Source organism: Rhododendron vialii, chromosome 10a, assembly GCF_030253575.1.
Source record: "Rhododendron vialii isolate Sample 1 chromosome 10a, ASM3025357v1".
Taxonomy (NCBI): domain Eukaryota; kingdom Viridiplantae; phylum Streptophyta; class Magnoliopsida; order Ericales; family Ericaceae; genus Rhododendron; species Rhododendron vialii.
Genome location: NC_080566.1, coordinates 29190347 through 29262435, shown reverse-complemented (window position 1 = coordinate 29262435; position 72089 = coordinate 29190347). Strand labels below are relative to the sequence as shown.

General features: G+C 36.9%; 3 protein-coding genes and 1 long non-coding RNA gene across 13 annotated transcripts in view; 1 reads left to right on the top strand and 3 right to left on the bottom strand.

The window, feature by feature from the left end:
• The window catches only part of LOC131303449 (uncharacterized), a 19495-nt gene extending 19417 nt beyond the window's left edge, over window positions 1–78 (bottom strand). The window contains exon 1 of the mRNA XM_058330321.1: window positions 1–78. This exon is cut by the window's left edge and continues 202 nt beyond it. The gene's annotated coding sequence lies outside the window, so the exon portion shown is untranslated.
• Window positions 79–33110: 33032 nt separating this feature from the next.
• Window positions 33111–40966, bottom strand: LOC131303447 (uncharacterized). The gene is made up of 3 exons (XM_058330318.1): window positions 40465–40966; window positions 37648–39058; window positions 33111–34721 (listed from the first exon to the last, which is right to left on the bottom strand). Exons 1-3 carry the CDS (start codon window positions 40823–40825, stop codon window positions 33575–33577), a joined length of 2919 nt encoding a protein of 972 aa, XP_058186301.1. The 5' UTR covers window positions 40826–40966; the 3' UTR covers window positions 33111–33574.
• Window positions 40967–49797: 8831 nt separating this feature from the next.
• On the top strand, window positions 49798–56175 carry LOC131303445 (uncharacterized). Of its 10 annotated transcripts, XR_009192057.1 has the most exons (8): window positions 49798–50565; window positions 50778–51029; window positions 51715–51898; window positions 52038–52124; window positions 52205–52255; window positions 52357–52425; window positions 53396–53534; window positions 54597–56175. It is a non-coding gene; the product is annotated as an uncharacterized LOC131303445 (long non-coding RNA). The 10 variants fall into 10 exon arrangements; XR_009192053.1 differs by having other exon boundaries at window positions 51715–52124; XR_009192055.1 differs by lacking the exons at window positions 52038–52124; window positions 52205–52255 and having other exon boundaries at window positions 49803–50565; window positions 53466–53534; window positions 54597–54656; window positions 55088–56175.
• A 5427-nt stretch (window positions 56176–61602) lies between these two features.
• On the bottom strand, window positions 61603–63253 carry LOC131303444 (aspartic proteinase nepenthesin-1-like). The gene has a single exon (XM_058330317.1). The coding sequence runs from the start codon at window positions 63245–63247 to the stop codon at window positions 61901–61903; it is 1347 nt and encodes a 448-aa protein (XP_058186300.1). The 5' UTR covers window positions 63248–63253; the 3' UTR covers window positions 61603–61900.
• Between the last annotated feature and the right edge of the window lie 8836 nt (window positions 63254–72089).

Below are 72089 nucleotides of genomic sequence, written 5' to 3'. Positions count from 1 at the left end.
TTGAGTGAAAAGGAAACTGAGAAGAAGCTATGGAATTAGACTGCCCTCTCTACACAGTCCACACACACTCACTCTCTCTCTCTCTCTCTCTCTCTCTCTCTCTCTCATATCGAAGACTTGCAAGCATTGGCTCTAGTCCTGGACAGCTGGACTTGTACGTCCAACATTAAAGAAGATTTTTTTTTTTTTTTGGTTTTTTACTGTAAATCATTAACGGTGCTATTGTCAGTCCACTGAGCTGACAATAAACACACTAAAAGTTTTAAAAAAACACGTATTCATGTGTACTTAATACACCTTTTAATACACATCACACACTTACTATTGTCAACTCATTAGGCTGATTTTAGAATTTTCCAATCATTAAAGGAGAAATTATTCAGCGTCTCAGGGCCAAGTCTTTATCTATTCTACAACAAATGAATGTGCAATTGACTACACCATTTAATACTCAACTACTTCTCTAAATCATTCAATAATTCATCTTTTCATTAACAGAAATGCTATTAGCAAGGATCCTTACAAGGAAGACAACAAGGAATGACGTAGAAAGTTACGGGGCCCACTCCACTTCTCTCCGCACCAAAAATTTTGAAAATTTCCAAATCCAAATTTCCGAAAATTTTGAATCGGATATACTCTCTCTCTCTCTCTCACACGAACCACGATCTTTCCTCTCCTCGAACCCCCCATCTCTCTCTCTCTACCAATTCACCACCAATAGAGCCCCACCATCACGCCGTCCCATCACCAACGCCGCCCCTCCCTACCACTGATCGACCACCACCAAAGTCTTACAGATGCCGCACCACAACCACCGGAGCCCCCATTGACGCACCACCACCACGATCTCCTCTCTTTCTCGCCCGTCCATCTCACACACTCTCCTCTCGATGGATCACCATCGACGCTCTTTCTCACCTGGTTTTTTTTTTTGGATAAGCTTACTCACCTGGTTTTCATCCATGAAATAGGAGCGCCTTCAGCCTTTCGCCTCGCTGGTATGGGTCCGCAATTTCGAAGCTCTAATTTTGTTGTGTCTTTTTTCTTTTGAAGCCCTAATTTTGTTGCTTCTGTCTCTCATTAATTTTATTGCTTCTCTTTACTTGATACTTTTCGTTGAATAGCTGTGTTTTGCGAACTGTATTATCTTTTACCCTTCTTTCTATAGGATTTTGTAAAAGGTGAGGCTTTGTAGAGGAAGATGAATACTTGTAACATGTATAATTTCCCTCATCCATGTGGATGGCACTTTTTTTTTCCCGCTTTTCCTTGGATTTTAATTCAAGTTGCATAATGTTACTTAGATTGAACCTTTCCATGCCCTTATGGAGTATTTCCCTCACAATCTTTCTAATAAATAAGCAAAAATATGTTGCTGGCATAGTTCCTGCTATAGAGAGAGCATGTCTATATCGTGGGAAGGGTGGGGAGATGATGCATTCTGCTATTCTCACTTAATTGAATGCATCTCTATGGCTCATTTACACTTTTTTTGATAGGCTATGGCTCATGTACACTTGCCAGAAAAACTTGCGAGAAGTTTGCTCATGCCATCAATGAGAACTTAAGACATCTTAATTCTCATATACACGTATATCTTATTCAACTCCTGAACTCTGTCGACGATAGGCGTAAGATTGATCAATTCATTCTGCATTTTCAATTTAGTTATTTTTTGCAATGTCCAGAATGCTGATGTTGAGGCCCTAAAACACTTTGTTCCGGCTTACCTTCTCAATGCATAGGATAAAATTTTTAACAATTTTGTGTCCAAGTACCTAGAACAGTTGGGGGATTCTCATGTGGCTGCAAGAAGAGGGTCTGCATTGGCAATTGGTGTACTGCATTTAAAGTTTCAGGCTACAAGATGGAAGGTGTTACTAGATGGAAGGCCTTTCTGGCTACAAGATGGAAGGCAATCGGTGTACCTAGATGGCTTTTTTCCTTGGTGTTGTATTTGTGTCAGGATTATGGTTATTGTGCTTAAATTTGTGGCTTAAGTAGTTTGGAATATCAAGTTGTAGAATGTTTTTTTGGAATATCAATGTATGGCTCAATGACAATGCTCAGCTTTGTACCCTCCTTCTAAATGATAATTGGGATGAGAATGGTTTGGTGTGGGCTTATGGATTATATGTGAATTTGAATTGTTGATAAGTAGGATGATAAAAGGCCCGGAGTGGGTTTATTTGTGAATTTCGATTGTAAATGGTAATTTAGGATGAGAAATGCTCTGCATGGGCTGATATACACTGTTGTTTCTAATGTTTGTTGCTACTGTTGTCAGTTTGAGACGCAAGGCTTCAGGCAAGGCCATAAAGCAAGGAAACCCTATCAAAAAAATTTCCCTATTTGCTGCACATTTTCTGGGCTTGGCTTCTTGAGTTGTCATGCTTTCCAAAAAGAACATTAATCTTGCTGGCCTTGTGGGTGTCAAGTTGCTGGATGAATGAGTTTATAATTTATGATGTGCACGTTGGGAACCATGGATGGTTTGCCTTAGATTTGGAGTCCCAAGCATGCAAGAGCATAGGAGAAATCCTTCTCCCTGTTTTTGAAGAGCATAGGAGAAAGCTTAAGTCCATGTTTCTCACTATGTAGCTCTCTACTCATTTAGTATCCAGTGGGGTTTGAAATGCCCAATTTAAAAAAGTCTGGTACAGTGTGATGGATGCCCAAATGTCATGGCATTGAAATTCTTGCTACATTTGCTGAATACCGTACATTTGAAGCACAAAAGAACTGCAATTACGTCCATGTTTCTGGTACATGTGCTGCATTCGAAGCACAAAAGAACTGCAATTACGTGTACAAAAAAGCTTCATTCAAAACATGAGAATGAACCGCCAAAAAATTGCAATTTCAACACGTACAACTGCATGGTCATCAAAACGTACAATGTTTACCAATTTGAATAGTGCCATCGTCTTCGGCGAGTATAGTCTATGCCACAATTACTTCACAATCGAATCATATATTAAGGAAATAAGGAGTATCTACACAAAACAACCACAAAAAAATGACAAAACAATGAAAATTAAACTACCAACAAACAACAAAGAATCTTCCTCAACAGTATGTCACCATCGAAGTCCTCAACAAAGCTGCACGCATACAATCGCACATTGGGTCCCCTTCCCTTGATGTTCTATAGCTTGAGGTGGAACTTTGGTACTTGTATATGTGGCTGCCATGGAATCAAAGAATCTCCTTTAGCTTTTGCAAACCATTGAAGAATTAATATCAGTATTTTTAGCTCGGAATCTTTCTGGTTGCTGGGAAAAAAAACAGAGTAAAATAAGAAAGAGAAGTTACAAAGTGCATAGATGCTCGAGCTTGCTCTGAAATTAATGAAAGAGAGAAACTAGATGTGAAGATATAAATAAATTAAGTAATATATCTATATGGTTTCTACCAAAGATCAAAGCTTTGGATTTGGGGATTTTTATAAAATGAAACAAATCTAGCTCTAACAGTACTAGGCTCCCAAAAGCCTTAATTTTGGGAAAGCAAGTAAGATACGACAGTGCAATTCCAGTAGGATACAACAATGCCTTCATCCATGTCCGGGTGAGATGGAGGGGAGAGAAAGAAGGGAGATCATGGTAGGGGCTCCGGTGGTGGTGGTGCGGCATACATGGGGCTCCGGTGGTGGTCAATCGGTGGTAGAGAGGGGCGGCGTGATGGTGGGACAGTGTGATGGTAGGGCTCCAGTGGTGGTGAATTGGTAGAGAAACGGGGGGGGGGGGGGGCGAGGTGGAGAAGAGAGAGATCGTGGTTCATGTGTGAGATGGGGAGAGAGAGAGAGAGAAAGTATATCCGATTCAAAATTTTCAAAAATTTTGAATTTGGGAATTTTCGAAATTTTTGGTGCGGAGAGAAGTGGAGGAGTGGGACCCATAACTTTCCATGTCATTCCTTGTTGTCTTCCTTGCAAGGATCCTTCCTAATAGCATTTCTGTTTTGATAATTAAAAAAAGGGGACAAAAGACACATACCTTTCACCAGGAGCAAAGGAGCAGACAAGACTTTTTAGGGTTAGGAGCCCATTATTGTTTTGTATGTTAAAGGAAAATGGAGGTGTATTTTGGTTGACGTAAGGGGATTCTCTCCCACATATATGTATGTATATATGCAGCAAAAGAAAAGGGGTAATAAGGTAACTTCATGAATTCTGTTAATGTCATTCGAGCAATTTCAGTGAATGGCAGTTAAAGGGGGTTAAGTATTGAATTTTGTAGTTTAAGGGGGTAATGTGTGGCCGGGTGGTAGTTCAAGGGGGTAACTGTAATTTCCCCTTCATAAAATAAATTATTGGGAAGCGGAGTCCTGTAGTGATGTTTTAAGGCAAATGGCAGTGCCAAAAAATGTTGTCATTTTGGGGCAAAAAAAAGGAAGAATTTTTTTTTTCCAACGATAGAACTTTAGTAGATGTCAGAGTGTTAGTAGTTACATTGGGAGCCAAGCAACTTAAACTCATGAAGGGAGAGTGAAGAACCAACCACACAAGATGGAGCTAGGGGGTCTAATGAGGCGATCGCCATGACAAGAATTTTAGAAAATGCAATTATTATATATAAAAAAAAATATTCCCACCTTATATAGACCTGCCATAGCTAGATTTTTTTTCCTTATTTTTTGCTATATGCTAGTCCTTAGCCCTCTTTTTTATTTTTCAAGAAAAGAGACCCAAAAAATTATTCCAAAACTAAATTTAATGGGCCAAAGTGAAATAATATAAAAGATGCATGATGCCTAATTAAGGGGGGGAAAACTATACACTCTAACCTAAACAACTTAACCTAAAAAAATTAAACAACTTAACCTAAACAGTCGGCATTGTGCACGACTATCCTACGGGATGTTGTGCCTGTTTTTGGAGTTAATATCCTTTGTCTAGTACTCCTAGAGCCTGTTTCGATGGGGTATTGTAAAAGGGTGTTGTGTTATACCCCCTTTTAACACCTGGGACCCATCGTTATACCCCGTTTGGCAGTCAAAAGGGGAGGGGGTATTCCCTTCACCCAGTGTTCCACTACACTACCTAATACCGCCTAAGGGGTGTTGGCAATGGGCACCCTTCAACCAGTCGCTGCGTAATCCCCCCAAATCTCCCTCTTTTTCGGACGAATCTACCCCTTCTAATCCCCCTTTATCACCCCAAGCACTACAAGAAATATGGGATCTCCCAACGCTTTTTTTACCAACAGCTCGAAAAAATGCTGCAATAGGAGTTCTATACCAGCGCTTTTTTTAGCCGCTGCTAGAATAGGGCTTTTCCAGCGGCCCAACCAAAAGCACTGGAATAGACCGACCATTTCCCAGCGGCCCAATAAAAGCGCTGGAATTGACCGAACGTTTACCAGCGACCCAAGAAAAGCGCTGGAATAAACCTCTCATTTACTATCACTCAGAAAAAAGCATTGGAATAGGCTCAAATAAAGAAAATCACCAAACAATGTGTAATTATATTATATATTATACATTTTCTTATATTCTTTGATACTATTATTTAGCGAATCTGAATATGACAAAACTATTTTAACAATCGAAGCCATTGATTTCGTTATGCTTATTGATTAAGTCATTATCGTAAAAATTTGACTCGTATGGGTTTGGAAAGCTCGTTGATTAGGACGCAATTTTATTTTTTGGATGATTGTTATCGTTCGATCAGATGTGTAGCGATACTCGATCAACTTCATTCTTGGTAGGATTGATAAATTGCATATTATGTAAAAGATAGACGGTCCGGATTGAAAAATAAAGAATCTTCCGATGTCGGGTCTTGCAATCTAATATTTTATTGACTCAGGATGCATAAAATGTTGCCCAATCTGATGGTAGCCAATATCCAATGATCACCGATTTTGGTGACAATGATGGAATAAGTGAGACGTGAAATCCTAACGGTTCGGATCAACCACTGTACAAATTTAGTTGGTAACAACCTTTAAATTATATACGTTCAATGTAACTGTTTATAAATTAAGTCTTGTGATGTATTTGAACATATGATAGCATTCAATTATGACACAATTACAACAATCCAGATCATTGATTTTGTTTTCTTTGTTGGTTATATCATTCTTGTAAAAAAATTGTCTCGATCGGGTTTCGAAAGCTTCTTTATTGAGACACAATTTCATTAAGAAAGTGTGTTTTTTGTTAGATCAATTGTGTATCGACACCCGATTGACTTCATTTTGGATATGAATGATGTACTCCATAATATGTAAAAGATGGACGGTTTTGATTAAAAAGAAAAAGACTCAGGTGGGGAGTCGAATATTGCAATCTAGCACTTTAATGCCTCAGGATGCATCAAATGTTGTCCGAACAAATGATCGTCGATATCCGATGATCTTCAATTTAGGTGATACTGATGGAATCAGTGTGACGTGAAATCCTAATGATTCAGATCGACTATTATTAAAATATAATTGATTGAATAATAATAGATTTTGTTCGTCCAAAACATAAAGTCGGTGGACACAGCAAATTTGTGCACAGATCATGCACAGATATTTATGTGGGGTCCACTATGGGTCCCATACAAGTGATTCGAGCTGTTCATTATGTTTAAAACATTTTTTCAAGAGCCCCCGCGAAAAATCAGCTTAATCCGACACCTATCACTACTACAAAATGGTATAAAGATCACGGTCCAAAAACTAAGAAGATCTCACTTTTTGTAAAAGCGTAATAAAATGTTATGGACTATAGTTTTAATCTCAGTTATATGAAAAAACTAAGATGGAAAGATTTTTTAATCTCAGTAATCTAAAAAGTGAGATTGTAACTTAAAGAATAGAACTCATTTTCTAAAAACCGAGATTATATATGAAAGAATGTATCTCGTTTCGGAAAAAACTGAGATGAAAAGATTTTTTAATCTCAGTAATCTAAAAGTGAGATTATAACTTAAAGAATAGATCTCGTTTTCGAAAAACTGAGATTGTATATGAAAGAATATATCTCATTTTTTCGGAAAAACCGAGATAAAAAACCTTTAGTCTTAGTCATCTAGAAATTGAGATCGTAAGTTAGAGAATACATCACATTTTTTTTTATTTGGATTGAGATGAAAACTCTTGTATAAAAAACGTTGAAAACTGCTTACCCCTTAATCAACTCGGCACGTGATACCCCTAAATAAATGCCAGGATGGGTTTTCAAAATTCCGTCCTCCATTCTTGTTCGTCTCACTCTCTCTCAACCATTCTACAAAAAATATTTCGATGCCAAATGGGACACTTTCGTTGAAAATATATTTCATTACCAAATCGGTACCTTTGGTGACAAAACTTATAAAGGTTGCGTTTCATCGCCAAATGTATTTCGAATATGAATCTATGCTCAGAACTCTGATTGAGATAATTCAAATTGGGCTTGAACAATAACACAAAGGGCTACAACTTTTATGTTTATCGAAATTACTAATTTTAATATTTAAAGATTCAAAATAATGTTCGAAATATATTTTAATGTTAAATGCATATGTTATATATTAAAGATTTCAATTATATATTGAAAAGTGTGTGTGGTTCAGTTGGTTGAAGTTTCTATACAAAACTCAAGAGACCTAGGTTCAAAACCCTATAAGAGAAATAAGAAAGGATTTTTTTTCCTTAGGCAAACACCACTTTTAACCTCGGTTTTTTAAAAAACTGAGATTATTTCTCTCTAAACAACCACGATTTTATAATTCATGTTTATCAAGCACAAACCATCCCATCAATCCATTTCACCATTGACCTAAGTCATGTTAGTTAAATCCAATGAACGTGCACGATCTGCAGCTTCCCAAGGTAGAATATGGAGATATACAAAAGTAAAAGTGGGTCACTGTTTTCCATTTTGTTCTAAATGACGGAAATCTGTTGTTGGTATCTTCCTACTGTCTAAATGCATGTACAGAGTGTGGGTTCGAAGAGTGATTTGTTGTTGTTTCTGCTTCTCAAAACGAAAAAGAGGGATTTTTGGTACTTATTTGGAATGAAGGGAATCGAAAGATAGATCAAAAGAGAGAAAACTAGTCAAGTCCTGTGGTGTGTGCTCGTGAGAGAGAGAAGGGAGACGAGGAGGTCATGGATTCGATAGGCAACTAAGCAATTCTGTTGACTATTTTGGTTGATTCGAGCAAGAGGATGATTGGAACTTGGAAGAGTGAAGGGAAAGTGAAGGGTTGTGGGGACGAGGAAGCATTGTAATCTGACAAGGGTATAATAGTTAGTATACTTCAAATGTCGTGGCACTATATAAAAGACTCGTGGCATTATCATTAGCCTAACATTTATGGGCAGAAACACTAATGACGGAAACACTAATAATATTTATGGGCAGAAACACTCATGACAGTAATGGAACACTAATAACATTTATGGGCAGTTATGCCATTACTGCCCAAAACATTTGCAGCAGCAGAAACTGGACAGCGATGGCACACAAGCAACTGAACGAACACTAACAACAGCTATACTTGACATTAACAAATTAACCAAATTAATAGAAGTCTCAAAATTGCTCACCTCACGAGCACAAGAAACAGGAAAATCAACCGAAGCAACCGTTGACAAATCTTATTCTATTACGAGTTGAAATATCTTGGGGAATGGTATCATTTTTGGCTGATTGATTGCTAAGCTTGAGATTTTTGGTTGAATGATAGATTATGGAGAGTTTGATGAAAAAGTGGCCTAACTTTGTGTTGTTTCTTCATGGGTTTTTGTTTGCTGTTATTTCCTTCATCTAGCAGCCTCAAACCTTGACGGAACCATTTTTGTTTCCTAGTCCTAACACCTTTTTCCCCTCCATATGTGACAGCTATCTTGTCCTAACGAACCAAACAACATATGAACTTGTAAGACGACGGTCATATCTAAGGTTAGTCTTTCATATGTTCTTTTGTTGTTTCTTGAAATTGGATGTTATGCGGTGAAAGGGCAAGGAGACGGAGACCATGATCATGAAAATAAAGCCACAATGTGTACAGATGGTTAATGAAATAAGCCAATTTGAAGTACTTTCAGTAAAAAAAAAGCTTCATTGGCTGAAGAAACTATAGAAATTGTCCTATCTACTGAGTAATAAGCAAAAAAAGAAAAGTTACTGGAATGCTTGTAGGGGTTTATACACTAGTTTGGCTGTGATAGAAGTAGCAGCTTATTTGAACACTTTCATTGATCTGTAGGGGAATTCCTGAAAGAGTGTATCCATTCAGTAAAGGAACATGAAGAAATCTGTCCAACTTTTGCTGTGATTGGAGTGGCTTATACAAGCTAGAACTGCGTCCAACAGCACAAGAGCTTGAAGAAAAAGCAAAACCTTACACATGCATTCGAAACCTTCCCTATGAATCTACAAAGAAGCTCAGGGATAGATCATTAGAGAAACACAGAACGGAGAGAAGAGAGAGGGTGTGGAGGGGGGCATTTTTTTAGCAGATTGGGGGGTGGGGGGAGGGGGCGCTTGCAACCTGAAATTCATTCTGAACGTGTAAGGAAGAGCGCTAAAGGGAAAAGCTAAAAGCACCAAATTTAAAAATTTTAAGTAGCAGTTCAATTAAAACGCGAAAACTTTAAGAAATGACACTGTATTGTTAAAGTAAAACAGGTCCATCTACTCAAATGCCCCTTTAGGTCAATTAAAACGTGGCACAATTTAGCAAGCGCCTCATTACACGGCTTACAAGGCATTTCTTTGAAACTACCGCAAGAACATTTTTAATAAGATATTCATATGTAGATGTATATTTTCTTCCTAAATTAGTGGGATTGTGGTAATTATAGTTACCTAAAATCATGGGATGATTAATGGATAGGAATGGGGGAATTTTGAATTCACAAATTTTCAAATCCTTAATTGATATATTTTAAACCATTCTTTCTTCTTAATTTCGTGAATTTTTAAATACATAATTTTCATGAATTTTTGTAAATTGGTTGTATTATATTCTATATTTACGTGAATATGATTCAACAAATTTCACGAAAATTTAATTTATTTATGAATTATTTTTGCAAAATTGCCATGAAACATATTTTCCAAAATGAGGATGGTCAAATCGATCACGTTTTTTATGAATACACCATGATTTGTTTTAACTTGAATCGAACCAATTTATTAAGGAGATATCATCATTACACATTTTACATTAATTTTTACCTTCATTTTTCAAAATTATCCTCCACTTTTATCCATTAACTCTTTACCCATTACTCCTAACTTTTTAAAAGGATAAAATAATAATTGTACAAATTTTTATCCATTAAATTTTCAAAATGAATACTTGTAAATGAACAACCCAAAATAGAGTATTAGACTCTTATTTAGGGACGGAGGGGAGTACGAGCATATACCATGGGCAGTAAAGCATACATCAGAGAACAAACCTTTCATTAAAAGCGCAAAAAATGTTACATTTTAATGCATATTTTTCTTTATAATTTTTAAGGACCGTGGCATCTATCTACATCTTGGAGTACCTACCACTCATGCAGGCTTCACAAAAAATGGTGAATGAGATGATGCATTTTGAATATATATATATACACACACACACACACACACTGTTTTAATTCAGCAATTGAATTACAGTTCCAGTAATTACTTTTGTTTGTTCATATTAAGTTATTCTATACTCAGTTATAGAGCTATTATATAATTGCACTATTCATCCGAACACTACTACAAAATGGTATAAAGATCACGGTCCAAAAACTAAAAGATCTCACTTTTTGTAAAAGCGTAATAAAATGTTATGGACTATAGTTTTAATCTCAGCTATACGAAAAAACTGAGATCGAAAGATTTTTTAATCTCAGTAATCTAAAAAGTGAAATTGTAACTTCAAGAATAGATCTCATTCTCAAAAAACTGAGATCATATATGAAAGAATATATCTCGTTTCGAAAAAAACTGAGATAAAATGATTTTTTAATCTCAATAATCTAAAAGTGAGATTGTAACTTAAAGAATAGATCTCGTTTTTGAAAAACTGAGATAAAAAGAACATTTAATCTCAATCATCTAGAAACTGAGATCGTAAGTTAGAGAATATATCACATTTTTTTTAGATTTGAGATGAAAGCTCTTATATAAGAAAAGTTGAAAGTCGCTTACCCCTTAATCGACTATGCGCGCAATACCACTAAATAAATGTCACTCTCAACCATTCTACAAAATAATATTTCGTCAAAAAATGGGGTACTTTCGGCGATGAAAATATATTTCGTCACCAAATGGATACCTTTGGTGATGAAATTTATGAAGATTGCGTTTCGTCACCAAATGTATTTCGAGTACAACTCTATGCTCAAAACTCCATTAATTGAGATAATTCAAATTGGGTTTGAACAATAACACAAAGGGCTACAACTTTTATATTTATCAAAATTTCTAATTTTAATAATTGAAGGTTCAAAATGATGTTCGAAATATATTTTAATGTTAAATGCATATGTTATATATTAAATATTTCAATTATATATTGAAAAGTGTGTGTGGTGCAGTTGGTTGAAGCTTCTATGCAAAACTCAAGAGACTTAGGTTCAAACCCCAACAGGATAACTAAAGGGGGATTTTTTCCTCTAGGAAAACCCCACTTTCAATCTCGTTTTTTTCAAAAACTGAGATTATTACTCTCTAAACAACCACGGTTTTATAATGAAACTGAGATGTTAAGCTATTAAAGGTCATGATTTTGTCTTTTTAATCACAGTTTTTATGTTTTTAGTCATGGTATTAATGAGTTTTAATCACGGGTTTTATCCCGTGATTAAAAGATAGAGACTTTTAGTTACACCTTGATAGACCACGGTTTTGAATGCGAGATTAAAAGTGAAAGATCACACCAAATAACCGAGGTCTTTATCTATTTTTGTAGTAGTGGAATTACTATTCATTACTGTTCATAATACTATTCACCCACGGATTTAACTGTTCATAATTGATTCCTTTCAATTAAACGTACCATTCAAACTTTTGCTTTTGCTTTTACTATGCTTGACTAGTTGAACCCCTCAGTAACTTTAAATATCTCTCCCACTTGCCTCCTTTAGGACATCTCCACTACTCTGATAATACCCATGTTCTCCTACTGTGTCAGTGCTTCCGCCCCTAATGGTATCAGAGCCAAGTAGGAAATTGTTGAAGAAGTAAACACTGAGTAAACTGTAAGTTGATTTATTTCTCCTGATCTTTCCTTTAGTTATTTATTCCTGTTTGAATTTTCTATTAGTAGATTAATTCTAGTTATCTTCGGTTGAGCACCTTGTACTGACCACCCACTTTGGACCACCCTTAGAAATCCGTAAAATTCCCCGTGAGTAAGTCCCATGTGGGCAGTAAGGGGTTGGAAAAAAACTTAGGGTATGTGTTCAGTAGGTTATGGGTATGTATTTAGTAGAGTATGTCTTTATCAGGATAATTTAGGATTAAAATACTAAACGAGAAGACTTTAGGAGTAAATTACTAAACGAAGAATCTTTAGGAATAAACACAATGAACAGATTATTCAAGTGTAGTTCTTCAGCCAGTTCTTCAATGGCTAATTTATCTGAGTTGTCGGACATAGTCAACCAAGAAGAACATGAATATCAAGATTTAGATACAGGATTAGGAGATTGGAATATACCCAAAATTTCAGTAAAAGAAATTTACAAGTCAAGTTTTTTAAACAATACCTTTTATACTGACCAAGTAGCTAAAACAGCTGAACATGTTTTTGCTATTACTAAACATGAAGAGAGATGTTCTCTTCTTAGTCAACAGTCAGTCAAACACCACCTCGATAGAGGATATAATTATATTCACGTAGGATTAATACAAGTAGCTATTAAACCATTAACAAGAAAAGGATTAAATTCCTCTGTACTTCTGTCTTTACGAGACAGTAGATTCACTGTCTACAGTGACAGTCTGTTAGGATTAATGGAATCAAGTTTACATAATGGTCCAGTTTATTTTAACTGTTATCCTGGTTTACCCCTTAGTTTAAAAGATAAAAATATTTTAAAAGCATTAACTTTAAATATTCAAACTGCCGGAGCAATTACTCAAATGCTTGAAGGTAGTCAGTCAATTGCATTAATTTACCGTTTATATTATAAATGTATGAAAACTAATTTAAATATTCATGCATTAGTCAAAAGTCCAAAGGACAAAACCGTCCTTATTCAAAGTAGTACCAGTGCTAATATTCAAGTACCCAAAACTATCACCTCGAGTGATATCCAGCTACCAACTAGTTGGCTTAGTGAAAATGAGAGTTTCCCACAGAAACTTCAGAATGACACTATTAACTTAGATTATATTCAACAATACCTAGATGGTACTGTTAGAATAAGTTTTGATCAACAACGAGTAAACCCACCTCCGAAAATTACAAATTTAAGTAGATCAAATAGTTCAATTGCTATGTCTAGGCAAGATAGAAATCTTCTTGATCCTAGAGTTAAGTTAAAGGGTGTTGAGTCAAGTTCACAAATTAGTAAACCTTGTTATTCAACACATTCAAAGTTTGATGATGAAGACACCTCCCAAGGTTCCCCAACTCAAACAGATTTTGAAGAAATATCAGCAGAACCTGTTGATAAGTCCCTACTAGTAATAAGTAAAGATTTTGAAATAGATTTTGATAGATTATATTCTGAATTTAAGTCAAAAAAAATAAACAAAAAAGAAAAGATTATTTTGCTAAATATTCGACTAGTAAACAAAATAGAGTTTTTATTCATTGGGAAAACTTCATGCAAGACTCAAGAGTTGAAATTTATTTTTTCGATTACGTAGAAAAATTCTACCAGCAGAAAAAGAAAATGAATACTCATGTTATTAAACAAAAGCAACATCCTAAATCTTTAAGTAGTGTTATGACAGTTCCTTCTACTAATTTACCTGAAATTCAAACTATTAAACCAACCATCAATAAAGAATCCAACACAGTCAATATGATTATACAAATCAATCAAAATCCCAAAGAAACCACTGTACAAAATCTACGGCAAGAAGTAAACCTAATTAAAAAAGAAATTCAAAAAATGGGTAAAACCAACCCAGATGAAGAATCACAACTATGTGATAATATTTCTGACCACCAAGAATATTACCAGAAATGGTAAGCACAAGTCAGAATCAAAATACAGGATTACGAAATAGAAGTAAATGCTCTTATTGACACAGGAGCTGATCTAAACTGTATTCAAGAAGGCATAGTACCTACTATGTACTATCACAAGACAACCGAACAGTTAAGTTCTGCCAATGGTAGTAAAATGATAATTAATTACAAGTTACCCAAAGTCCATATCTGTCAAGACAAAATATGTTTTAAAACTTCTTTTGTCTTAGTTCAAGACCTAACAGATAGAGTAATCCTAGGAACATCATTTATCTATTAACTCTACCCTTTTACAACCAATGCAGAAGGAATCACTACTAAACCTTTTGGTCAGCAAGTAACATTTAAATTCCTCACGGAACCAGAACAAAGAAGACTAAAACAATTAACAAATCCATCTACTCAGAGGATAAATCAAAAATTAAACCAATTAAAATTTCTTCAAGACGAAATTAGATATAAGAAGATTGAAGAACAACTCACTAATAACCTTCTTATTCAAAGAATTAAAAATTTCCAAGAACAATTAGAAAAACAAGTTTGCTCTAATCTTCCTAGTGCTTTTTGGCATAGGAAAAAACATATAGTCACTTTACCATACGTAAAACATTTTAAGGAATCCCAGATTCCTACAAAATCAAGACCTATTCAAATGAACCCTGAAGTAATGGAAACCTGCAAAAAAGAAATAAATGAATTACTTAGTAACAATATTATCGGAAAAAGTAAATCACCATGGTCGTGTCCAGCTTTCTATGTTAATAAAAATGCAGAAAAAGAAAGAGGTGTACCACGACTAGTTATTAATTACAAACCATTAAATGAAGTATTAGAATGGATCAGATACCCAATTCCTAATAAAAAAGATTTAATCAACCGATTAAGCAACGCAGTCATCTTTTCAAAATTTGATTTAAAAAGTGGATTTTGGCAGATCCAATTACACCCCAACGATAGATACAAAACAGCATTTACTACACCCTTCGGACATTAAGAATGGAATATAATGCCTTTTGGATTAAAAAATGCACCAAGTGAATTCCAAAATATCATGAATGAAATATTTAACCCATTTAGTCACTTCATCCTTGTTTACATAGATGATGTTCTCATTTTTTCCAATTCTATTGATGAACATTGGAAACACTTAAATACATTTGTCAATACCATTAAACATAATGGTTTAGTCATTTCTGCCCCCAAAATTAAATTATTCCAAACCAAAATAAGATTTTTAGGATATGATATTCATCAGTCAACTATTATACCAATTAGTAGAGCTATACAATTTGCTGATAAATTTCCTGATGAAATAACTGATAAAAATCAATTACAAAGATTTTTAGGATCTCTAAATTACATAGCAGAATTTTACAAAGATCTTAAAAAGATTTGCCAGCCTCTATTCGAAAGACTAAAAGACAATCCCCCTCCTTGGTCACCAGTACACTCTTCCATAGTCAAGCAAGTCAAAAAATACGTAAAAACCTTACCATGTCTTGGTATCCCTACTGTCAATTCCTTCAAAATTATTCAAACTGATGCCTCCGACATTGGGTACGGTGGTATTCTTCTCCAAAAGGTCAATTCTACTTCTCCTGAACAACTTGTTCGATTCCATTCCGGTCTATGGAATAAAACACAAACTAATTACAATACTATTAAAAAGGAAATTTTAGCATTAGTTTTATGTATTTCAAAATTCCAAGATGATATATTAAACCAAAAGTTTTTAGTCAGAATTGATTGCAAAAGTGCAAAATATGTTTTGGAGAAAGATGTTAAAAATATAGCTAGCAAACAAATCTTTGCTAGATGGCAGTCAATTTTAAGTATTTTTTATTTTTCGATTGAATATATTAAAGGAGATCAGAATTCTATCCCTGATTTTCTTACTAGAGAATTCTTATTCAGTAAAACATTTTAACAGTTATTTAAAACTATTTTACCAACAGCATTCATCATTCAACTACTTTTCCATCTATTTAAACTGTTTTCACCTACAGCATTCATCATTCATCATACTTACACACAACACAATTCCAGTCTTACCATGACAGACAAAAGTAAGAAACCAGCTCTACCTACAAAAAACCAGCTTGCACTTCCTCCAGCAGATTGCGGCAACAGGTACCAAGTTCTTGGGCAAATCCCCAAGACCAGTTACAGTTCTGCGCTTGCATACACTCCTTCATCTAGTCACACTATTACACCATCCACAATGGATCCCTTTTCTTTAAGCCAATCCATTCACCTCAGTCAACCAAAATTCACTTACCCAGCAAGCACCACGGAATATATTCTTAAACCAGTTACAACCAATCTATTTTCCATTGAACCAGTCCACAAAAATATTCACAGCCCCATTGAATTAGTCAAAGCCTTTTTTCCTCCGGGATGGCATTTCATTCCTGCTCACCCAGATAAAACCCTTTCTTTTTATAAAGACATTCTTCTCCACCACAAGTCAATTATAATCAAACCTATTACTGATAGAGTCAATCCAAATAAAGTCATTTACCATTCCCTCTACATCCACAACATAGTCAGTCTTGATGAATGGCGACACCCATCTTTACTCAGAGATCTCCCTGGTCATCTGATTCAATATAATTACTATGATTATATTGATTCTTGGTTCAAAGTCATCCTCCATGAAAATGAGTCATTTACTCACTCTTAGTTTTTCTCATTTGATCACAAATTCAAATCGGTAATTCCATCCTGGTTCTCTAGATGGTGGCACCAAAATGGCGCCATTCCTGAACTATTACCAATTGAACTTATGGATCAAGTCAACTATTTTTCCACTTTATACCCAGCCAACCATCACACTGGTCAATTTCCTATTCTCCTGCTATTCATGGCAAAATACAAGGTACCATGGATCTTCAAATGGCGATACAGCATCAATAACAAAACAGTTACTCGCTAGTATTTGGTAAAATGGTGGGGTGCATACAAGCATCAACGAATCATTGAACAAGTCAAAGAAGAATTCCCAGTCAAAGTTCCAACTCCAGTTAAAGCCCCAGTTCCAATTACACAAGTTCACCCGAATAAACAGACGGCAGTTCTTCCTGAACCAAGTTCACCAACATTTTCTACCATCAGACTTGGAAGTCCGACTCCAAGTTCTCTCAAACATTCAAAATCCAAGTCAAAAACTAAGTGTTCACAATTATTGATGTTAGCTCAACAACTAATTGCTCAAGCCAGTCAAGAAGAAGATGACAATTCATCTTAAGAGTCCGCCACAGCAACATCTTGCAAAAACCCATATGGGTCAGCTTTTCAAGATGCTCAGGACCCATTTGCCTGAACATAATGGCATCCGATGTAATCAACAGTCACCAGTCAATAATTGCTTTTTGCCCATTTCCCACCAAAAGTCAGCAGTCAGTAATTGCTTTTGGCCCATCTGCACCGAAAGCAGCAACAGCCAGCAATCATTTCTACTTTTGGTCCTACCAGCACCGAAAGCAGCAACAAGTCAAAAGCAATTATTTCCAAGAAGGCAGATATCATTTAATTTGTGAGGATTCTGTCCAAAAAATCAAGTCCACTGATCCTATTCAAGAAGTCCCATTTATTTTTTATACAAAGTTCCAAAATCTTGTCAGAGACTACAAACTCTATTGGGATCACAATATGGGTTCCCAGAATGAAGAAGACCAAGAATCCGGCCCAGACATCAACAATGAAGACGATGGGCAAGATTATTGGAATAATCTAACAAATGAAGAGTTGCAGAATTTGGACAACATGATGGAGTTCTAGTCAAAAGCAATAATCATTACTACTTTCGGTCCCACCAGCACCGAAAGTAGCAACAGTCATCATTCTCCCTTTTGGCCCCATATGCACCGAAAGGAGAAACAGTCAGCAGCAACAGTCAGCAATCATTTCTACTTTTGGTCCTACCAGCACCGAAAGCAGCAACAAGTCACCTACTTTAGTCATCATTTCTCCACTAAAAGAGAAAAGTCACATGCTTGTACTATTTGTAATACTCAGGACCTTAGTCTATAAAAGGATCCGAGAGTAATGAAGAAAAGGGAGAGTTAATTGGATATACTCTCAGAGAGTTAATTTCACTCTCAGATTTATTTTTAGATACTTCTCTATCCCAGTTAAACGCTGAGTATCAGTCTACTCCAGCTTTCTTTGTAAACCGGTAAACCATTCATTTAACTGTTTTAATTCAGCAATTGAATTACAGTTCCAGTTAAATCTTTTGTTTGTTCATATTAAGTTATTCTATACTCAGTTGTAGAGCTATTATATAATTGCATTATTCATCCGAATTACTATTCATTACTGTTTATAATACTATTCACCCACGGATTTAACTGTTCATAATTGATTCCTTTCAATTAAACGTACCATTCAAACTTTTGCTTTTGCTTTTACTATGCTTGACTAATTGAACCCCTCAGTAACTTTAAATATCTCTCCCACTTGCCTCCTTTGGGACATCTCCCCTACTCTGATAATACCCATGTTCTCCTACTGTGTCTGTGCTTCCGCCCCTAATGGTATCAGAGCCAGGTTGGAACTTGTTAAAGAAGTAAACACTGAGTAAACTGTAAGTTGATTTATTTCTCCTGATCTTTCCTTTAGTTATTTATTCCTGTTTGAATTTTCTATTAGTAGATTAATTCTAGTTATCTTCGGTCGAGCACCTTGTACTGACCACCCACTTTGGACCACCCTTAGAAATCCGTAAAAGTCCCCGTGAGTAAGTCCCAGGTGGGCAGTAAGGGGTTGGGAAAAAACTTAGGGTATGTATTCAGTTGGTTATGGGTATGTGTTTAGTAGGGTATGTCTTTATCAGGATAATTTAGGATTAAAATACTAAACGAGAAGATTTTAGGAGTAAATTACTAAACGAAGAATCTTTAGGAATAAACACAATGAACAGATTATTCAAGTGTAGTTCTTCAGCCAGTTCTTCAATGGCTAATTTATTTGAGTTGTCGGACATAGTCAACCAAGAAGAACATGAATATCAAGATTTAGATACAGGATTAGGAGATTGGAATATACCCAAAATTTCAGTAAAAGAAATTTACAAGTCAAGTTTTTTAAACAATACCTTTTGCACTGACCAAGTAGCTAAAACAGCTGAACATGTTTTTGCTATTACTAAACATGAAGAGAGATGTTCTCTTCTTAGTCAACAGTCAGTCAAACACCACCTCGATAGAGTATATAATTATATTCACGTAGGATTAATACAAGTAGCTATTAAACCATTAACAAGAAAAGGATTAAATTCCTCTGTACTTCTGTCTTTACGAGACAGTAGATTCATTGTCTACAGTGACAGTCTGTTAGGATTAATGGAATTAAGTCTACATAATGGTCCAGTTTATTTTAACTGTTATCCTGGTTTACCCCTTAGTTTAAAAGATAAAAATATTTTAAAAGCATTAACTTTAAATATTCAAACTGCCGGAGCAATTACTCAAATGCTTGAAGGTAGTCAGTCAATTGCATTAATTTACCGTTTATATTATAAATGTATGAAAACTAATTTAAATATTCATGCATTAGTCAAAAGTCCAAAGGACAAAACCGTCCTTATTCAAAGTAGTACCAGTGCTAATATTCAAGTACCCAAAACTATCACCTCGAGTGATATCCAGCTACCAACTAGTTGGCTTAGTGAAAATGAGAGTTTCCCACAGAAACTCCAGAATGACACTATTAACTTAGATTATATTCAACAATACCTAGATGGTACTGTTAGAATAAGTTTTGATCAACAACGAGTAAACCCACCTCCGAAAATTACAAATTTAAGTAGATCAAATAGTTCAATTGCTATGTCTAGGCAAGATAGAAATCTTCTTGATCCTAGAGTTAAGTTAAAGGGTGTTGAGTCAAGTTCACAAATTAGTAAACCTTGTTATTCAACACATTCAAAGTTTGATGATGAAGACACCTCCCAAGAGTCCCCAACTCAAACAGATTTTGAAGAAATATCAGCAGAACCTGTTGATAAGTCCCTACTAGTAATAAGTAAAGATTTTGAAATAGATTTTGATAGATTATATTCTGAATTTAAGTCAAAAAAGAATAAACAAAAAAGAAAAGATTATTTTGCTAAATATTCGACTCGTAAACAAAATAGAGTTTTTACTCATTGGGAAAACTTCATGGAAGACTCCCCGAGTTGAAATTTATTTTTTCGATTGCTTAGAAAAATTTTATAAAAAAATCAATACTATTTCTAAAGTAAATTGGAAAAAGTCAGATAATACTATCACAACTTCTAGTCATCCTCCTTTAGATTCAATAATCATTGATTACAAAGGATTTTCAGTAACTGCTTCTCCATTCAAAATACCGAATGAGAGAACTGAATGCAAACAGATAATTGAACAAATTAACTACACTAATCAATGCCTCAGAACTATAGGTAAACAATTAGATAAAATAGAAACTAAATTTGAGGAAGGACCATCTCTTAGTATCCCTTCTTCAAGTAAAAATATTGAAAAACCTCTCATCCATCTCCCTGAGAAAAGAGAAAAAATTAGCATAAATCAGAATCAAAATATTCAAAAAATTGAAGAAATATTGACAAGATTAGCTATTAAGCAAGAACCAGAATCACCCCAAGTTACTACTATTACAAAACATTACACTACTAATACCTCTGGTCAAGCATCACCTACCTCTTCTGATGACGACATTTCTCACTTACAGAAGCAGTTTTCTGGCCAAGGTATCAGTCGCCTTTACCCTCTAACAAATTCTACTAGTCTTACCAAAAATTGGTACCCTAGACCAACCCCCCCTGATCTTCAATATGAAGAAAATACTTTGACTAATCAATTTTCTGTTTCCTCTAATAAATTATATGAATGGAATATTGATGGATTAACTGAACATCAAATTTTAGAAAAATTAAACCACATGTCAATGGCTGCTAATAGTTACTTAGGAAATACTGACCTAACTCAACCACAAATTGTTGATTTATTAACTTCCGGGTTTACTGGAATGATAAAATCATGGTGGGACAAATACCTCACCAATGAGTCAAGAGAAGAAGTCAAACATGCTGTCCAGACTGATGAAAACAGTCTCCCAATTTTTGATAACCAAATTGGTATGGGAACACCAGATGGAGTCAATACTCTAATCTACACCATATAATTAAACACTTTATTGGGCAACCTAGTAACATTACTTCTAGGATCCATGACCAGCTAAGTAATTTGTATTGTCCAACATTAAGTGATTTTAGATGGTACAAAAATGTTTTTACATCTAGAGTCATGCTTAGAGATGATTGTACGAAATCATTTTGGAAAGAAAAATTTATTAATGGGCTACCGAATTTATTTACCCATAAGATTCGCGATGTCCTTAGTCAACCTACAGGAATCATTGAATATGATAAATTAACATACGGTGACATTATTAGTACCATTCAAAAAGAAGGATTAAGAATGTGCATTGATATGAAGATCAGTAAACAAGCCCAAAAGGACAAAAACAAAGCTAAATATGAGTTAGGTAACTTTTGTGAACAATATGGTCTACTCCCTGTAGCACCGTCACGAAGGAAACCTAAACTACATAATAAACCCACTACTAATCGTAAAAGTCACAGGTATTTTAAAAATAGTAAACCTACATCTTCCAAAGATGTATACTACAAAAAACCCAAGACCCAAAAGAATAAAACCACTAACAATGATAAAAGTAATATTACTTGTTATAACTGTGGCAAAAAAGGCCACTACAAAACTGAATGTAAAGTTAAAACTAAAATCAGCCAACTTAATATATCTGAATCTGATAAATAACAAATTTTAGAAATATTTAAATTACAGAATTTAAGTACTTCAGATAGTGAAGAAAATATTACTAAATCCTCAGAATATTATTCTCTTACTGATAGTCCAAGTGACGATCACATCGAGATTGGTTGTACTGACACTTGTTGCAAACAAATCAACGTACTCACCAAAGAGTTACCAGAAGAAGAATTATTAATTGATTTAATTAGTGAAATAGATGACTATGCGTTAAAACAACAATATGTCAGAAAACTCAAACAATTATTAATCCAGCAAAGTAAAAAACTCCAATATAATAAACCAGCCATAAATCTTAATGATACTATAGAACGATTTAGTAAAATACAAAAAGAAGTTACTTTACAAGATCTACAACAAGAAATAAATCTTATTAAAATAGAAATCATAAAAATCAAAACTCAACTTCCACGGAAAAGATTTGTTAAAATTAAGGAAGACAATTCATCTTCTGAATCATCTTTTGAAAATAATGACCTTTCTGATCAAGAAAACTATTCTAATCAACAAAATTTTGATTTATTAAATACTGATTCAGAAAGTCACAGATTAAACTTACTAAATAGAATAAAAATATAAAAATGGCATGCCCGTGTCAAATTAATCATAGAAGAATTTAAAATTGAAATTACTGCTCTTATAGACACAGGAGCAGACCTAAATTGCATTCAAGAAGGTATAATACCTAGCAGGTATTACCTAGAAACAACTGAACGATTGTGTTCAGCCAATGGTAGTAAAATGCAAATTAAGTACAAATTACCTGAAATTAATATTTGTCAAGATAAAGTTTGTTTCAAAACCTCATTTGTTTTAGTAAAAGATTTAACTGATAAAGTAATCTTAGGCATACCTTTTATTTACTTGCTTTATCCATTCACTGCTAATGAGCGCAAGATTACCACTACAGCTTTTAGTCAACAAGTAAACTTTGAATTTTTATCAAAACCAGAACAATCTGAGTTAAGTCAATTGCAAAGTTGTTCTATTTACACCACTGATGATTCATTTGATTGTCTTACAGATGTCTCAAAATCAACAGAAGTACATTCCTTATGGGAAAATCCTGCTGCCAGTATTCCTTGAAGGAGCCAGCACAAAATTTAGGAAGTTAAATTACTTAGACAGCATGGATGAGACCCAACAATGTCTTTTGGATAATCTCTGGAATACACGTGGGGATCATCGCAGATTATTAGACAGCTTAAATTGTTTTAGTATTTATTTTAATCAGCAAACTAGTGGAGTTGTTTTCCCTAGTTCTTTGGGTGGAGTTTCAATTAACCCATCCTTAGTCAGCACCAGTTCATCTACTAACCTCCCTTCTTGTAAGCATTGTGAATCAATGGCTTGCAAATATTTTGATTTAAACTGCAGGTATTACCAGCAGTTAACTGAAAATAATCAGCTCAAAGCAGAACTCACTGCATTGAAGAATCAGGCAATTGAAGACAAGAAGACCTCTTTTACCCCACTGGTAAAAGAAGTAAAAGAACTATCATCCCCACTGGATGGTAGTAAAGGTGTACATGTGCAGTCATCCCCACTGGATGATGGTGAAAGCGTAAGTGTGTTTGAAACTTTTCAAGAAAAAGCACTGAGTAAACATTAGGGGAACTTAATGTCATCCGCAAAAACTTTTCAAGAAAACACTGATACCATTAGGGGCGGAAGCACAGACACAGTAGGAGAACATGGGTATTATCAGAGTAGGGGAGATGTCCCAAAGGAGGCAAGTGGGAGAGATATTTAAAGTTACTGAGGGGTTCAATTAGTCAAGCATAGTAAAAGCAAAAGCAAAAGTTTGAATGGTACGTTTAATTGAAAGGACTTGTTCATATTAAGTTATTCTATACTCAGTTATAGAGCTATTATATAATTGCACTATTCATCCAAATTACTATTTATTACTGTTCATAATACTATTCACCTACGGATTTAACTGTTCATAATTGATTCCTTTCAATTAAACGTACCATTCAAACTTTTGCTTTTGCTTTTACTATGCTTGGCTAATTGAACCCCTCAGTAACTTTAAATATCTCTCCCACTTGCCTCCTTTGGGACATCTCCCCTACTCTGATAATACATACATATACATATATATATATACATATATATATATATATATACATACATATATATATATATATATATATATGTATATATATATGTATGTATACCACGGATCCAGTGAGGGATTCCTTACCAGTCTACCGTGCGGACCTCCTCTTTTCCGATCGAATTGCGACGATCCGAGCCGCTCAATGTGTTCAGAACGTGATTTTAAGTGTACCCGCGAGAAATCAGCAAAATAAATGATCGGGAAGGGCTTGATCCGAGCAGTTTTTTATCCGAGCAGCGGATCAAGCCCTTCCCGATCATTTTTTTTTTGCTGATTTCTCTCTAGTAACCTTAAAATCACTTTCTGATCACTTTGAGCGGCTCGGATCGTCCCAATTCGATCGAGAAATGGGAGTCTCGCACGGTAAGCCCGTGCGGGATCCCTTAAGGGAACCGGACTATATATATACACATACACACAGTAGGCTTAAGTTGCGGACGCCCTTATAGGCAAAAAATGCGGACTTTGGATGTTAGCCGTTGGATGAGATCCAACGGCTAGGAAAAGATAAGGGAATTCGCGGGTTAAAACAAGCCATGGGTCGGGTAAAGTGGTTCGCGGGTCAATCCGGCTTAAAACACACGGATCCCCTTTTTTCCCTTCCCTCATTTCCTCCGTTCCAGACAGACGAACAGAGAGAGAGAGAGAGAGGAGAGACGAAATCCAAAACGGAGAAGAAAAAATCGACAGAAATCCAAGAAGATCCAACAAATCGAACAAGGTATCTCCCTCTCTCTCTCTCTCGATCTCTATCTTGATCTTGATCTCGAGCTCTCTCGTTCCAAATATTACAAGAAGCAGAAACCCTAACCCCCTTGATTTTCCCCTTCTGTAATCAGGGCTCGATTAAAGAAGATTAGGGCTCGATTAGATTTCGATTATGGCTCAATTTCAAGATATGTCTCTCTCTTCGAATCTGTGTATTTTTTTCGAGTTAGGGTTTGTTTGAGTTAAGGTTAAAGCACCGAAAATCTCTTCTTTTTTCTATAGTGCTTTGCCCATTTTATCAACTACACTTGCACACCTACCAGGATAAAATGTGAACATGTATTTTTGCCAACAGTGTCCACATTGTGTGTCAAACCTAAAAATTGGGGAATTTTTGGGGGGTTCAATTTGTTTGTCAAACCCTTAGTTGCAGGAACCTTCAACTATGCCCACGTTTCTTCGACGGAAACGCGTTTCCGCGTTCCCGTCGAAGGAAACTCCAAGAAACCCGTTCCAATGACGACGGGAACTCGTTCCTTACCTATATGGGAACTTACACCCAAAAAACGGTTGAGAGACTTACGATTTAAGTTGCAATTGGTACCTTTAAAGTTGTTTTGATCTTGTTAGTGAACACATCTGATATTAACCTTCTAGAGTCATATTAATGCCCTTAACTTTTACGCCTACTTAATATGCACAAAGAGCTCTATTGTGTAATCATGTGCTATAATAAAAATGTTGAAATATAACTAGAAACTTATAATTTTAATAGTAATACTTTGTTGTAGAATAATATTTTTATATTGACATTTAACAATATAAAATTCTAAAATATATTTATAATTTTAATAATTTTTCCTAACCACTCCCAATGGGGCTCCCACACTTCTGTGATCATCCGTTCTCCCGTCCCCGCCCCCGCTCCCGCTTCGTGTAACTAAGGTCAAACCTAGAACCAGTGTAGCAAGATATGAGATATTGTTGTTTTTGAAGTTTTCATATTGCTTTTGTCGACTGTATGTACATTTTTGAAATCTTTAGTAATTTGAGTATAGATCCCTGTACCAATGCAAGTCATTTTTACAGTATGTTGAGGCATAGTAATTTGAGTATGCGTATGTGTAGGTACACTTCCGGCGTATGTGAATTGCGGGATCAACTTGCAGTTAAAGTTGCAAGGTGATGCATCATTGAGGTTTGCTCATGGCGAGAATGTCTCATCTGCTTTAACAAGACTTGGATGGAGCTGCATTTGAAGAGACCGAAACCTGAACTTGCATCGCGTAGAATTATTTTCTCATTTCTTTCGGATCTTTTGTTGTTGTACCTAGGTAGTTACGGATTTTTCAGTGTACGAATGCGATTTTGATGCACTTTAATCTTAGTGAGTAGTTGCAATGACAGAAGGTTGCTTCATAGTCTCTCTTGCTTGATGAATATCAGAGTTCATATGAACCATAACCAGCCATTTTCATGTATGCCTGATTCCAAGAGTAATAAGAGGTTGCGGATGGATTGTAATGATATGTTGGTTGAATCTAGCATTAATTTGCCCGTGTATATAGCTGTTGTGCTTTTCTTTTTTGGCATTGGCCGTTCAGATTGAAGATTGTGGGATTTTGTGTATTTTGGTTCATCTATGTATATTGGTAGAGAGAAAGGTGGAATATTGTGTTCTGGTCATATAGCTTGTATCATTTGAAGTTTCTGTGTATATGTAAGGGTAAACTGTTAAGTGGTAGCAGATTATGGAAGAGAAAGGAGGAAGAAGATTAGAATCACTTTGTTGGGGGGAATTTTCGGGAAATTGAAAGGAACTTGGGGAACACTTTTGAGGCCAAGATTTGGGCTTTCTAAGTAAGGGGTAGCAAGTAGAACATTGATTTTCCCTTTTCTACAACACTAAAATTCAAGAATCGGCTAGGGAATTCACAACCAGAATATAAAAAAAACATCCTAAACAGAATACAAAAAAACCAAAACATTCCATTAAGAGGTCTAACAAAAAATACAATTACTCCGCTTGGTTCACCATTTTGAGAGTAACTTTTATTCTCGGCACAGTTTTCAATAAATTTCTCTCTCTATCTCTCTCCACTCATTACCACTTAACTCTCAAAAATAACTTTCTAAAACCTCAACCAAACAAAGTGAATGTTCTGCTTGCTTTATAGTCCTACTTCCATTGCTCAAACACCCAGAATAAGAGGTCTAACAACCAGAATACGGTCTTAATTATAGTACAAAAAAGCATAGGTTTAACAAACATCCCAAACATAGACCAAAAAGCAGTATTATTCCTACTTCCATTGCTCAAACACCACATCAAATTAAAAGAGTAGTATAAGTTAGACAAGATACATTCAAATGAAATACATTGATCAAAGCTACAAAAAGGTCGTAACATAGCTCATCTCCATCTCCACACGTCCCCATCTTCACAGAAGTCTTGAAACACGAATAAGTCGTAAGATGAAGAAAATTAGCAAAAATGCATTGGTACAGTCATAACTCATAAGCTTCAAGTATACAAAAATACTTTCATACTCCCAATAGATTTGCAGACTATAAACATCCAAAAGTAGTCTTCCCAATAGATTTCATGTTCTTAAATTGAAGATTTATCAACCATAACACAAAATCAGCACAGAACTGGAACAGGATCCCTTTGGACTAATCTTCCACGAGGTATTGTTCACATCAAGTCTTCAAAACTTGAAGGGAAAAAAATGCAGCAAACAGTTTGGCAAACAACAGCAAATGAATCTATATTATTATGGCAGCACTTGGAAGCATCAATCCATGGGGAAGCCCCAATCCATCCTGCAACCCGAATAGGTAATCATATCAATAGAAGAAACAAAAGACAAGAACATCTAAAGAATTAAACTTAGATGTACCACAACAAAAAACCAAGTGTCGATTACCTCTGCACAATACCATTGAATTTCACAAATCAAAAGTACGCCAACAGCTATGCAAAATAAATGTTCTAGTAACTATTAATCAGCTTAATTGTTCCAATCTATTACGACAGAAAAGAAGGAACTTGTCATGATAATTAACACTACTGTTAATGAGGGTTTGAGTAAATTTATGGCTTTTATAAAAAAATTCAGTCAATCAACCTAGAATCAAACCAATCCGCATAAATCAGTTAGGTTTCCTATAATATACCCATTTTTTTCCGAGAACACAAAAACAGTTCAAAAAAATTCCACAAATTTTAAATTCCACAAAAAAAATAAAATAAAAAACACATTCAAAGCTAGGGAGAGAGACAGAGACCTTCGGAGTTAGGGTTCTTCTTGTCCTCTTCTTTGTCGTCCTCTTCTTCGTGGATCTGGAAAAAAAAAAAACCCTAACTTCTGAGATTTCCAAAACGAGCCAGAGAGAAGAGAGAAAGAAGAGGAGAGAAGTTACCTTGTTCTCAGTTGATCGTCATCGTCTCCTTCGATTTCGTGGTATTCTCGGGTTACGGTTTCTGGAACAAGAGAGATCGAGAGAGAGAGAGAGACCTTGTGGTCGTGGGTGTGTACTCTTCTTCGATCGATCGTTTTTCGTCTCTCTCGTTCTCTCTGTGATTTTCGATTTCTGAGGAATGGGGGAGGAGGCGTACCATGGAAGACTGGGAGGGATCCGCGTGTGTGAATTGGTTATGACCCAAAAACCATTTCACCCGACCCATGCTCCTTTTTACCCGCGAGTTCTCATTTAAAATCCTAGCCGTTGGATCTCATCCAACGGCCACAGAACGAAGTCCGCATTTTTGTTAGCTGCGGACGTCCTCATTTGAAGGGCTCTGTGTGTGTGTGTGTGTGTGTGTGTATATATATTCTAGGGAATCGGATCCCCTATCCAAATCAACGGTTGAGATGAGCCGAACACTTTTTGCTCCAAAACGACGTTGTTTTGCTACAAAAATGGCAGGAGATCCCCTGTCCGACTCCCATCCGGACAGGGGCCTATCCAACTCCTTCTCGACTGTTGATCTCACAAATCAACGACTGAGATGAGCCAAACACTTTTTGCTTTTAAACAACGTCGTTTTGCTACAAAAAGTATTCAAGTCATCTTAACGTTGATTTGTTAGATTAATGGCCGAGAAGGGTCGGACAGGCCCCTGTCCGGATGGAAGTCAGACAGGGGATCTCCTGCCATATTCTAGAGTGGACAAGTGTTAGCACCTTGATTTCCAAGGCTTGCTAAGCTTGGCTAGCAGTGGCACCTTGCACCCTAGCCAACCGGTGGAAACGAAGGCATGAGGCAGGCATGTCTTTACAAGGTGACCCGACAGTGTCGGTTGGTGTCAGCACTGGTCCCTAAGGCAAGTGGCAGTCGTGATGCACGTGATGGCCCGATGATATCGAGGCAGGGATGCTAAACAGGAAGTAAGCTTGTGGGACAAGGCAATCGAGAAAAATAGCTAAGTATTGGGAGCTAGAGTTGGATCACGAAATTGGCCAGGCAGCCTTGAGTTGGCTCGGGCAAAACGGAGGCAGACTTGAGTTGGCTCAGGCAAAACGGTTATTGACGGTTAACAGCATTCTGCACATGTTGCTGGGAGCATGGGACAGGTGTCCAAGGCAGAAACGGGCTACATGTGTTGCTAGCAGCATGGGACAGGTGTCCAAGGCAGAAACGGGCAGTTATCGGCAGTTATTGCCACGCAGTTTCATGTTTCAGTGTGCTGACAGATTCTGGCAGTGCCAGCACAGCCCTAGGGCAGTTGGGGGTGTCAACTGCAAGATCATGGGTTGGCCCCATGATCTCATGTACTTGGTGGCCACGTTTTTATGATTGTAAGCCTATTTAGGCAAGCATTTTCATAGCCTAAGGTAGAGGGGGTTCTGTCTAGGTTCTTGAGTGTATTCCTTTGTAAGTTGGTGCTTAATAAAGGTTGGGACGGTTCCCGTAACTCTTGAGTGTGTTTCTAGACATTCAAACATATCGGGTGTGTGAGTAAACACTAGTTGGCTGAGACCAAGTTGTTAGCAAACTTGGTGCCATCACGGATATATTTCTAGGCGAAAAACAGCCCTGTAACAACAAGCATGGTGAAACCTGACTGATTGAGATGACATTATTAGTTTTCTAATTAGTCGAAGTAGTGCATATATGCCTCTTTGGTGTAACTATAGAAGTGTAAACAAGTCGAGCCGAACTGAGCTTTAGCGAGCTCGAGCTCAGCTCATTTACTAAACGAGCTAAAAACTCGAACTCGAGCTCGACTCGAGCCTTAACGAGCCGAGTTTAGTCATTTACTAAACGAGCATCTTTAATTGAGTTGAACATCCCCTTAATGAGCTGAGCTTTTATCGAACAAGCCAAGCTCCACTCAGCTAGTTTCGTAAACGAGCCGAAAACTCGAGTTTGAGCTCAACTCGTTTACTAAACGAGCCGAGTTCGCGAGCTGCTCTGTTCGTTTACAGCCCTAGGTGTAAGTAAGTAGTAGAATGAGCAACCCTTTGATTTAGATTTGAATAATTGCAATCCTTTGTTTTTTTTTTTTTTTGGAAACACGTTATAAATGCATTGATAAATATGATAATTACAACCTATCGTGTTCGACTAATACAACTGTTACAAAGACCTATTACACACAAGGAGACAAATAACACATCCAATCAAATGAAAGATTCGAGTCCAACTATTAATTGATCAGACGGTCAGGTGTTGGAGCCGCGCATACTACTTGCTATTGTCCAACTGTCACGATAGTTCTACTATTGATAATGCTTCCCACAGAAACCGACCGATACCAACCTAGTGCGATCGATGCCCAAGAAGTGGCTTTTTTTACTCTTGCGGTAAAAAGCACTACGTGTATAGTTGAGCCGTATGCAACTAGATGGCCAATAAGCCAACTACAAATCCACACCGCAACCGTGGTTATTGGAAGAAAAACTTAAGAAAATAAAAGAACCCACTGAACTAAGCTCCTAGCCTCCTACCCACCCCTTTCCCGAACATTAACAAGAAACAGCTGAAAACAAATAACTAGATCTAAACAACATGCATCTACACAAAGGCCCGTAACCGATTGGAAGCCCACCGACAATTGTTCTGCCGCCCACAGCCAAACAAAACCTCATCCCACAGCCAAACAAAACCACTCGGAGAAGAGCGCCGCCGCATCAAACACCACCTGCACCTGCAACAAAATAACCAAACACAAAACCCATCCCACTCAAGAGCACATGTACCTGCATCAAAGAAATCAAAGACAAGCCCCAATGCACCGGACAGGCAAGGCACAGATCGGACCCGAGAAAGTCAATCGTACCGAACGGGGAAGGGGAGAACGGAGAGGGGAAGCCGGAACCGATCGGAGAGACTGGAAATTTTTTTATTTTATTTTTAATGAACCGATTGCAATCCTTTTGTTTGGTACGATCAACTACAAATTTTGTTGGGGGAATTGGATTTCAGTGGGAGGTGAGGTAAAAAATTCTCAAGTGGTGGACAAATTTTTATGAAATTGCATAAAAATGAAACGGACAAAAAGGAAATCTCTCTTACCTTAAATGGACAAAAATAAATTTTCCATGCATGGAGTCAGTTTGTAGTCAAATTTGAGTTTAAACCTAAGTTGCTCATTGTATGAAATTAAGTTGTCTCTTATATGAACATAAGTTGCCTCTTGTTGGACTTAAATTGCCCCTTACTTGACTATTGCCAAGAACATCTACTGGGTTAAGTAACCGTCATATTCTCCTAACCCATTCAGCTGGGAAACCCTTGTATGGACTAATGCTGAGTTTCTCTGAATTTTTTGAGCTTTTTCTTGTTTTGTCGTGTTTGAATTTTTTTCTAAATTTTGAGTTTTGCGTCAATTTTTTTGACTTTTTGATTCGTCTCAACCGAATCGGAAAAGTAAAAAAATCTTACTTTTACCCAAATATTTTGCGCTTAAAAGTGGTCATTGATCAAAATATTTGGGTAAAAGTAAAAAAAATTTACTTTTCCGATAAGTCAAAAAAAAAATTCGCAAAATGAACAAGCACGAAAAAAAAATTTAAATAAAGACAAAATGTTAACTTTTAAAAAAAGTTAAGTGGAATGAGGTAAGTTGTTTCTTTTATGGACCTAAATTGCTCTTTATAGGTCCAAATTCAGTCATTCTCAGGTGCTACTTCAAAAAAATAAGGTGCAACTTAGGTCCAATAAAGGGCAACTTAGATCCATACAAGGAGCAACTTAGGTCTAAATCCAGATTCAACTACAAACCGATTCCATGTATGGAAAATTTATTTTTGTCCGTTTCATGTATGGAAAATTTCTTTTTGTCCATTTCATTTTTATGCAATTCCATAAAAACTTGTCCACCACTTGGGAATTTTCTATCCCACCTCCACTGAAACCCAATCCCCACGATTTTGTTCTCAGGAGAGAATGAGCAACCCATTTTGTTCTCGGGTGGTTAACACTTCTCTTTGGCATTTGAATTCATAAAATTTTCACCGGCGGTTCCGAAGACATTCAAAAAAACATCTCAAATCTTAATCTCATAGTTTCCGATCAAAATTCTATAATTCGAACCATTCAATGCGTGCAGAACGTAATTTAAAGGGTGCTTGCGAGAAATTAACAAAAAATATGATCAGAAAGTGCTTGTTTTGAGCAGTTTTTAATTGAACTGTTCATCAAATCTGAACTAAAAACTGCTCAGATCCAGCCCTTCCCAATCATTTTTTTTTTTTTGCTGATTTCTCGTGAGTACCCTTAAAATCATATTTTGATCACATTGAGCGACTCGGATCATAAAATTTGATTGGGAACTATGAGATATTTTTTTAGATATTTTTATAGGTGTCACCGGAACCGCCCCGAAATTCGTAATCGAAGTGTTTGCTAAAATGACTTCTAGAGATGTTCTTTCTTTTACCAAAAAACTACTTGATCCAACAAACTGTTGATAAAATTTTAAGCTTGGTGCAAAATTGAGGCGTGAACAAGTGCAAAGTTAACACAACGTACGTTCGGGTCCATAACACTGATTACAAGTGCACATTCCTGGTGTAAATATATGGAGATAAAACACCCTCAGAATTCTTTCCCGCACATCGCCCTATTCAAAACCCTAAATGGCCTCCAGAAATATCACACCAACAAAAGAACATCCAACGCGAGTAATTTTCCAGCAGAAAGTATGCCAAGGCAGCAGAAACTAATGAGAAAGAGTGAGGTTTTCTCTTTATCCTTACTGATTTCCTGGGACAACTGGAACTACTTCAACGGTAAATTGAAGAATTGTCAGGCTAAAATCCATCTAATAAAATGCCGTCAATTAATTGAGTAATCCAAAACTGTGGTAACTGATGCCACTTCAGAATGCATTCGCCTTCAGCACATATATATAACACCACGAGGAAAATTAACCTTGTTCAACTAATTCAATCACCTCGTATGAAGATCAAGACCTACCCTACCAGCGCGATTTGTACACGAAACAAACTGCTACTCTGACGAATAAACCTGCTAGGATAATTCAACCGAAGGCCAAAAAATAAATTCAACTTCTATAATACTCGGGGCATCACATCTGCATTGTGTCCTCGCCTATTTGCAGGATCACTCCTAATTATAACTGCCACTATTCCAGTTCATATTATAGCTCTTTCATGTTCCTTTTATTTTTATTTTTTTGATCGGCAAAATAGCTCTTTCATGTTCCTTTTATTTTTATTTTTTTGATCGGCAAAATAGCTCTTTCATGCTCCATTTCCTGAGATAGGAATGCTTCATTTCCTCCCTCTTTCCTTGATGAACCTCTTACACCTGGATTCTCGACTCACCTGACTTCTTCAAGCTAGTCAATATACCATCAATCAACTTGTCCTTGTTATTATCCCCAGCTGGATCCGTAACAAAAGAATAGCTCTTAACACTTCTTGGTTTCCATCCGCAGTTTGCCACCGGATTTTCAACTTTGCTGCCAGCTCCAGAAGAATCAGAAGGGTCCAGCACATTTTGCGAACAATCCACCATGCCGTCCACACTATCCCTCCCCTCCTTTCTATTGGCTTCCTCCTCAGAACTATACCACGAGTCAAGAATCCGTAACAATGAGCTATCTTCATCGTCTTTCTTAGGCTTCGTTTCTGATTCTATCAATGAGGTGTCTTCGTCCGAATCTGACAGGTAATCATCTGACAATGTTTCATAATCATGTTTTGGCCCACTACTTTTTGAGCCCAAGTCTTTTACATTTCGTGTGGGTCCCATTTTGGCAACAGGCCCAAGTTCTGCCCATGGAGACTCACTTGATGCATCGTATATTTCCCCATCTGAATCTGATATTGGACCGCTAACATGATTTGCCAAAGCACTTTGAACTGGAGTTTCTAGCCGAGATCTCTTTGCAACATTACAAGGCACAATATGAGAAGATTCTATCTTCACCCCGGGCATTATTTGTATCAGAGTGGCCAGTTTTTGGTACCCAAGCTTTTGTATATCCAGAGGATAGCCATATCGGTCAAGAAACTGTTTCCTAAAGGAACCCATGTTAAACCCTTCAGGGTTTTCCACCACAAGTTCATCCACAAGTTTATGACAATCCGCTAATATATCATTTCTGGATTTGCAATGGGGTTTCTTGTTAAAAAACAGTGGAGAAACTTCCACTTGACGAGGATTTTGGTGCCTTATCTCTCTCTCATGTTCTGGAATTCTTTGTTGAGGAGATTGTGATGTCCTTAAAAAGATGGACCGCAACCCGTTGGAATTGGGGGGATTGGTTGAAGTCGAACTGTTTCCGCAAGGTCGATTGAGTTTGAAAGGATAAGTTTGGGAGGGGCATTCTTCCACCCATCTCTTTTCCGAGATCAACAAGTCAACTAGGTGAAGAAGATCACATTGAGTAAGAGATCTGAGAGCCAAAGGGCCATGCTTTTGCAGATTCTGAGCCATCTGTTCCCTGTTACGAAAGAGCGAACAAAACAGTTCCCTTGTCATTCCAAATGAACCTTCGGAATTCAAAGGAATAGAATTACAAATTCTAAACGAAACAAGTTCATCATAGCACAAGCATTTGGAGCCATTTCTAACATCGTCATTAAACTAACAAAATGAAAGAACAATTATGAATTTTTTATGTTAACATGAAAGAAAAATGAAAAGCCTTTCACAATGGCAATATCTCTCTTTCGTCATAGTAAATAGACAAGGAAACCAACCCTCACTCTGTTTTTCACCATATACATCATCTCACAAGATTGACGTGATAGTAAAATTCAGTTTGTTGGAACTGCTGGCAGGAAGTCTTACTCCCTCTGCTAGTGCTAAGTACCCTTTCTTTTAGTTATTCAAAGTTAAGTAACCATTAAGATGTAGGAAATCAAGCAAATGAAGTGAAACACAAGCAAACAAAGTCTATTTTGCAACATTATCAAAATAATGAATTTCTTTTGAGAAGATCAAATAATGAATTAAGAAGTGAATTAAGAAGCAGAGTAACAGCACGACACAGCAATGACGATAGAATAATTTTCTCCCAACCAAATCCTAATATGGACACTACAGAAAATAAACAAACACACATGAAATTAAAAACATTTCTTCCTTTATTGCGTCACATAAACAAGTAATTTTTTTTTTAAGATAGGGGAATTCGAATAATAGGAAAGAACATTCACATTCTATACCAAAAAAGTCAAATCAGAAGTCCCATTATATAATTTCAAGAGCTTATTAGTACACAAATTGGAAGTTTGATTCTAATTACACAAAAGTTAAACAGTTGGAGCCGATCAATAACTGCAACTCGTCACAAGTTTGATTCTAATTACTGGTCTCAAGTCATTTCATGTAATGTAACTCGTGTTTGAGCCACAATGCACAGACACATGCCTCTCCTTGATCTCAAACTACTGAGTACTGAAGGAGCTCAACCAGATCCCAAATTAGTACAAGAAGGCTCACCAGTACCCAATGTCCACCTATAAAAGAACGCCATATTCTTTAACCGAAGGGAGAATTCTCAACACCATCAAAAGTTCTGCTGTTGCGCTCCCTCCAAACAATCCACACACTAAGCAATAAAGTCCATAGCTCTCTTGTCGTAGAGATGCAGGAGGAGGTGACCCACCCTGGCCGTTGTCCATGCAAAAAAAGCTACGAACGTGTGTGGTTCTTAAAATGAAATCTTTTGATCCCGCACATTTGGATGTGAGTACAATTCATGTTTTCCCTTGGTATCTTTTACTTTTGTTTATTTTGGGATTTATATGCCTAAGAGGTTCTATCATAGTTGGGAGCAAGTTTCTTTCTCAATGTGAGTGAGGTTTTGACGTGGATTCGCCGCCTTGATAGGAGGTTCCTGCAACTAAGCTCTAGTTTAGTGTGGTGAATCCTGAGTACGAGAGCACAGTACTCAAAAAGGATTCACCACACTAAACTAAATATAACTAGGTCGAAAATCTATTACGACAAGCTCTTTCTCATTTTGTTCTAGCGAGTATCATATTAAGCGACTAAGATGCTTACCTAGCACAAAATATAAGAGATATGAAAAGCATTTTGCCCAAAATGAGCATTGATTTCTAGGAATCACTGGTGAACAAATTCTTATTATAACCATACTATTTACTTATATTTCTAAAACAGTAATTGCCATGGACAGGAATTACAAGTTACAAAAAAATTTCTATTACATGTTTATTAGTCTAAATTAATCCTAAATGCCCCCTCGGCTGTCCCAGACGAGGAGCTTCTATGATCCTCCACTCCCCCACCTCCATCCCCGATCCGGCTCCCTCCCCTCACCCTCTTCATGCAACTAAGAACTAGAACACAAGTATGGTCAGTAAAAAGCAAGAATCATCATATACTTTAATTGGTGTCTTCTGAAATCACTATTATTGGTCACCAATGGCCAAACCTTTCTACCTCAACCCCTTCTTCAGCCGCACTAATCAGAGAGATTCAAGATAAGTTCAGTTTAAGCTCCACAGCTTCCACCTACAGACTATCTGTTTTCGTGAGCTTGAACCTCTGGTGTGCCAACAAGAAAAAAACTATAACATAAAAGGACAAAAGCTCTAGGTTCCCCTCGATGACATGAATGCCCCGGTGTGAAACCAAAACTTCCCCTCATTATCAGGTCCATCACAAATTGCGAACACCCAGTGTTCTAAATGGCGGCTGCCCAGGCCACCTAGGCGCTTGGAGGTACCCTGCCGCCACGCCAATAGCCCTTGGCGTTTGATTTGGCGCCCAGGGAGTTTGGCGGTGTTTGTCGGCCGCCTAGGTGGTCTTGGCGGCCTTGGCGTCTTGGCAGTCTTGGCGGCATCGTCGGCGTCTTTGGAGACCTTTGGCGGCCTAAAAATATATATATATATATATATATATATATAAAATAATACGAGAGAGGTGAGCGAAGCCCTGCTATTTATTGTCTTATTCAACTTATTTGCTAGTTGCTACTACTTAATTTCATTTGGATTTGTAGTTTGAAGTTTGAACTTGCATTATGGATACATGGAATATAGTTTGATTGGATAATGGTTTGTTAAAAAAAATAAAAAAATCCGCCGAATTGCTTGGCGCCGCCTAGGCGGCTTGGCGCTTGAAGGTGGGTCTCCGCCCTACTACCGCCAAGCGCCATTTAGAACATTGCAAACACCTAAGTGGGAAATCAAACCCTCCTAACTATGCGACATGTTCTGGCAACGCAGATCTGTACTGATAAGTGATAACGTCATAACGTGAACATGAATGACATCAAAATGATATATTGAGAAATGGGAAACAAGATAATACAAGGAAAAGGCTAAGTATGGCACTATTTGCAGTAAATAAAAGAACTGAAGTACAGTGAACAATATGAAGCAGCATGTCTGTACCTGCTCTTTGATTGCAAGACAAGGACTGAACCATTGGGAGGTGTATCTATATATGCTTCCATTTCTTTCCAGAAAGATTCCTTCAAGAATACTTCATGCTTTCCAGAATCAATGGTTACCTGGTTTAAATTTTCACTAGATTGTTTACTAGAACTTTCAGATTCTGGGCTCTTTCTCCAAAACTTACACCAACTAATTATCTGCTTAAAGAAATGGGGATCTCTGCTAGACAATTCACCCTGGGCTTCATCACCCCCAACAAGTTTGTCATCCATAACTGCTTCTTTATGGGATGAAGAAAATGAAGCAGGACCTACCGGATCAGTAGTCTGACATGTTGATTTTACACTCTTTTCCTCAGTCTGAGGTTTCTCAGTGCTCTCACCAGAAGTTCTTTTCTCTTGAATGCCAGAACTTGTATTCTCAGAACCAGCATCTGCACCAGCAAACCATTTCCGCCACATCATTTTGAAAAATCCCACTTCAGGTTTGGAATTATATCCTTCAGAAGAATGCAAATGGTTATCACTTTCGTTCGCATTATTCCCCCTCTCAGCAAGTGGCGGCGTCTTTGGCACTTTCATTTGTGACTCTTCCGATTTTTTTGAAGGCTCTTTGGCATTTACCTCAGGGGTCGGTGGCAACATTTGATTCCCATCTGTGCATTTAGTACCAGAGCTGTCCTTGCCATTTACTTTTGGAGATGTTGCAATAAGTGGCCCTTCAGCGTTAGTTCCAGATCCTGTAGCTATTAAGCCTGGAATAGACTCATCTTGTTCTGGAACTTTTGGTGCAACACCAATCACAAGATGCTGGCCATCGTTCCCAGATTCCAGCTTCAAAATGTGTGGCATTGACACAAGAAAACGGGAAAACTTTTTATATCCATACAAGTCTTTTTCTATGCCCAAATTACTCCTTTTTAACTCCGAACCAAGTTCAGAAATGGAAATCCCTTTGGGATTCGACTTCAAGATATGACGGATCAGCTTCACAACTGCTTTTGGAACAGGACGAAGCTTAAGATCTGAATTCAACTCAGAAACCTCCTCAGCCCGGGAACAAGCAGGTTGCTCTGTAACAGCGAACGGATCCTCCAGTGGCACCCGATAATGGCCATACCAAGAACCATAGGGACCATCTGGGGGTTGGTTATAATACTTTCCAGTAAGATTTTCCCCTTTCACCAAAGCATTCCAATGCCACAAAATACTTGCAGCACTGCAGAGAACACTAGGAGCAGTTTCTGGACTAGCAAGCAAGATATTGTAATTGTTCAATCTTAATCGGTGTAAAGCGCCAGCAAAATCCCTGTCACCAGAGATTAAGAAAAGATGCGCTGGTGGAGGGTTTTGAGAAACCCAATACATAAGATCTACAAGAAGAGATCTATCAGCGCTGTTCTTTCCACCTGGATCAATAGAAAATTGTAGGGTTAAGGAGTTTGAAGCCATGTAATACCAATGAAGAAGCTTCCAAACGAACGAACCAGTAGCTACTCATACTTGCATTACATATGAACACGTAGGTTATGTTTAGAAACATTCAAAAGCATTAGAGAGAGAGAGAGAGAGAGAGAGAGAGAGAGAGAGAGAGAGAAAGAGAGAGATGATACATTTAAGCAACACAGAATTGCAAACATAATAACAACAAAGTTTTAAAATAAAAATGTGACAATAATCCTTTTACATTGCATACAAGCAGGTATAAATAGAACTAACGTTCACACAAACGAAGGTTGCATCAATTATTAGAAGCGAGAAAGTCGCATTCAATAACCCACAAATTACTGAGAATCCAATGCCAAGAAAACCTAAGGATGCCTCCGCAATGTTGGTTTGAAGGGTGACTCAGAGCCTACGATCAAGAATCTCCATTATCGTTTAACTTATCAGCATACCAAGAAAGCAACTTTAATGCAATTCAGCCCTGAAGCTCCTGAACATTCGAGTCTTTTAAAAGTAATTCTGACAAATCAGAAAATGATCGGAGTGTTTTCAAAAAATAGAACAGATACAGAGATTAATGATTGAAAAAGAGATGAAGACTGTCATTCTCTGTAACCACTTCTTGAATAAATTCCCATTTTTTTAGTTTATTTTAGAGGCTTGGGTTGGAGATGCTTTAATTAGTTTCCCACATTTACGATTTGATTTTAGCTTTACAGTTTGGGGCTTCCTGTCAACCTGACTGATAAGTGAACCAAGCTACTCATCTTCGCTCCTTGCAAACTCATTGAACCTTGAAATCAAGCGCGAAGGAAATAACACTCTGCTCGTTCAGCTTTTAATGCATAAAAAATTCAAGCTTCTTGAAATCAGTTCGCGTTTGGTTCAATTAAACCTCGTCAGAGATTGTCCCGCCTCATAAAACAAGCAGCATATCTTCGAAACTCCTTCGATTCACCAAAAAAAACCTTGAACAAATTAATTGCTTGGCCCATTCGACTCATTCATCAGCCCTATCCGCCACTGCTAACACCTCAATTTCGTATAAAATCTCAACTGAGGCCCAGTTTCTGGAAATAAAAATAAAAAAGTTGGCTTTCTGTTTTGTTCTTATAATTTTTTTCACTTTTGTTAGTTCTTTTTCCGATAGTTTCAGAAATATTTGGGCAAAAGTCATATGTTTTCACTTTTCCGATTTCTCTCGTCTGGAAGAACAAATAATTCACAAAAATTTGACGGAAAACTTACAAATACGAAAAAAATTGAACAAAGACAAAATAAACAGGCCAAGTTGTCGTTTTTTGAGAAACTAGGCCTACAATTGGCAACCGACGTCTTATAGATGAAATACTGGGGGGGGAAAACGAACCATGGGGAATGTGGGTTAGATTGATCCCCGTAGCCGAAAGCGCCTCCTGGCTCGACCTGGACAACTGCAGCATATCACCAAACGCGGTGATCTGAACGGGTCCCTTGATCCCATTCGCCCTGACTGCAGCAGCAATGCTCTGGCCCACCTTGAACACGTTCGCTCCGGCGGGCAGCTGGCAGTTCTCGAAATCCCACCACACCGAAACCCTAACGCCCCGGCTCTCCTCCTCGTGCCGCCGGGCCGGGAACGAGGGCGGCGGCGACGACGAAGTGGAGAAGCGAGAGATTGGGAGGGCGGGGGTGGTGGAGAGAGAGCGCGAGGAGAAGAGGAAGATGAGTTTTGGGGAGAGGGGTTTCATGGTGGGAGGGAGAGATGAGGGTTTTAGGGTTTAGGGTTTTGGGGAGGGAATGGGAAATGGGTTCTGTCATTTCATAGGTGATATGTTCGCGTGGCACGGGTGAGGGGGAGCGATAGTAGGAGGAGCTAAAACCTAAAACCCTCCTTAGAGCATCTTCAATCCACCTCTATTTCTTCAAAATAGAGGATGGATGTGACACATTGAGGGGAGATTTTATAATTTATTCTTTTTTTTCTTCACTTTTTGTAGTTTTTGGAGAATTTTTGAGGGACCCACCGTCTTTTTTAGAGTTTGGTCCTCCAAAAGTAAATTTGGTCCTCTAAAAATGGAGGATCAAAAGTAAATTTGGAGTACAAAATTCCTCCAAACTCTAAAAAAGAACGATGGGTCCCTCAAAGATTCTCCCAAAAAGTACAAAAAGTGAAGAAAAAATAGAATAAATTACAAAATCTCCCATTAATGTGTTACATCCATACTCTATTTTGGAGGAAATGGAGATGGATTGGAGATGCTCTTATGAGCGGTTAAGGGTTCCAGGTATAAACTGAGCAATATGACACGACGGGACGACATATTTACCGGTTGGCAGTGGCATGATACGATAGAGAGCTGCTTAGGGTATAACAGACAATGCGTAATGTGCGATTTTGGATCTATGTCGGGTCGCACAAAGATTATCAAAAGTGTTCGTTTGGTTCAAAATATTTTTTTTAAGATTACCGTAAAAAATAAGTTACATCCGATATCGACAAATACAAGGACCCGCACGGTATGACATGTTTAGAGTTCCAACTGTAAACTGAGCTAGCCGACATGACACGGAGCACACGTTTATAAGTTAGCACGGAACAAAACTGATGTGGTATGGACCGTCACGAACACACATAGTTGGCTGGGTTGAGCCCAATCAAAGGGTATGCGTGCCATATACTACCTGGTAAAGTACGCGACACGTACACGGTAAAACAAGCAACACAAATTTGATTTCAATATCTTTTGGAATGTGGGTTGGAACTTGGAACCAGTTATTATAACATCTCTAATTTTGGAAACATTAAATAGACAATTTTATTGAAAAATTAAATAGAGTCAGGCTCAATATTACATCATAACCCTTACAAAAATACTCTTATTCAAATAAGGGTGGGAACTAGGGTTCCTATCTACTACTCCGCCTGTTCCTCCATCCTGGCCAGCTCCTCGGCTTTCAAGGTGTAGAGTTCACCATGTTTGTCTATAAGATCTGACGCATTATTCCAGTATCGTCACCAATATAATATGTCAAGGTCACCAAAGGTAACACCGTGAGCTACAAAAGCTCAATAGAGTAACCCATACCCACTAACTATTAACTTACGAACAAACGATCATAAATTCAAAGATTTCCACATAGTTCATACATATTCAGCAAAACAGTTAACAATGACACATTCACATTCATTATCCAAACTGACGTTGGTGTCCATGATTTTTTGAGTTTCTCCTACGCGACTCCTCGTAGACCGTATCACCATTTTCCACATCTTATAATCATATCAATATTTCCAAAATTTATTTTAACACACCCAACCTCGGTTCCACCGTTCCGGTCTCCCGAGTATCCTCACAATGGTTCCGCCGCACCGGGTTCCCATTGGCACACTTTGCATTGGCTCCTCTCCACGGATAACCAAGCCACACACCCAACCTCGGTTCTGCCGTTCCAGTCTCCTGAGTATCCTCACAATGGTTCCGCCGCACCAGGTTTCCATTGGCACACAAAACACATACCACACAATGGGCTACCACGTCTGGCCACATTGCGGTTTCCAAAACATTTCTTGTTTTCAAATCACGCATTTTCATTAACCACACCCTAGGTGTCATGTTTCTACTTTCTCAATTTCTGTGTCTCGTTCTCATGCAACGACTCCACGGTAGAACTTTCACATTCGAAATCATAAATCATTCATGGTAATATTGAAACTAACTAGCAAGATCATCCAACTCTTTATTATTAATCATGCTTGAATTCCTACTTAAAACATAACGCCACATGTACGGACGCCTTTGGAGTGAAAATCACTTATGATTTATCACACAACAAGTAATATAAACAATTCACGTGTACATGCTCATAACTATCATATGATCAAAATAAGAATACTCCTAAACAAGCGATAAGTTTCTATCTTTCAAAATTCATTCTTTCCTCTTTTGTGGGAAGTTCAAAACAATATATGTTTATTGAAGTAAAAGTCGGTTATTCTAATCATACTCATACTTCCAATTAGCAAGATAAGTTTGTTAACTATCATGCGTTCCAAACATTATAAATGATAGATAACCTTATATACTTAGAGATAAGGTTTAAGATGATTCTACGTTATACTTTCCAATATACGGTTCTATATTATACGTTGAGTCAGCGGACAAGGGACTCTACCTTTCTTCTCTGGCGATAGTGATGGCTACGGAAGGTAAGTTGGCGATCGGGCGGAATAAGTAAGCTTCCGGTAGCTTCGAAAGAAAAAGGTTTCTCTCGAAACTAGATCGTGACTAAAACTACTAAACTTTATGGATCGAAAGGGTGGTATAGGATGAGTTTCTTGGCGAACTTCAAGAAGAACTCAAGAACAATCAAGAACAAGGAAGAACAAAGAATAAATGCAAGAATTCTAGAGAGAGAAAGTTGGAGGATGAAGATGTGAGTTGAATGGCATGAGGGGGGGGTCCTATTTATAGAAAATTTGGGTCTCCCTCTCCCCTCCTTGGCCGGCCCTCTCTCTCCCCTTTTCTCCCATGCTTTTGCTCCATTGCCTTGTTATTTCAAGCCTTTAACCAAAATCCTAGCCTTCCCTCACTTGTCAATCCAACTTTTAAGCTATATCCTAGGTGATTATGAAGGGTTTTTGGCTTGTCATGTCCTAGGAGGGCTTGTCTTGCAAGAATGAACATAATGATGGGCTAGGTTATGTTTAAAGAAGTCTAAAATGGGTTGTCAAATAGGCTTAAGGCTAAAAGGGTAGCTTGTGGAAGTGAACAAAGTCACATGCACACACCACACTCCCTCTCTCTATCTCTCTAGTACTACATATATATATATATATATATATATATATATACATATATGGTTATATATGAGTACACTTAGGTACCAAATAGACTTACTAAGGCTAGGAAAAGAAAAATGATGAGGGGTTAAGGCTTTCAAGTGTATTGTGTTGTCCATTGGTCGACACTTTTCCTAGAAAGTGTATCTATGCATGTATAGGCTCATATAGGCACGCTTAACATAGCTTATGAGGTACATATATACATATATATATAGATATATATATGTATCTAGGAAAGTAACCCTAGAATAATTAGGCTTAAGGCTATAACTCTAGGTTTGCATGCATGGCATGGCTAGGTTAATTACTTATGGAAGCAAAATGATGGCTATAATTTGTCTTGTCAAAGCTATATACACATTAGTAAGTCAAATGTTCTATTGTCCAAGGGATAAGAATTTTCCTAGCATTTATTGACTAATGGATAAAGAAATAAAAAAAGTAGGTATTGGCTTGAATGACTAGTCATGGGGTATAATGATTATCTCTAATGGCATAATGGTTCAATTAGGGTTAGGAGGGTTCATAAGGCTCAAAGATGGTCAAAAATGTCCAATTAGGGTTAGAAAATTGTAACTAGGTGAATTGGTAGTTTGGTTCCTCTAACTAATCGGTTAAAAACTAATTCTACTTGCTATGTAGGATTTCTAGTCAAGAAATATAATTTTTTAAAGGCTTAAATCTAATTATGACGGATTATAGAAATTTAAAAGAATTTTTAGAAGCGATAATAAGTAATTAAAAGGAAATTCCAATAAATAACGAAATTTTTATTCAATAAAATTCTGAGTCGTTACAGTTATTCCAAACTACAAATTGAGCAACAAGAGGGTGGTGATGCGCAGAGTGCTATGTACAGAAAATCGCCGCCGCTCTGGTCTCGTTTTGATGATCGAAATCGTTCACTTTGTAGAGCTTGTCGAGTAAAACAAATGTACTAAAAATTAGCTCAATCAGATATCATTAATTAAGTGCCTCATCCGAACATTATTATCTTCAAATTATTAAGTGTAACAAAAAATAGTGGATTTTAATCTCATGTTTTGGATCCATTCGTTCCAAGATAATAATGTTTGGATGAAGACCTTAATGATATATGATCGAGCTGATTTTTGATATACTTGTTCTACTCGACGAGCTTTACGAAGTAAACGTTTTCAATCATCGAAGCGAGATCGGAGCGGTGGAGCTGATTTTTGATACACTTGTTTTACTCGACGAGCTCTACGAAGTGAACGTTTTAGATCATCAGAGCAAGATCGAAACGACGGTAATTTACTGTGCACAACACGTGGCTGTGCAGCTCTGCCCTCTAATCTAATTTAGTGGAGAATAAAGCACCGTACTCCTTGTAGCTTTCTACCTTTCTCGAATTGGTTATCATTGTTGGTAGCCTGGTTTTTATTTTAGAAACACCACCTATTTTCTCTTCTTGATTTTCGAATTTTTCTATGATGCTCCAGTGTGGTATTGGGGCATTGATGCCCCACGAAATATAGATCTTTATATCATATTTTAAGTTAATCTAAGTGTAGACACCCCAATTTAGAAACTTTGATGTCTTTTAAGTCCCCGATGATGATTAAAAGATTTTGTATTAAACTAATACCATTTTACGAATGAATCTTTCAAAAAGTCAAAACAAAGTCAACTCTACCGTGCAGTACAAAATCCACTATACGTTATACATATGTCATCCAAACCGCCTTGCAGTTAGGGCTGTTAACATTTCCATCGCACGGTAGACATAACTCCACCATACGGCGGATATGTCCACCGTACGGTACATCGTAACTTGCACCGTCTTTCCAAAATTTCTGGCAAGGGCATCTCATGCCATCATGACCTAGCCTGTAGTCCTCCATGGCCGCCATAGGCCTGCAGCAGGTCGGTGGGTGCTTGAAGACCAAGCTAAGTCCCTTGAAAAATTTCTCTATAAATACTTTAGGGTTTTTTCTGAAAAAAGACAAAAAAAAAAAAAATACACTGAAAAATTCATTCAAAAAGATGACAAAACACTAAAAAAATGTTCTGAAAATCCTCTGTTCTTTTCCTTTCACTTCAAAAACACCAAAAACATCTTTTTTTTTTAGACAAAGCCCCAAATCTGTTTTTCAAATGCTATCAATGGTTTGAAAGAAGGCGTCACACTTTTTTCCTGGAGGGCAGGTCAGGCCTACGCCACAGTCCAAACTCGTACCGAAAGCTTTTGCAATCGCCACCAATTTTCAAAGAAAGATTCATTCCAAACAAAGGTATAACTTTCTATTCTTAAGTTCTGAGGGGCATCATATGGCTTGAACCGGTTCTTTATACCAGTCTTGGGTTTAAATAGTTCAAATATTGCGTGAAATCAAAGTTGGAATCCCACACACTTTTACCGTACGGTACACATGACTGCCGTACGGCAGAGTTTTTTTCAGGGGAACAGTCTCTCGTGTGCTACTAATTTTCTTCCTCTAATTTGATATGACATGCAATACCTGATATAAGATACCATGCTGATTTATGCTCTGTTTTGAACAATACATGCCATGTTAGTTAGGTTTATGAAGTTTACATCAGATATGTAGCATGATTTGACATAGAATTTGCTCATTTGATGCATGAGCTTATACTCTTGTTAAAACATTGCATGATAAAAACCTTTGTTTTGAAACTGAAAATCACAGAACATGTACCGTACGGTACAAGTTTCCACAGTACAGTTGAGTTCACGTGAGACATATTGATATTTTCTGCAATTAGAATGCTTACATTCCTACCTCTTAGTTATTTTCTGCAATTAATTAGATGTATACAGCATGCCTGTTAGCTTTTCGCTATTAGCTGTTTAAATACAAAAGTATGCCTGTTTGTGCTTATATTTTCCGTAATTGAAATTGCTTACGTGCTATAAAAATTGTTTATGTGGCATTAAAAGTTAAAGCAATAAAATAAATTTCAAAATCCCATAAATATTAGTAAAGACCGATTTTATCGGACGAGGAGGGTGCTTTTCTAAACAAAATCTTCCATTCTCGTAACCTGGCTCCCGAACCCAAACTCTGGTTTATTTTCAAATTCAAATATCATTTTCAAGTTCCAGGTTTTCTCGGGTAGCAAACCATTTTACAAAAAATCTAGGTGGCGACTCTTCAATTTTCAAACGAGCGCACGACAGGGGATGGCCTCCGAAAAGGCCCATCTCGGGCTCTGGTAGCCCACACTAAGTTATTGGATCAAAACCATCCCCAAAAAGTAAGATGATTTTACATTTTTGTCCCCCCAAAAACGTCATTACTTACATTGAACACTGGCTATACTTATCATATCTTATGCTGGCATTTATCACAAAATATTATATACTTACTACAACTAAATGCTACACTTCAACATTTTTTGGCCCCTCTCTATCTTTCTAAATGATTCTTCAAGTAACAGGGTTTCAACATTTTTTTTACAGGAAAATGTATTTTTTTCAGAAATTTTTTTAATTATTAAAAATTTATAAATTCACACAACTTTTTGTCTTATTCACCATAATTTATGTCCATTTGCTAATCATTTGTGTAATAGACAACCAAATATTGGGTGAAAATATAAATATAATTAAAAATTTATTCGTAAATCGATATTTTTATAACAATACCTTAAACTAAATATTTAAGGCAAAAAATTGCCTTAATTTTAAATTAATGTTGCTAATATATTTCATTAAATTATTTTTACCATTTTCAGGAATTTTTCTAATTACTGGGAATTTATAAACTCACACAACTTTTTGGCCTATTCACCCTAATTTTTGTACTTTTGCTAATCATTTGTGTAATAGACAACCAAATGTTGGTTGAAAATATAAATATAATTAAATATTTAATTTGTAAACCAATATTTTTGTAACAATCTTTTAAACTAAATATTTAAGCCAAAAAAATTCCTTAATTTTAAATTAATGTTGTTAATATATTCTATTAAATCAATTTACACTCACAAGGAAAGTAGATCGCGCGAATTATTTTAGTTAAGCTTGTGATCAGAGGGAGCATAGTTAATATTATTAGTGCTTACGCACCCCAAGTAGGTTTGAATGATCTTATTAAAGAACAATTTTGGGAGCAGATGGATGACATGATTCAATATATACCTTTTGGGGAGAAGCTATTTATAGGAGGCGATTTCAATGGCCATGTGGGAATGCATAAGCAAGGGTATGAGAAGGTACATGGTGGCTTTGGTTTTGGTGACCTTAACGAAGGTGGTCAGAGGATTTTAGATTTTGCAGTAGCTTTTGACCTTATAGTAGGGAATACTCTCTATAGGAAGCGAGAAGAGCATTTAATTACCTTTAAGAGCGAAGCCAATAGAAGCTAAATTGACTACTTTCTTGCTAGAGGTGCAGATCGCTTAACATGTAAGGATTGTAAGGTTATTCTCGGAGAGTGTCTAGTGGCACAACATAGACTTTTGGTGTTAGATATTTGTCTCAAGGAGAATATTAGAAGGAGAAAGGAAACAAGATGCCCATGGACTAAATGGTGGGGCCTAAGAGGGGAGAAACTAGAGATATTCAAGGAAAGAATGTCTCAAGAAGTACGGTGGGGAGTGGAAGGAGATTGAGACAATATGTGGAATACCATAGCTGACGATATTAGAAGAATATCGCGAGAAGTTCTCGGGGAGTCAAAGGGAAAAGGTCTAATTTCTAAGGAGACATGGTGGTAGAATAACGAGGTTCAAACCAAGGTAAAAAGCCAAGAAAGAGTGCTTTAAAAAGTGGCCAAAGGATCGGAATGAGAAATTTTTTTAGGGTTATAAGCAAGCTATCAAGGAAGCTAAGAAAGCCTTTAGGGATGCTAAGTTGAAAGCCTATGAAAATTTCTACGCTAGACTCGATAGTAAAGATGGAGAAAAGATTATTTATAAACTTGCCAAGTTGCGAGAAAGGAGAGTTAAAGACATTTCTCAAGTTAAGTGTATAAAAGATATTGATTCGGTGGTGTTGGTAAAAGACGAGGCGATAAGGGATAGATGGAAGTTGTATTTCTAGAAGTTGTTAAATGAGAAATATGAAGGATGCTTTGGTGGGGAAGAAGAGTATGTACCTGGCGAAAACATAGAATATGAATTTTATCGGAGAATACAAAAGTTTGAAGTGGTCAAAGCTTTGAAAATGATAAAACCGGGTAAGGCCTTAGGACCAGATGGTATCCCTATTGAAGTGTGAAAAAGTCTAGGTGACCTGGGGGTGACTTGGTTTACAAAATTGTTTAACAAGATTATTATGACTAGGAAGATGCCCGACGAATGGAGAAGGAACACTCTAGTACCTATCTATAAAAATAAAGAGGATATCCAAAGCTGCAACAACTATAGAAGTATTAAATTGATGAGTCATACGATGAAGTTGTGGAAAAGAGTTATTGAGCATCGTTTGAGGATGGTAACTACGGTGTCAGAGAAGCAGTTTGGGTTCATGCCTGGAAGATCAACTATGGAAGCTATCTACTTATTAAGGAGAATGGTAGAAAAACATAGAGCAAAGAAGAAGGATCTCCATATGGTTTTCATAGACTTAGAAAAGGCTTATGATAAGGTGCCTAGAGACATCATATGGTGGGTTCTGGAGAGAAATGGAGTGACCAAAGGGTATATCGAGGTGATTAGAGACATGTATGAAGGTGCCGTCACTACCATTCGATTACCAATAGGGAAAACAAGTGAATTCCCAATCACTGTAGGATTGCATCAAGGGTCAGTCTTGAACCCGTGCCTTTTTGCCTCACTACAACAAAAAACACCTTTGATGACAAAAAAATTGGTGTTAACACGAAATATATTCAATAGTAACTAAAAATTTTAGTGCTTGTCACTGAAAACCCTTGAGTAACCAGCAGATAGGGCGCCAAATAAAGAGGAGATTCGGTGACAAAAAATTTGTCGCCGAAAACATGTTTCAGTGACAAGCATAAAGTTGTCCCTAAAAAGATCTGAATTTTCACACTCCCAGTTGCTATTCATTTTGGCGCGTTAAATGAAAAGTTATGCCATATAAACGACGTAGTTTCATGTGTCTTTTGCTTGTCACAAAAATAAGCCCTAATTTTGCTCTACTTACCCGCTGCCTCTCTCCACTCACGTTGCACCCTCCATTTACGCTGAAGACTCAAACTCGGCCCCCTTCCTCGCTGAACTCGGCAGCACCACAACCACCGTGGACGACTGAAAGGCTCGCTCTCTGTGATTTTTGGTATTCCTCCACTCTCCAATCTTCCGATTTCATGGATTTTTCCCTGCATTTACAAGAAAATTCGATTCGTTTCACAACTCACTGACTCAATCCCCTTTCTCTCTCAATCGATCCCCTAAATCTAATAGTGGTACGTCTCTCTCTCTCTCAGTCGAACGGTGGCTGTTTCAACAGTGATATAGTGTATGGTTGTATGCGATTTGGCCTCCCCTTGTTTCCATCTCCTTTCACGTTGGTGACATAGCCGCCTCCTCTCACATTGGTGACAGCGACAGCGTCTCTCGACAGCTCTCTAGGAGTTTGTTCCCGTCGGTGAACCGCTACTCTTCGTGGCCGAGTTTTGACGAGTCGCTCCTCAAAGTCATCGAGTCGGAGATCAAGTGCGCCGAAGAGTGTGACGACCAGGATGAGGTACAGTTCTCCATTTCTGTTTTTTTTTTTTTTAGGGTTTTCAAGCCATTTGAGTTGGGAGAAAGGGAGAAGAGACATGTTTTTTTATTTCTCACAGAAAATGGACCATGAAAAAACAACAACAAACACGTAAGAGGGGTTTTGGGCATTTTTTTGCCAGATAGGGGTTTTATGATTCTGATTGTTTTTTTGGTATTATATCTGTCGATTTGGGTAGAGAGAGGGCTTTGTTGGGGGATTTGATGATGTGGAGTTCAATCGCGAATTTGAAAGAAAACCTCCAGATACTTGGATAGGACTGGTTTTCCTTGCTAACTTTCTAGAAGAACATCTGGAAGAAGATATTTTCTAGCAATCTAATTTACTTCAATCACTTGGTCAAGAAGAAGATTCAATCTATTTAGCAGATGATTCTGATATTGCCTATTGGCTCCCTCGATTGAAGTTGATTCGGAATTGATTAAAATAGGTATTGATTCTGCTTTTCCAAAACTAATAGGAATCCTACTATACTCATTGCAGACAGAACTAAAACAACAACAACAACAACGACAATAACAACAACAACATATAACATAACCCATCTAGCCCCCAATCATTGGGGGTATGGGCAGAACTAAAACAAGAACACGAGTATATTATTCTGAGACCACAACCAGGATCTCCTCATTCAAGAATAGAAAAAGAAAAAGAAAAAGAAACAACTGTTCCAGTTATCACATAGGCTAGAGATGCTTGAAATAACAGCTGTGGTCTATCTTCAATCCTTGGCATTCGTTGGCCCAGCTTTGCTATCCTCAGTCCTCATAGCAATAGAACTAGCTCGTCAATCTCAATCCCAGTAGATGACCTTCTTTAGGCAGTCAAATCACGAGGACTTATTTGTAAGGGTTTGGGCGCGAGGGAACCCTTACTAAAGATTTGGATAGGCTAGCATGGCATTCTAATAGAATATCTTTGAGACAAATCATCTCTACCCGGGTACATAGCTTCATCCAAACCATGAATCAACAAATTGTTGACTCGCTCGAGAAAAGAGTTTCGTAGTTGGGAGCTCTGAGCCGATGAGCAATATGTAATCCTAAGATTTTCACTATGGTGTACTACTTTCCAATAATATAGTTGTTTGATCTTTTCGATTTTCAATATTTTAGGTATTTTGGCTAGTTTGTTGAGCGTGACGATGATGGCGATGAAGGGCTCGAGATCTCGATCAATTCGCCAGATTGAAAAGGTCATCTCCACACTGACCGCTGATTCCCTTACTATTTCGCGCATTCAAGTCGTGCTTTGCATTCTCCCGTGGCCAATGGATTCGATTCCCCGTACAACGATGAGGTATTTTTCCATTGTCTTTAGGTCACTATCTAATGAAATGTCCTTATGAATTTTTTTTTGTTGTTATTGTATCACATTCGTTTCTTTGCTCTGAGTTGTGTGCTTCAGTTATTTAGAGATACGACTTTGGTTTTTGTAGAATTGTGTGAATTTGGAATAGAACTCCCTATGCAAGTGAAAAATAGCGAGCTATGTGAACTCCCTACGCAATGTCCACATTGCAAGTGTCAATTGGGAAACTCTTTTTTCTCTTCTACATGATTATGCTACAAGACATCAATTTTCTTTTTTCCCCTTTTAGGCTAGGCCACTATGTATCAAATTGTGAAGGAGATGATTGACAAGATGGTCCATGCAGTACTTTTTTATTTGGTTATATTAGTTCTCATAACCACTGAGTACTTTGACGTTTCTTTCAAAAGACTGCAATTTTTTGTATCCGTTTACTGCATGTGCAGGTGAAATTTGTTCGAGTCACAAAAAGAGTACATGAAGCATATTTTGCATTGCCGTAATGATTCACAAAGGTATATTCCCATTAAACACTAGTAGTTTATTGAATGAATGTTTCAACCATCAATCTTGGTTTGATGGTAATATTTAACTAGCTGATCAAAACAGTGATAAAACATAAGTAGCAAGTGTTTTTTTTAATCCCAATTGGATAATGAAGCCTAGAGTATCAGCTCTGACCTTTGGCCTTCGGACACCATTAACATTGTAGTGAAATGCAATCATGCAAGGTACTTTTGCCCATGGTGATAAGTTGGAGTCTTTTCCCCTCTTTGTTGTTGTTTATATAATTATTTGATCTTAAGTGTGCTCACGTGGTTGTTTATCATCATATAGGCATCACGTGTGCCCCAGCCTCTAGCTTTAGTGCTATATACATGCACACTAAGAGCTCATCAGTACTGGCTAATGATGATTGTTTATGGTTGATGATGCTAATAACACAATGATTGCTCTAATTGGATCAGAAGGAAGAAGAGTTATGTAGAAAAGAAAGGAATAAGATTTTCTAAGAGGTGCTAGGTTGGTTCATTAGCATGAATGTTAGTTAATTGGGCTTTGTGATAGAGGTTTAATTGAAATAAACAATCAAGTTTTTTGTTATCTTTCCCATCGAATTCAGCAGCTAGTAATTGGTTATTTTATATGTTCTGCAATTGATTATCATGGATGTAGTCCAAAAGTCTCAAAATCATAAATGAAATTTGTATTTCCTTATGTGGCGTTGAATGTTATTGGCTTAAATGATACAGCAATGCATAAGTTCGTCGTTAGAGTAATTCTGAGTCATTTGATTGGTTTGCAAATTCAGTTTATGCTGTTTGAAGTTCCTGGATCTCATTACGAGCTTTACAGTGAGCAGTGGCTAGTTGGCCTGTTACGATTGCAGTAATGGTGCCATGCTAACTGCTTGCTATCATTTTCATTTTCATAAAAGGCTTGCTCATCATTTGGGATGATATGTGACACTTATTGTGATTGTAGAATACCTGACAATAATCTGAATCAGACTATCAGTGAAGACGTCATTTTTGTGTCCATGGCTTTTTTATAGGACATTAAAGAGGCCAAGGACCAGACCACGTGAAGGCTAAAGCAAATTAATGCCAGCAAAATGTAGAACGTGGATTTTCTTTCACTTCCTTTTGTATCCGTGGCTTTTTTATGATTCCCTCAATTAAAGTAAATTTCATGGATAAGCTATTTGCCAAATTGTATAGATTGGGTCACTTGGTTTCTCTACATTTGAATGATCCTGTTAGCTTCCCTCTTAATGGATTTTTATTCTCGGCATGTGTACTGCTTATGAAGGTTCCTAAAAAACACCTAAAAGTATAACCTATGAAACTGCATTTTGTTCAGGAAACAAAGTTACATTCCTTGCTAGTGAAATTTATAGTTCATCAAGAAATGATTCAAATATCTTTATGTGCATATAGTTAAATGAATCCTCTCTCTCGAAAAATCTCATTTTGCAATTGAATTTGTTAGCTAACAGTAACAGTGCCTCTTAACATATCCTGTATAACTCTGAGTATTCTACCTATCTAAGGTAGTCATATTTGTCACTCCACATTGGACTTGCTAGTTTTTAAAATTCTATGCACTCAAATTGCACAATGCATGAACACAAACTGTGGTGGCATTAGTGTGTTCTTTTTTCTATCGAAATACTGAAAATTAAGTATTGACAGTATTGTATCTATCAGTTACTATAAGTATTCCAGTCTTCATGAACAAACTTCCTTTAAATTTGTCTCGAGTCAGTTGTGTGCAGTGCAAGAAGTTTAATCAAATGTCTTGCTTATTGATCCTATTTCTTCCTATACTTCGCTGAATTTGGGAGAGGACTTTGGAGATAGAACAGATACATAATAAGAGAGGAAATTTTGTTCTTTTAAAGCTTGAATTTGGAGTACACCAGCAAGAGTTCAGTCAGCAAAATTTAATGAACTATTAAAAGGTCACAACCAGTTAGAACTTGCTGTTCAACTGAAAAAGAAATTGGAATAACTGCTTTTGGAGAAGAAATTGAATCAGGAGAGGATGTTGAATCTACCATTCTAGTCGAGCAATTCCAAAATTACCCCTAAATGGAGTGCCAAAGGCTCTGCCCTTTAAAAATCCTAGTAAAGTAAGATGGCGGCAATGTATTTTGTTGACGTTTATTTCTAGCTATGAACAGGCATATTTGGCATATGGAGTCCCAATAAGTGAATTGAAGCTCTTTTCTTTGATGCAAAAGGTTTGATTTCTATTGCTCCTGGCACTTTGATTATAAAATGCAGTTATTTACGGTTTGTAAAATACTAAACCAATCAGTTTCTTTATAGCTTGGCACTCTTTTTGTGAAAGAAGATTTGTTGAATTGCCACTGGGCATTGGACCTTTGTTCTTTTAAAGCCATGAAGATGCTATGCTTACTCTTTGCACTTATATCTTGAGCAAAGAACTTAAGCTTTTTCCTTTGTTCCTTTTGTCTGAATTCCATTAATAGCAACTGAGAGCCTTTAAGAATCTTAAGGCTAAGTGCACCTTTTGCACTTTAATCCGTTGTTTAACAAACAGAAAATTGCAAAACATTGATACAAGCAAGGATGAGATTTTGTTTGATTTCTTTTTTCTTCTTGAGCGGGAAGGTTCAAGTACTAATATTAACTTATGTTTGTCTTACAGGTAGCATACACCATTGGGAGGCATTCTCTTCGTGCGGCTGCAATCGAGTATGTGATATTATTTTCCTTCGCTAGTATCTTTTTCTAGTCTGGTTCTACTTTGGCAGAGCTTGGTCTAACTGCCTTGCTTGGCTTTCTACCTCTTGTATTGTTGAGCTAGTTTAACACTGCTCATCTACATAGCACTACACGATTTAAAAAGGCACGGCACGACACACGATTAAGTAAACGGGCTGGCACGGCACAACAAAAAAAGGCACGGCATGACGCGTCACGATTAATTAATCGGGCACGACACGACACGATTTTAAAAGGGCACGGCCCGACACGGTACGATAAAGTAAAATAGCACACCACGGCACGCCATGGCACGATGAAGTAAACAGGCGCAACATGGCATGGTACGAATCACGGTTGGCACGGAAGTTGCATGGTACGACACGGCACGACAGGCACGTTTGACACCCCTATATTTCAGTCAAGAGGTTCAACTAGAGATGGTACTGGAGTTCATGATAGCATTGTTAACCAGCTCCGTTGGTTTAACTGTTTCTCAAATTGTCTCAGTAGAAATGAAGGGAAGATTTCACAGAGTAGTAAAGTTAAAACCAAGATAATAGTTAGCTCACTTAGGTTGCATATCATCGATATTATGTAGAATGGCATCAAAATCTGGGTTGGGCAGCTTGCTTAGTCACTCATGAGTCGTGCCACAATTTGTCATATGACAACTTGGAGCAAAATCTTTCTTTTTCAAAATCTTTCGTAGGCTTGACATGTTACATAATTGTTTTTTTGTTTTTTGTTTTTTGTTTTTTTGCAATTTTGTACATGTAAACAAGGAGATGGAGTTGCTTTTTAGCAGTTAACCAATATGGAGTTGAAGACTTTTTGGTAGCTAAATGGAACACTTGTTTTGAGTTCTTTTTGTCATTGTACATATATATATCCTGGATATGGATATTTTGTAGTTTTGGTAATACTTTTAAGTTTGAAGTGGTTATTATTGAAGGATGAATGTTTTGAAGTTGGACGATGAATGTTGACTTATTGAATATTTGATTTGAATGATATTTTTCTTTTTCGCAATTTAAGTTTTGCTAAGTTGAATCATAAGATACAAAAAAAAAAAATTTGAAATTTTGTAAGCAGGTGAAAACAATATATGAAATAAAGTGTGTATTGGTGCTAAAGTTCTATTTTTGGTGACAAAAGAGATTGTCATTGTTGTGTGTACTACTACGATAGGTTATTGGTGACACACAATTGGTTGTCATGGTAGATACTTTCAGTGACAATCTTTGTCACAGAAAAATCTCTCTTCTGTGACAATATAGTGTTGTCATCACAGAAAATCTCTCTTTCGTGACACTATGGTAGTATTTGGTTGGGAGTTTAGTTTAGTTTAGTTTTGGTAGTGGGTGGAGAGAGAAATAGAGTAATGATTGAAGATAGGGGTAATAATTGGAGAGAGATAGAGAGAGATTAGAAAGTAATAATTGGAAAAATAGGATAATTATTGGAGAAAGAAGTAGGATAATGATTAGAAACAAAATTAAAACTAAATCTAAGTTGGAGTCCGAACAAAGCCATTGTTGTCACTATTACTTTCGATGACAATCGTGTCACAGATAATCTGTCTTCGGTGACACCAAATTTTTGTCACTATTGACAACATTTCGTGACAACTACACAATTTTGTCATCTTTGACTTTCAGTGTCATGGATACAATGACACCTTTTCTTGTGTCACCAAAGATAATAGGTGTCAAAATTTGAGCTTTTGGTGACATTTTTACATGTCACCGAATGTGTTTTTTGTTGTAGTGCCTTAGCTATGGATAAATAAACTAGACAATTTCAGGAGAATATCTCATGGTGTATGATGTTTGCAAATGACATTGTCCTCGTAGATGAAACCGCTAGAGGTGTTAATACGAAACTAGAAATTTGGAGAGAATTATTAGAGTTAAAGGGTTTTCGAATAAGTAGGAGTAAAACTAAGTATATGGTGTGCAAGTTTAGTGGTACCATCAGTGCGCATGAAGAAAGAGTGATGATCCAAGACCATGACATACCTAAGAGTAATCATTTAAGATACTGAGGCTCAATCATTAGTCAAGATGGAGAGATTGCCAATGATGTGACCCATAAGATCTAAGTGGGGTGGCTCAAATGGAGGTGCGCAGTGTACTGTGACAAGAGAGTACCCATAAAATTGAAGAAAAAGTTCTATGGAACTGCCATCAAACCATCGATGCTTTACAGGACAGAATGTTGGCCTATTAAGAAACAACAGGAGAATAAGATGAGTGTAGCAGAAATGAGAATGTTGAGGTAGATGTGTGGTAAGACTAGAAGAGACAGGGTTAAAAATGAAACAGTTCATGAGATGGTAGGTGTAGCACCCATAGAAGAGAAGTTAAGGAAAAATAGGCTAAGATGGTTTGGGCATGTCTACCGTACACCAGGAGATGCAGCAGTTAAGAGAGCAGATATGATAGCTTTGGGTAGCAATGCTACGAGGAAGGGTAGACCTAAATTGACATTAGATGCTGTGGTGCGCAACGATATAAGTATAGTAGGTTTATGTGAATAAGTGGCCCTTGACAGAGCTCAATGGAGGAAAATGATTCATGTAGCCTACTCAAAGTGATTAAGACTTAAGGTTCGATTTAGTTTAGTTTGGGAATATATTCCATTAAATTATTTTAAGTAAAAAGCAACTTACAAATTTTATTGTGAAAATAATATTCATTTATTGTTTTGAATAACTTATGAAATTTACTTAATATTTTATTATTAATATATGCTACTAATTTTCAATTAATAATTTTTAACATATTCAATTAAATTACTTTTGAGTATCAATCAATTGACAAATATTATTTTTGGAAACAATTATTCATTTATTGTTATGATAATTTACAAATTTACTTATAGTGATTGGATGAGTACAAACATAACAATTAATAGTATAATTGACATTAGATTATTTAATTAGTGCTAGAGTGACAATTAATCGCTATAATCGACTATAGTAGCCAGAGTCATGACTAAGAGCTTAATTGGTTGATCATATCCAATAAATGATGATTGAGCACTAATGTTATGATGATGATTTTTTTTTTAAACTTCATGTTATGGTGATGATCGATTGATCATATTCAATAAGTGATGATCGATTATAGTAGTAATACCAAGAGTCATTAGCCAATTATATTAGGAATATTTAAATATCCATCATATTTATCCATGTCATGTAAAAATTCATCCCACGCAATTTAAACAATTATGATTTCATCCCCATCTTAAAATAATTTCAAAACTGCCCTTATATATATTATTAGTAAATAATTTGTGATGAAATCTTAAAGCTAGGGTCTTAACCGTTATTAAAGATACCAATCCCAAAAATCAAATCCCGTAATTGACGTCATATCCCATAATTAATGGAATTTGTTTGCCCCATAAACCAAATCCCATAATTATGGGATCAAAGTCTACCAAATTTGAAACATCATTTCCATTTTGTCCATTTTTGCACAAGATCAATGAAATGGCAGCTGTCATGGGATCAAAGCCAACTGCTGGTTCTTCAATAATAGCTTCAGGAGCTTTGAATAGATCCCCTTCTGCCCCCCGTCGACCTTCTTTCGTCGCCCCCCGTGTCGATGAACGGCACTCCATTGTCGTTGCCGTTCAACTTCGCCTCCACCCGAATCAGTGGGTTCAGAAACAATGAGTTTGGGATAAAGAAAAATGGGTTCAGGTAGCATCGCAAACAGAGCGGCCCAAGATTTGGAGTGGTGTTCAACATTTTTGCTGGTTAGCTCCGTTTAGTTTTGTACCTTTTTCGTTTCATGTTGTTTTTCGTTTCAAACATAATGTATTTTTTATATTGTTGAGTTTTCATGAATAAAACATTGTATATTCATATTTTTTCGTGGTGTATATTCCTAAATAAAACATTTTATATTCATGTTTTTCATGCTTTTTTTCCGAAATGTTATGGGTTTTCAAGTTTCGCCCAGAAATCATGATTTTGGTTTATTATTTTTCATGATAAATTAACCATGAAAAACATAGTCAATTTGAATATTGTGTATGTTTCAAAATATTTCTTAAGATCATTTTGCAAAAAATAAAAACATGGTCAATCTACCATGTTTAAAAAAAGGGCTATTTTCCCGGAATGTTATGGGTTTTAAAGTTCTGCCGAGAAATCATGATTTTGGTTTATTGTTTTCATGACAAATTAACCATGAAAAATATGATCAGTACGAATATTGTATATGTTCTGCATATATTTTTTGAGAATTTTGCACAAAAAAAAAAATGGTCAATCCACCATGTTCCACATGATAATACGTGGTATAAATGAAAAAATAAATATGGTTTTCGAATGTAAATCGGTGAAATTTGGTTATTACGAATCTTTTAAATTTTGAAATCATCATTCATAATTACCTCCCGTAATTATTGAGATTGAATCCCACTAAATTAGAAAATGGTTGAATCCTACTAAATTAAAAAATGGTTGAATCCCACTAACTTAGGATGTCAATTTAATAAAACATATATGAATATATTATTAAAAGGGTAAAATAGGTAATTCACCATCTGAAATGATGAAAACATAACTGTTCAAAATGACCGGGATGAATTCTTAAGTGGTATGAGATCTGAGGATGAATATTTAAGTCTCCCATTATATTAATGTTATAGTGATAATTGAACACTAATATATTTGATTAATGTCATTAGTAGATGCAGTTTTAACCCTCCCAAGTCTCACCAGCAACCCAAAGCCGTGGTGCTGTCATTTGTGTTTTATGGGTCTAGACATCACATACATATACACATGGATTTAACAATAAAGAAGTTTGAGTTGACCCCTTTCCAGATTAATGAATTTGATGATTACTGATTTTTTTTAGCGCCTATAATTAACAATAAAGAATGGTTAATTATTCAGTCCATACAAATAAATTGGAGCATAAAACTAAAATAAAAAACAAATACATTCAAGAAAAAAAAAATATTTCTTGCTCTTTCTTGAAAAAACAAATACGTACTTTGAAGAAACAAACTATTTAGGAAAAGATAATTTGAATGTTAACTCAACTGAGATAAGGAAAGAGTTTGGAAAAGTGATATTCGCGGGAGGAGGAAAGTGCTTTCGGGCAAGAGGAAACTTTCCCAGGAAAATAAATTCCTACCTTTTTGCGAGATGCATTCTGAGGGAAAATGAGTCCTAATAGAAAAAAGTGTTTTTATAATTCCCACTACTTTCTTGGTAAATGAACATATCGAAATTTATGAGAAAAATTGATTTTTCAATCATTTCCTGTTATTTGAACGGGGCCTAAAGATGAGATATGTAGGTTTTGGGATGGTCGGATTGAGGGTGAATAACATAGATCAACAGGGTGGGCTTGGGTGACCCTCAATCCGTGACTCATGAAAAAATACACAGTGAAGAGCACAAGGACTGAAGGAGAGAGGGATCAAATTTGACTGCCCACTAACTATTAAGTCAAAAAATAAAAGGACATGTAAAAAACAAAAACAAGATTACATTTTGCTTTTCACTTGAATTGTATCACAAAATCAAAATCAAAATGCAATCCTGGTTATAGTAATTTATGATTAACGCAATCCAAATTAAAGAAAAAATAACTTCTCATTGCATTTTTTAAGCAAATTCTTCAATTAAATTATCGTATTTTAACTTATCCAAATACTCATTTTCAATTGAGCTCATTGCCAATCCACATAATCTCTCCTATGACATGGTAGTACACGTAAATTTTTATGAACTCCAACTTCTAAAAGCTAGCTCCTCTCAACCGACCAAAACAATTGGGACTGGCATAGTCAACAAAATTTGATAAACAATCCACACCATTTGAAAACCAATAAGACCTTATAAAATCAAGATTTTGTTAATCGATTCTGCTACTTCTCTTGGTAATATTGTTTTCAAATGTCCAAGAAACTTTCCTCTTCTTTTTTTATGGAAACTATAAATACTCTTAATTTTTTCCTTTGTTGGATTTATAATTTTTTTTAAATTTATAGATTTTTTTGTCTTCTGATTGCCCAAACCCGCCGGCTTGCGAAACTTACCCCTGCCCGGCCCTGCATGGCATTAGCGCTATCCAAACAAAAAAGCTTGTGAAAACTAAAAATTACTTGAAAATTGACAAATTTTTCTTTTCGTTCATCTTATCTCAACTTTTCTCATTTAATTTTGGTCTGTTTTTATAATTTTTAATTCCACTCATTTAGACGGACGATTAATTTAATTTTGTCTTTCTTTGTTTCTACCCTATAAATAGTCTTTTTCTTTCTTTCTTTGTTTCTACCCTATAATCTACTCCTATATATAATGGGCTTATTTCTTTCTTTCTTTCTTTTCCTTTCTTTCTATCCTATAATGGGTTTGGTTATCTTATAGACTCTTACAATTAATATAGTGTCCCGAAAATATACTATATCCTTCAGACCTGATGTAAAATAATCTCTTCTATCGATTGAACAAAAACACAAAAACAAAAAAACAGGATGATAACAGAGAAATATTACAATACAGACCCTTTGGTTGTACGATATGCACATCCTCGAATCACTTTGAAATAATTAAACTATTCTGGATAGGAATGCATAACATTTGTCGGAACATGATTCTGAATTGTTGTACAAAATTTATGAATTCAAGACTAATGTTACAAATTTTTCTGCAAATTGACACAGTAAAATGTAGATTCGAGGATTTTGCCGTAATATCAAGATCAACTAACATAAGAGCTCAAAACTTATCGCATTCCGTCGGCATAAATGATAAGGTTTCTTTCCGCAAGTCATACACCACCAAGAAGTTCTGCTGCTGTATATTCCCAATTATGGAGATGTCGCTTGAACTAATTCCCATGGCCAAACATATCACCCCCGTTCTTGAATCTGCAATAATGTAGTTTTCCCTCGGGAAATCTAAATCTGCATCTTTAAAATGGAATACCAACGAGGGTACCTGCACACTTGAGGAACCGGACGGCATTTTGAAGCACAGATCGGGCCCGGTGGAATTGGAATTTTGTAGTACCGGAAGCTTTAGTTGAGAGATGAACTCATTTTTGACAAGAGTAAAAGCACTCTCCACCAAATATGTCATCGAAGTGCCGGAATCTATGATTACGCCTCCGGTCCCGTTAGCGTTGAGAGCAAAAGTTGTTTCGTTTATGGCCAACTTGACGCTACCAACTGTGATTCCTTGAAGAGCAACATAGTAAAAGGTGGGTATCACTGGGTTTTGAATCAGAGGGGTGGTTTTGACACCACCACTTGAGAAGTTCACACTTGCTTGGGAGCCCATCAAGAGGGTACTAGGTTTAGTCCCATTGATAGAAGTCAAGCAGTACGAGAACATAGGGTCGGCCAACTGGGAGACGAGCGACAGAGGCCCGCGCCCAAGGCCCACCACGCCAGCGGGTTGGTTCAGCTGATTTCCCGCCACGACGCCTTCCATGCAACCGAACCCTATGTTTGGCACCGAGACCTTGTCGAAAGTAAAGGTCTCGGCGTCTAAAGAGCCTTGGATCAAAGAACCACTTCCGAAATAGTAGTAGAAAATCAGGCACCCGTTCTCGCAACTTCCTTCTACGGCTTTGCAAAGGGTGCTAGTGCACGACAGGGTTGAAAAAGAGGAGGAGTTCTGCGGATTATACGGCTGCGTGGGCTGAGGAGGAAAACACTGCGGGCAAGGCTTGCATTGAATCCATATAAGGTCGCTACTTGTGTCCATTACAGCGTAGTAGGGTTTCGGCGGGGTCCCTATAGATAAGCTCATAAGGAACTCATTGTTTCCTGGATGAACCGTGGACGTGATATTTGGATTTTTCGATGTCACCATTTCACCGAACTTTTGGAGCCTGGAGCTCCCGCGATTCATTGCGCGATGTAAACGCTCAAATTCGGTGAACCTCCCATGCGAATCGATGTTATTGAGAGGAATTTTGATACCAGTTTTCATCAGTTGATCCTGATGATCATCAACAGTTTGTCCTGATGTGGTACGTGCGAGTGAAATGGAAATCATGGCAACCAAAACTATGGTGAGAAAGAGGAGAGAGGAGAGAGAAGGCGGTAATGAAGCCATGATGAGTGGTGTGAGAAATTGGATACATATTTATTGAGTATTTATGTAGGATACATATTTATTGAGTATTTATGTAGGATTTAGGGAAGAAAAGGTCTAGGGATCGAATAGGCAATAGAATCAACATGACGTTGCTTGAAAATAGTGAGGACATGGAAAAGATCTGCATTCTTTTGTATATATAATAATCATCCCCTAAGTTTTTAAATTTGATTAATTGGTTAATGGTATTGTTCCTTTAAATGTTTGATTTATAAAATCTGAATACTTTCTTTTATTATCTTGACTGGAAGGAGATTTAATTTATGAATATTCTTAGTGTCTGATTTTTTAAAGAGAAGCCAATTGATATAGGATATGGCTTGTCTATAGTACAGGTTTGGACTGTGCACATTTGCAGTCCAAGTGATCGCAATCATGGGTTAGTGTTTTCATCTTTTACCCATCAATATTGATCAAATCAAACAGCGAGAGATTAATCAAATTTCCTTTTGCCGTTTGGGAAAAAAAATTCACATAGCCAGATTCCATTATTTGTCTGATTTAATCAAATTGAACAGATGTATATCATTATTTGACTTGATCAATTCACATCTTTAGAACAAGTCAATTTTCCTATCTCTTCATATCATTCAAATGAAAGTAAGCAATCAACATACTTATTTGTCGAACACACACAAACGGTTTGCTTTGTACAAATTTCTTTTTTTTTTAAACAAAAATATACGTCATCAAAAAAATATCTGTCGTAAATATGATTGCTAAATATTGTTGAGTGATAATGTGGATAGTTTCACAAATGTCTTTTCTTTCTTTTCTTTTCTTTTCTTTTTTTTTGTATCAACCATTTTCGTAATTGTATAAATGTTGCCACAATTTTATTATAGTGCTATAACCTTAGATGTCCTACCTAGCTGTTATATTTATATTTTTTGTTAGCAAAAAGTTCTATTTAGTGACAACTTTTGGAATTTTCATAATGTTTATTACACAAAAAAATTACTCGTAGTATTTGCTTGTAGTTATGCGTATTTTGAAAGACAAAATTATTACTGAAATTATCGGTCAACAACTCAACATATTAATTAATGCCACTTGCCGCCCTCAAAATTCTCCTTTCGTCCTTTGGAAAAGTCACTCTGCAATACTATATAGTATGAAATTATTTAGATGATGATTCCACATACGGTCAAGAAGATGAGTTAATATAAATACTCATATTCATTGGTCAAAAATAAAAATACTCAAATTCTTTTAACAGAGGGAGAGACGGCCGAAGACAGAGTGCACAAGGCACTGCCTATTTTCAAATACTATCATCTTTAACAACGTACTGTAATAATTGCACATTTTGTGAGACAGCTATTGAATCCTTTTTCTGTTATTAAAAACCTAAATACCACTTTATACTGTTTTTTACTGGCAAAATTTTTTCATTAACCACTCGAGAAGGGTACGCCGTGGAAGGCAAAAAAAGGGACAAAATCCCACGTTACGATGTTGATACATGAAGAAGAGTGATTGACCCAAAACAAAAACATAGAGAAAACATATCCAACAAAAAGTTGAATGAAAACCAAATGTTTAGATATGTTGTCTTATATATAGAAGAATGAATGGTCAGCATTATACACAATTAAACGTGGGAAAACATATCTTGATCGAGAGAGCCGTGAATAAGTTTTTCATGGTTCCGCAAATTTCAGTTGTCCAAAAGTATTTTGGATGATCCGCATTGAAAATAAACTATTAGCGGTAATAGTTTAATTAATTGTTAGATTTCTTGGAGGGTTCTAACCTAAAACCAATTGGCTATAGATGGAGTTGACCGCATCGTTCCGTGTCAAAAATAAATTTATAAAAACTTGGAGTACTTAACTACTACTCTGTAGAATAGTGGTCAAGACCGAGTGTCGATCCACAAGGACAGATTGGCTAAGTTACTTAAAATTTGATTAACTTTCAGATTAACTCAAAGAGAAAAAGAAAGTTTAATTTGGATAGTTTTGATTAAGGTAATTAAACTAGAGCAATTAATGAATTAAAAGGTTTGAAAACGATGGAGGAAAGGTCTAGGGTGGTTTAGAATCCACCCCAAGTGCATAACTGTGTATTGCATAGACTGAGTTAACCCTCGAATCGCAAATCACTATTGCTAGGACTTGCAATTCCTATTGATAGTGGCCAAGTAAATTTCTACAATCCGCCAACCGGCATGGACTATCCCACGGCACGGACTGTCTCACTAGCGCAGTCTAGCCGCCTAACAGCACGGTCCGCCTCACAAGCATAACCCATCTCAGTCACCCAGATTGAGAACTATGAAAACCATTATGTGAACGGTGTTTGAAAACTTAGGAAACAAATACTCAACCGTAAAAAAAAAAATTAAAATCATTCCATTGATATCATTGAAGGAGTTCTTGAACACATAATCCGATTCGAATAAAAATCCTAATTTATGCAAATACAAAGTTTCTTGACTCGGTGCTTCATCTTCCCCTAGAGAATGGAGTTAGCCGGTCATGGAAGCGAGAGTCTTTTGTTCGCAGCACTGTTCAGAATGCTCCGTGACTCTTTGAACACGGCTGAAAGTTGCCACAGCCGAGAACTCCCTTTTGCCGAAGTCAATCTTAAAGTAATATACTCCGTACTTCTTAGCTAGGGTTTAAAGAATTAACGAAAATGATTGAAGTACCGACCGTGTGTAGGGATTTCATACCAACCGGCCGCGCCGGGCTGTCTCCGGCCACCAGACGGTCGATCCGAGCCGTCCAAAAATTCTATAAAAAAAAATCATATATACACGAAAAATGAGTGCTCGGATCAAGCACCCTACACACCTCGGATGTCGTTAATTCCCGCGCAAGCCCCCTCGGGTGTTTTTTTTAGAATTTTTGGACAGCTCGGATCGGTCGTCCGGTGGCCGGAGACGGCCCGGCGCGGCCGGTCGGTACGAAATCCCTACACACCCCATCGGTACTTGTAGCATTACTCAAGAATTAAATACATAAAAGATCCATGGGACTTTATGTAATTGTCAATTGGCAAATTAACTTTGAGTAACTCTGCACTTTGATCCTGAACATCATTAAACTTTCGTTTTTATCCAATATTTTCAACCAATGAGTTCAATCAACCTATAAATAAAATAAAAGTAAAATTAGTATCAAGCAACATACATAAATGGCTAACAAGTGTAGTTTAGAGGGCCAAAATATCAACATTTCGGCACTTATCAAGTAATCTCTAGATTATATTAATCAAATTTGGGTGGTTTAGATAAGCAATATTGGACAAAGTCTAACACTCTCCCTCACGTGCAGCTCGGATGCACGTGAAAGTGCGAATTGAACTGACCAAGAGATTGTTTCAGACGACAGAGACTTTCCTACGATAGTTGAAGCCATCAAAGACCTATGTTTGATACCATGTTAGATTTTTTGAAGCGTTTCAACCTAAAATTAATTGGCTATAGGTGGAGTAACCTCTAGATTATATTAACTAAGCTTGGGTGGCTTAAATGAGTAATGTGGGACAAAGTTTAACACTCCCCCTCACGTATAGCCCGGAAGCATGTGAAGGTGCGAATTGAACTTAGCAGGAGATTTGCTTCGGGCGACAGAGACTTTTCTATTACCATTAATAGTTTGTTTTCAATCCGGCTTGGTGTTTCGGTTTCTAGTTTGGCGACAACAGACGTTTAGGGTTTAGGTGTTTTTGGGCTTGATTGTTAGGCTAATCCCCTTATATTTGGGCTTTCAGGCATTTCTGGTGTTTGAGCTGCATTCCATTTATGCTTTATGGTTCCATTTGGGTTTTGGAGCCTTTTAGATGTTACGCTTTGGCCTTTGGGGTTTTCTTCTTGGTTGGTGTTGTAACGAACACTATAAATGCAAGCAAAGAACAAGAAAGAGAAAACTAAATAAGAAATCACAGAGACACAAGATATAGATGGTTCCCCAAGATGAGTACGTCCACGGGCAAAGAGAGAGATGATTCACTAACCAACATGGAGAAAAGAAAAAAGCCAGTTGTAATCCGTAACTCTAAAATGACCACAATATGAGAGAGAGAAGCCACCCAAAAGATAATTTCTAGAAGTCTTCTAAGTCCCCTATTTATAATAGCATGCAAAAATAGGAATAACATAATTAACCAATATGGGACAAACGAATTCTAGGCATTCCCAATCCACATTGACTTAAATTCCACTGAACTCAATCACCAAATATAGCTCTCCCCTTCTAACTTCTCACTCGCCAAATGCCCCCGAGGGGCGATCAATTGCAAATGCCAAGCAAGCCTAAACAATGCTTGAACTTGGCAACTACAACCGATTTAGTCAACGTACATATCTATTGGGTTATCTGTCTGTGAGATGATATCCCGAACGAAATGATACCTGACATCGATGTGCTTGGTCCTCTCATGATACATCAGATTTTTAGTCAAATGTATAGCACTCTGTGAATCATAAAATATTGAAATCACACCTTGTGCAAGACCAAGCTCACGAAGCAAATTAACCTGTCATCCACAATGCCTCCTTCACATCTTCAACAATGGCCATATACTCTGCTTCCATTATAGACAGCGCGACTGTAGCCTGTAAAGTAGCTTTCCAACTAATGGCACTTCTGGACAGATTAAATACATAACCTGTCAAACACCTCCTCTTATCGTGGTCACCGGCAAAATTTGAATCAACATAACCAACAGCATGATCACTAGAATTGGCCACCCCATATAATAAACCAACACCTGCGCAGTTCCTCATAAATACCGAAGTATCCATTTCATAGCCTCCTAATGTGCATTTCTTGGATGCCCCATATAACGACTAACAACACTAACTGAATGTGAAATATCAGGACGAGTACATACCATGGCATACATAAGGCTCTCAACTGCGCACGAATATGGAACCTAAGACATATAGTTCTCCTCGTCCTCCGACTGTGGTGACAACTCAGTCGAAAGTTGAATGTGTGCTACCAAAGAGGTACTGACTGGCTTTGAGTTCTGCATGGCAAAGCGCTCAAACACTTTGAGAATATAAGACTTCTGATTCAAAAATAATTTGCCAGCTACTTGATCTCTGCAAATCTACAAACCCAAAATACGTTTTGTTGCACCCAAATCTTTCATCTCAAATTCTCCACCTAACTGATGTTTCAACCTGTTGATTTCTAATACACTATTGGCAACAATAAGCATATTGTCAACATACAATAGTAGATAAACAAATAAACCATCTGGAAGTTTTTTCTCACTCCTAGAATATGACTGGCTTATCATAAAAGTATCAAACCCCTTATACCATTGCCTATGGAATTGTTTGAGGCCATACAAAGACTTACGAAGTAAACAAACGTGATCCTCTTTATTAGAAACAACAAATCCTTCAGGCTAACGCATATAAATTTATTCTTCAAGCTCCCTGTGCAAAATTGCAGTTTTTACATTAAGTTGCTCCAACTCAAGATCATAACATGCAACAATAGCAAGTAAAGTACGAATGAAACTATGTTTTACAACTAGTGAAAATACCTCATTGTAGTCAACACCCTCCTTCTGGCTGTATCATTTCGCCACTAGCCGAGCTTTGAACCAAGCATCTTCCCAACAGTTGGCACCTTGCCAATCAAGTGTTTGGGTCTTGAATGGACACTTGTTGCTGATCGAGCCCATTCGGTAGTCGTTGAAGTTTACCAAACGGCCGTCAAATTTAATTATTTATTAACCGGACTACAACTAAAGATTTGCATAGTATAGCAAGAAAGTTCGAGTCGATCCACAGGGAGTTCGAATATAGCTTGTTCGAATTGTAGATGTAAGGGTTTATGGCGTTAAGGCGGCCAACTTTTAGTTTTCCTTTGAACGGTAAGAAATACCCTTATGAAAAAGACTAGAAAAAGAGTTTGAACTAAGAATTAAAAATGGCAAGGCAATGGAGTTACTAACGCCCGTAACTTAGGCCATCCAACAATTCTCAACGAAAACACGGTTGAATCGCACAGCATAGGCTATCAACCGGAAGATTTTGCTAATGAAAATGGTTATACTTGATATAGAGTTTGAACAACAAGCTTAACACAAGGCGTGACATAGCTCCCGGAACCATGTGAGCAAGCACATGATCACCGGAGATTAACAACGCCAAGACTTGCATTCAAACTAAATATCAAGATCAAGAACTAGAAGCATGGTTTGGAAAGCGAGCAAGTTCTTTGGTTCTTCTGGCAAACACGAGTCGAGACATAGCTCACAGAACCATATGAGCGAGCTTATGATCACCGGAGGTTAACATCGACAAGTTTTGTTACATAAAAGGCGAACCACACACATTTACAAACCAAATCTCAAGTTCTAAGATTGAGAAAAGCAAGATTAACTTAAGTCATGAAGCATTAATCACCCCGGTGCCAAGCCTAATCGACTACTCACACATAAGGAAAAGACTAGAAAGCATGCTAGAATTGGAAAACATGTTTAACAGATAGAACCGAAAATAAACTTAATTTAAAGAAGCATCTAGTCCGTAGCTACAACATTAATACACGACAAATTAAACGAAACCAAATACTTACTTGAGTTCTAAGGAAAATAAGCTTGAAAACTTGAGCAACAATAATGGAAAAAGACTACTCTAAGCTAACTACCCTTTCCTAGGAGAAAGGAGAGGGATATTTATACAAAAACCAACTTCCTCTCTCAAAATATCTTCAAAGGTTACTACAAGTAGCAAGTTTCCAAATATGGAAGGTTGAAAAACTGTGAAAAGCTGTCAGTAAGCAATCTGTATCCATACAACCAAAACGGTTGTATGGATACCGAGCTGTTAAGCTTGTGTTGGGAATTCTCCGTAGAGGAGCTGTATGGATACAACCAAAACGGTGTATGGATACGCTGGAAGCTGTCCAAAAGATAAGGCCACTGTATCGATACAACCAAAACGGTTGTATGGATACAGCCTTGTTAACTGCAGAAATGGCCTCTAGCTTCAAAACTTGGCACCCGACGCTTCCGAACTTCACCCGATGCTTCGTATCTTGCTCATTAGAGTACGGTGGCACTTTGCCACTTGGTCTTGGAAGCTCGGACTCCCTCGAGGCATGTCCATGGTGTTCAAACGCGCCTTATTTATACGAATTACTTGAAATACACAAAAACCTACCTTACGTGCAATATCGCATAAAAACGACAAGATATATGTACAAACACAACATACTAGAGGACTTAAGCACCAAGAATATGCATTATTGGGTGCTTATTAGTTGCCTTTCTCCTTACCCCTTTTAGTGTTTGTACTCTTTCAAAGATTAATAAAAAAAATTCACCGTTCAAAAAAAAAGAGATTATTTTCAATCCAGATCATCCAAAACACTTTTGGATAGTCGAGATTAAGCGCCGTAAACCTTATTCACGGATCTGTGAATAAGATTTTCATCTTGATCATGCTTTAATTTATCTATTACCTGTCAAAGAACTGTATTTTGTCAAGCCCAAATTTATTCACCAACCCAGGAGAATAGTGGTGTTACAGAGAGTGCAAATCTTATGGGATCTACTGTTACTTCTTATGATTATAATTCTACTCCCCATATATATGAGCAACCAGAAGAGGGAACTAGTGGACATTGTAAGGTCTATGTTTTGGCAAATCCCATGACCAATATACACATTAATTTGTATCCGTAAATTGGGTTGTAATTTATTATGTTTCCTTCTTAGAGCATTTGTTTAGGAAGTATTTTGATTATATAATGTAATTGAAAGTGGTAAAGATTGGTAAGGAAAGTAACATGGTAGGAAATCTTTGTGCAAGAGGATTTCGTGGATATTTCATACCAGCAAAGGAAATAAAGCAATCCCGTGTATGGCTAATATGGAAGTGTTCGTCAGTCAAAGTGCTCGAGCATCTCAGAGGCAAATATATCCAATGCTCGATCAACTTCTCGATTCTCTCGGCAGTTTATTTATAAACAGTCTTGCTGGCTTTTAAAGTTTTTTACCGAATATTTTTTTGCCGCCTCTCTCTTGCTCCAAATCAGAGAAATACCTATGGGAGATTGTGGCTTGTCTCTTGGAGTAATCATATGATTGGTTGATCATCAGACTTTCAACTTAACTCCAAGAGTTCTTTTCAAACTTTGATTCTATTGAGTGAATCATTCTTCCGGTGGAATTCCGGTGGGTACTGACGGTGGATTCCATAGGTTATTGGAAGGCTTGAGCGATTCAAGGCAGCGGCGGTCAAGCACTGGGTGCGGTGAACGAGTGATTCGGCAATCAACCTTGGTCAACCGAGAGCGATTCTAGGTTGTAAGTATAGGTTTGTTTGTAACCGTACAATGAGTTATAGTGCATGATTCCTTCCCGTGGTTTTTACCCGTTTAAGGGGTTTTCCACGTATATCTTGTGTTCGGTACTGTTCATCGTTTATTGCTTTTCAATTCCTTTTATTTTGCTTGATTAAGTTTTTAGATAGCAAAAAAGGATTTTTTCAATTGGTATCAGAGCGGTCGCTCATTAATTGTTGGATTTCTTCCTAGAGCGGATCTATAGCAATAATGAACATGAACAATAACATGAATCATCCGTCGAGTCGTACACCTATTTTGGATAGTGAAAATTTTGACTACTGGAAATCTAGAATAAAAGCTATCATGAGGTCTGTGGATGAGGAAATTTGGAATTCTTGCATCGGAGGGTATAGCCATCCCACGAAAAAAGTAGAAGAAAAACAGGTCCCTAAACTTACTGCTGAACTGTCTCGCGAGGAAAAGGCTACTTTACAGGCTAATAATCGTGCCTTGGATATTTTATTTAGTGCTGT

Coding starts and splice junctions, on each gene's coding strand:
- LOC131303444 (XM_058330317.1), bottom strand. CDS start 63,247: ATGGCTTCATTACCGCCTTCTCTCTCCTCTCTCCTCTTTCTCACCATA.
- LOC131303447 (XM_058330318.1), bottom strand. CDS start 40,825: ATGAAACCCCTCTCCCCAAAACTCATCTTCCTCTTCTCCTCGCGCTCT. Junction 39,059..40,464: donor TCTAACCCACATTCCCCATG/GTTCGTTTTCCC, acceptor CTATTGATCCAG/GTGGAAAGAACAGCGCTGAT. Junction 34,722..37,647: donor GTCTTGCAATCAAAGAGCAG/GTACAGACATGC, acceptor CTTTCGTAACAG/GGAACAGATGGCTCAGAATC.